This window comes from Mesoplodon bidens (assembly GCF_964165515.1).
Source record: "Mesoplodon bidens genome assembly, chromosome: 19".
NCBI lineage: Eukaryota > Metazoa > Chordata > Mammalia > Artiodactyla > Ziphiidae > Mesoplodon > Mesoplodon bidens.
This window is the reverse complement of record NC_138179.1, coordinates 31,968,684-32,027,923: the sequence shown is the minus strand read 5'-3', so window position 1 is coordinate 32,027,923 and position 59,240 is coordinate 31,968,684. Positions and strand designations below refer to the sequence as shown.

Sequence of the window (59,240 nt, the reverse complement as noted above, 5' to 3'; positions counted from 1 at the left end):
GTAATTGATACACCTCCTCAGGGTTGGTGCATCTATTCTTTCCAGGCTTTCCCCCGTCCCGGGACCTCCCCCCGATTCTCCTCCCTTACATTCTTGCATGACTCTCTTTCACTTCACTTAAGTCTCCATCAACAATTTCACATCCTGCGAGAAACCATCTTGGACCACCTGGTAACTGTTTCCCTACATAGCATTTGTTACTACCCTACACTTATTTTATTTTTATCAGTTAATTGTTTAAGAACATAAGCTTCACATGGGCGAGAGTTTTGTTCTACTCACCAGTATGGGCCTTCAATAAATATTTGTAAAATGAATAAATGAGTGAATGAATGTGAGCAATGATATAAGCATAACCTAGAATACACTCTAATTGATGTGAAAAATGACTTATTTTCCAGAAAGTAGAAGAATGGTTGCTAGAGGCTGGGGAAGGGATAACGGGGAGATATTATTTAATGGGTATAGAGTTTCAGTTGGGAAAAATGAAAAAGTTCTGGAGATGGACAGGTGGTGATGGTTGTACAACAATGTGAACATACTTCATGACAGAACTGTACACTTTAAAATGGCTAAAATGGTAAACCTTTTATCACAATTTAAAAAATAAGTTATTTGCAAACATTGGTACCAGGGCTTCCCTGGTGGTGCAATGGTTAAGAATCCACCTGCCAATGCAGGGGACACGGGTTCGAGCCCTGGTCTGGGAAGATCCCACATGCCGTGGAGCAACTAAGCCCATGCGCCACAACTACTGAGCCTGCACTCTAGAGTCTGCGAGCCACAACCACTGAGCCCACGTGCCACAACTACTGAGTCCACATGGCACAACTACTGAAGCCCATGCGCCTAGAGCCCATGCTCCACCACAAGAGAAGCCTGCACACTGCAACAAAGAGTAGCCCCTGCTCGCCACAACTAGAGAAAGCCCGTGCACAGCTACAGAGATCCAACACAGCCCAAAATAAACAGTAATAAACAAATAAATTTTTTTAAAAAAGGAAACAAATTACCTACAATACATATAGCTCACACCTGAGGAAACAGCTATACATCTACTAAAACACTGATGATTTTCATCATCAACAAAGTTCAGTTGTTGGTTGGATTCATTTACAAAAACTTTCATTCACAGCCACTTATTCTTCACAACTGAGTCAGCTGGGGAAGGATAGATCATCTATTTACATGAAAGCAGGGAAAAAACTGTGCACTGAGCTGTTTTATACTATGACAGAAATAAAATCACAGGTTGGGACTACACATACACGCACGCACACACACGCACACACACACACACACAGTATCAGGAAACAGCCTGTCCATTTTGGCTGCAGAGGCATGGATTTTGGTTTCCTTGGCTTCTGAGCTGTTCTTGGAACCGGGCCATCAAGGGAAACTGAGCAAGTACACAGGTCCATCGAACTTGGGCTGGATCCATCAAGGACACAAAAGCAGACTATCCAGCCCTCTCCCCAAGGGGAGCAGACAAAAGTATCGTTGATGCTGAAACTGTGGAAAGCTTGAGCAGCTCCCATGGGAGGGAACTTGGCATGAGCAGGCAAACAGCTCTGACTGACCTGGAAGGGAGCACCAAGCTGGGGTAAGATCCAGGCTTCTGCTCAGTCCCGACTGCTGACCCCTGTGCTTTCTCAGTGAGGGAAAGAGAGGCGGCCTGTCCCCGCAGGCTCTGCCTGGAACATTTCCCTGACGTCTGAGGAATTCTCTCAAGGGGGCACCACCCGCGGAAGAAATGCTCGTGATATAATGTTAAATGGAAAAGTGAAGATACAAGGATTTTATATGTGTGTGTGTGTGTGTGTGTGTGTGTGTGTGTACATCATGTATGTTTTAAAAGTTTTTTTTTTTTTTTTTTTTTTTTTTTTGCGGTATGCGGGCCTCTCACCGTTGTGGCCTCTCCCGTTGCGGAGCACAGGCTCAGCGGCCATGGCTCACGGGCCCAGCCGCTCCGCGGCATATGGGATCCTCCCGGACCAGGGCACGAACCCGTATCCCCTGCATCGGCAGGCGGACTCTCAACCACTGCGCCACCAGGGAGGCCCTAAAAGTTTTTTAAAGCATTCATTGACAAGTAAGACCAGGAGGCTACAATATTATCAGTGATATTCTCTGGGTGGTCCAATAACAGGTAATTATTTTTCTCACGTTGACATTTTTCCTGTGGTTTTAAATCTTCCTACAACTAGCAGGGCTATTCACTAGTCATAAACACATTTTGAACTCCACCAGCGCAGAAGCCCCTCAGCATGGGGGAAAGTGAGGGCTGTGGAAGACGGGTTAGGAGGGCTCTTGGAAATATTGGCAGTTGTAATGAGCTTGCTGCTGAGGGGAAGGGGGAATCGTCTGGGAGGCCAGAGGCAGAGTACACCCCTGGCTTTGTTGCCCCATAGTTTCTCTCAGAGTTACTCTGGTTTCCCTGATTGCAGGCCTACTTAGCAAGAAACAGGGTTGCAGACTTTTTTTCCCCAGAAAAATGTAGCCCAAACTCCCAGAGCAGAATTCATGCCTCGCCTGAGCCCCTGGCCCACACCCGCTCCCCTGGCATCCCAGGAAAACTTTCCACCATCTCCGCCTTCTAACACTTCTGAGTGTGACCCCAGCGGGCGGTGGCGGTAGGAGGGCAAGTTGTTTTCTACTCCCACGTAAACCACCTTTCTTGCCTTCTCAGCCATGTTGGGACTGTGTTGCTCACACCAGCCACCGCTGTGGAAAATGACATAGACAGTTTGTCCTTTGAAAACATTTGGCATGTTCCTTGGAAGGAAAAACTGAGCTCATCCCAAGAAACAGGAGAGAGTTGGGGAAGTACAGTCATCTCTGGATTCCAAGAAATCAATTTTTTGGCTTTTTTTTTTTCTATCATTAGACATCTTTTTGTAGCCCCTAATTTCCCAAAGAATGAAGTTTCTTCCCATAAACACTATGGTGAAGCTATTTCACAGCCACCTCAGAATAGCAGAATCGTGGCCTCTTCATAACTTAATTTCAAGTTGCTCCCTCAGAGCTCTCATCTTACAGCTGGGTGGGCTGGGGGAAGCCTTAGAATGTGGCCTTGAGAATGTTCCAGCTGCTTTGGAGGATGGTGTAATAGATAAGACTACCGTGAGGAGATGCACGTAAGGCTGAAGCTGAGTGAGTGCTAGGAACTGGCCCCGGTCTTGGAGGAGCGAGTGGTGGGGAAAGCTAGGACGTCCCCGCACCGCCGCAGCTGCCCCGAATCTCCCCAAGCTGGAACTCACACGCACTCCGTGCTGGTCTGCAAGCCCTGTACTTGCCCAGACGCAAGAAAGAGTCTGGAGTCAGCGACAGAGACATCAGTGGTTTAGTGGATGAGGGATCGTACACAAGGGCCCGGAGCAACACCCCACCGTGGGTGCAGATGGCACGCAGGACAGGGCAGCAGCCTTCGTTGCTCAGGGACAGGGAGGTTACCAGTCAGAGAGGGAATTGATGTCAGGGGGCTCAGCGGTCACCAGAGGGACCAGCAGCGGAGCCTGCTTCCCACTGCCCCTTTGATAAGCTGTCATGATGGGGATAGTTCTGATCTAAAGATTAGCACAGTCACTAGCTGGGCCGGGGCAGGTATGTAGGCATTTACTGATCAGGCTCTACGATTAAGAGGGAAGGTCAGCCAAGTGAGTAGAGTGTAGGTGAGGCAGGGACTGGTCCAGCAGGGGATGTACAGAGAGCAAGAGCACAGCTGTCTTGGGTGGCCTGATTGTACACACACACACACACACACACACACACACACACACACACATATCACAGCATCACAGCAGATGGGAAGAGGTGGCATCTTTAGACCATCATACTGGAGGCTGTCTCTTGCTATGATCTCTTGAGGTGTAGTAGCTCCAGAGATGGGAATGAAGGAAAGAGGACGGGAGGAGGGTTTTACATGTCAAGGAAGGTCCTGGTTTTCCCACCCTCCTATCAAGTTAGGACCCTTTAACAACCTTCCTGGGTTCTCTAATGAGTCTTCTTGGCCTGAACTGGACCCCAAGTACGCTTCTCATTCTCCATCCTTCCCGTGACACACAAAGGGCTCCATTCTAGGAAGGTGAGACCAAGAAGAGCATTGGATTCCCCACTTGAGGGACCAGGTGGCCACAGCAGGCAGTGTCTTCTTGCATCACGTCATGGGTTTCTGCAGGGCAGGAGGACAGCCCCAGCTCTGCCCACCAACAGCAGGGCACTGACCACACGAAGTGGGGGACAATTCACACCACCCCTCTGTCCACCACCAGCACCTTCACAATCCTCCCTGGCCACCAGAATACAGTCACCCCTGTCCTCACCGCAGTTCCCCACCCCCGCCTCCCCTCCTTGCCTTTGTCATCCCAGTTGGAGGATGTGAACGTTGGTGGACTTTTAAGCTGTTCTTGACGTTGAAGAGAACTGAGCCCCCTGAGTCACAGTCTACTATGGGCTGAATAGTGTCCCCCAAACTCATGCAGTGGAGGCCTAACCTCCAGTACCTCAGAGCGTAACCTATTTGGAGACAGGTCTTTAAAGAGGTGATTCAGTTAAAGTGAGGCCCTAGTCCAATGTGCCTGGTGTCCATAAAAGAAGAGGAAGGGGCTCCTGGGGCAGAGGCATGACCATGTGAAGAGGAAGCAAGAAGCCTCAGGTGACACCAGCCCTGCAGACACCTTGCTCTTGGACTTCCAGCCTCCAGATCTGTGAGAAAATTAGTTTCTGTCATTTAAGCCACCGGGTCTGGTATTTCGTTATTGTGCCCTGAGCGAACTAATACACAGTCCCACAGTCCTCACTAGGCCCGGGGGCCTCTGGACTTCATCTTGGAGCAAACCCTCCCCACCCAACACACACACACACACACACACACACACACACACACAGAGGCAGCCCCTTCCCCTTAGTTGACGGGCAAGAGGTTGTCTGCGGTGGTGAGGGGCTGTTAAAAGGCCTGCGGAAGGGACACCCCTTCCTGTCCATGAGAGGTCCAGACAGCGAGGCGGGCCCTCTGATTCCCTGCTCGAGATGGGCGGGGAGGGCCGCCACCTAAGCCCTGGTTCTGGGTCTCGCCTTATAGCTGACCCCAACCTTGTGGGAAGGAGCGGAGAAGACCACCTGTCTGTCTCCTTTCCTTCCTGGTCTCCGACGTGGTTCCTTCCAGTCCTGGCCCTCCACGTGGCAAAGGGAAGTTCCCACGGGCTCGGCCACTGCCCATCCTGCAGCCCCGCTTCATGCAGGGGGGTGGGGGGGGCGTGCCACAGCTCACGGGATGGGCACCAAGGCCCTGGGTGACTCGGCCACTCGGCACCTGGGCCACTGGCCACCGCGGAAAGGAGACATCAGCCGTTTCCTGCTGCTCTTTGAGAGAGTGGAGGCCCTACGCAGCACATGCCACCTTTTCCTTTGGAGAGCAGGACTGGGAATGCAGGGGATTTCAGATCTTTCATGCAGCAAAGGTGGTGGGAGAACTGGCTGGGACCAGCGAGCAGAGCTGGCCCTCTAGTGGCTTCTGAGGGCCGGCGGCTTTTCCAGGAAGTCACGTATTAAGAGTTCCTTAAAAAAACAAATGAATAAAAGCTTTAAAAAATATATTGGAGGGAATACTTATTTCTCCCTTTTCTTCCTCTTTTCCTCTATACCTCTGAGGAATAGAAGAAGGAGACAGGAAAGGAGAGAAAGGAGCAAAATGGGAGGGGCGCAGGAGGGACCAAGGGGATTTTTAACCTGTTTAATAAATGTGAAGCAAAGTTAAATATACCCCTAGGAGAACTATTAGTTTACTTTCTCTGTGACACTTCAAGTCTGGCCCCTTTTAGCAAACTAGCTAGAAATCCAGTTTGGTAACCGTCAAATATTTTACTGGGATAGATAATTTTATTTAATTCTTATACAAACCCTAGATAGAGGTATTTTATTTTTATCTTCATCATCATCTCCATACAAATGGGAAAACTGGAGTACAGAGAAGTGAATTGACTTACTCAGGGGTACAGAGTTATTGAATAGGGAAGTCTGAAGTTGGGATCCGTGTCCAGGCTTCAGGGATAGGACCACATATTAACCCCTCTATTGAGCCAACCAGCACAGAGGCTAAAGTGTTCTCAGGACACTCCTGCTCTCTGGGTTCACCATACATTCCCTCCTTTTCGTCTCGGGTCCTCTCTTCCAATCTCCGACATTCTCCACACCCATCAGATACAGAGGGGAGGCACAGGATGATTTTTATTCCTCACAATCCAATAAGGTCTTTGTGACCCTAATTCTTTGGGCAAAAGCATAATAATTATAAAAGTAATGAAAGGAAGGCCAGGGAAATTTTCCTCTTAATGGCCAAAAAAGACAGTTATTTCCAAAGATTGCAAACCATCCTCTGATCTCCTTTGTTTCAAGTCATTTAAAACAGCCTGCCACAGGGAAGTAGCCAACCCAGAATGCTACCACACATATTCATTAATTCCACAAATATGTATTTTGTAGCCAAAGAATGAGTTCCTATTGTATTCCAGGCACTATTCTAATCTCCAGGGATATAGTAGGGAAACAGGGCAAAGGTCAAGTAGTCTAGGAGAGGGAGACAGTCTGTACTTAGACAAAGGAAGAAAGAAGGAGGAAACAAATAATGAGATAATTTCAGACAGTGATAAATGACATGGCTAAAATAAAGCTGGGTAACGGGATATGGAGGATCTCAGGACCAGGACCACCTTAACCAGAGAGGTCAGGGAAGTCCTCTTGGAGGAATGATATCCGAGCAGAGACCCAAGTGATAAGAAAACACCCAAGGAGAGCCAACCATGTCAGGATCTGGGGAAGAGTATTTCAGAAAAGAGAGATTAGCGTGTGAAAGATGCTGACCCAAGAAAAGTCAACATGTTCGAGATATCCAAGGACAAATGAGTTGATAGATGGAAATATCCAAGTAGATATTCAAGTAGAAATGAGTTGATGATTGGAGTCTGAGGTTCAAGAGAGAAAGACAAGGTAGAAGACAGGGACTTGAAAGTCATCCGCCTACAGATACATGTAAAACCATGGGATTGGATGAGCATATCTGCAGAGAGAGCACAGATCGGAGAAGTTGAAGATGGCTGTGGAGAGACCCTGGGCCCTCCATTAACAGCCAGTGGTCTGACAATGCTGGTCCAGAAACAGTCCCTGAGGTAGGGTGTGATGGTAACTCTGGCATAGAAGCCTAGAGAAGCCTTCAATCGGGCAGCAGTTAACTGAGCGAAAGGCTGCCGAGAGACCAAGTAAGACAGCAACAGGACACCTGACCCCTGGATGTGACATGATGGATGGTGTGGATGTCCTCCAAAGGGCCTCTTCAGAAGAATGGTTGAGATGAAGGACAGATATCAGGGCACAGAGGAGAGAAGAGGGGGAGAAGGCAGACAGTGAACAAGGTTATAGCACACGTTTTTGTCAAAGTCTCTGCTACTTACCGGACCCCTCATCCTCTTACACCTCTCTTACCCAGAAGAGTAGGGAGCAGGTCTGCATTTGCCGTATACCGTCCTTTACAATCCCAAGAACTCAGTATTTAATGACAACGTTGATAACTAGGAAGATTTACAGATGGCTTAAAGTCAGTATAACCATGTGGAAAGTCCAGTTGTCTTAGCCTGGATTCCCCAGAAAACACAGCTTGAGGCAAAAGCTTACGTGCTCCTACTGTGTCAGGGAGTGCAATTCCAGGCAGCAGAGGAGTGAGGGATCAGGGGAAGGAGGCCTGGAAGGAGGGAGATGCATCCTTAAACCTGCTGCTCCTCAGCGTGCTCGGCTCAGTCCTGGGGGACCATCCTCCAAGAAGTCATGTAACTGGCACCTTAGGACAGTCTGCCCGGGGAGCGGGGTGATGCTGGGGGAGAAGCAGCACCTGACTCCCTTCTCCAACTGGTCAAACATTCGCCTCCTGGGATGTTGACCCCCCTCCCTTTCTGTAGCACAGACTCATGTGGGTGCCAAGCTGGGGTCTTGCTATGTCAACAGGAAAGCCCTAGGGCAGGAGGAGGGAAGCGGTGAAGCAGACCCAGGGCAGAACCTGGTGTGGCCACACCAGCTTGAAATCCATCACGTCTACACAGAAATGATCACTGCCTTGGTGACTGGAAAAGTGATACATGAGGCCGAGAAGTTTTCATATGGTGCATGAGAGGTACCTGGTGGGTCATCTGAATATTAATTTGAACTGTGACTTTAAAGAACATAAGAAGCGAAATGTCAGTGAGGTTTTATGTCTTTAAGAGAACAACCAAACCAAGATAGCTGTTCAAGGATGTTTACAGGAGCAGTGTCTGTAATAGGAAAAAAAAAATTAAAATTAGGCACAAAAACTAGGGAAAATCATCCCCCAGAAATGGAGACTGGTAAATAAATGATGGTGTCTAACACAATGAAAGTCTATGGCTTCATTAAAAAGAAGGGTGATTGGCGCTGGTGGCGGGAGACAGGAAGAAAGGGGCACCAGGAAGGTTGTGAGGGTGACAAATATGTTTACTATTTGCTGTTGGTGAGAGTTGCGGGGATGTATATGTATCAGCATGTACACTTCAAATATGGGAAGTTTATTGTGTGTCAATAAAGCTGTAAAAATAATAAAAATTGAGGGTGCTGCGGAGGAAATACAGAGATGTTGGTCCAAGGGTACAAACTTTCAGTTACAAGAGGAATAAGTTCTGGAGCTCTAATGTACAGCATGGTAACTACAGTAATGCGTTATATAATTGAAAAGTCCTGAGAGTAGATGATCAACGTTTTCAACACACACACACACACACACACACACACACACACAAAAGGTAACTATATGAGGTGATGGATATGTTAATTAGCTCGACTGTGGTCAGCATTTCACAATGTACACATACGTCAAAACATCATGTTGTAGGCAGTACACTGAACCTCACTGAGCCTTAGCTTTCTCATCTCTAAATTGGGGGCGAATAATCATTAAAAATTCTACAAATAATAAATGCTGGAGAGGGTGTGGAAAAAAGGGAACCCTCTTAGACTGTTGGTGGGAATGTGAATTGGTGCAGCCACTATGGAGAACAGTATGGAGAGTCCCTAAAAAACCAAAAATAGAGTTACTATATGATCCTACAATCCCACTCCTGGGCATATATCTGGAGAAAACCATAATTCGAAAAGATACATGCATCCCTATGTTCATAGCAGCCCTGTTCACAATAGCCAGGACATGGAAACAACCTAAATGTCCATTGACAGATGAATGGATAAAGAAGATGTGGTACATACATATATATAATGGAATACTACTCAGCCATTAAGAAGAATGAAATAATGCCATTTACAACAACATGGATGGACCTAGAGATTATCATACTACATGAACTAAGTCAGAGAAAGACAAATACCATATGATCTCACTTATATGTGGAATCTAAAATATGACACAAATGGACTTACCTATGAAATAGAAACAGACTCACAGACATAGAGAACAGACTTGTGGTTGCCAAGTGGGGAGAGGGGTTGGGGAGGGATGGAGTGGGAGTTTGGGATTAGCAGATGCAAACTATTATATAGAGAGTGGATAAACAACAAGGTCCTACTGCATAGTACAGGAAACTAGTATCCTGTGATAAACCATAATGGAAAAGAATATGAAAAAGAATATATATGTATAAGAGTCACTTTGTTATACAGCAGAAATTAACATAACATTGTAAATCAACTTATACTTCAATAAATTTATTTTAAAAAGTAGTAAGTGAACAAACAAAACAAAGACTAACACATAGATACAGAGAACAGGTTGCTGGTTACCAGAGGGGAAAGGGGGTGGGAGGAAGGGCAAAATGGGTAAACGGAGTCAACTCTATGGTGACAGATGGAAGCTCTACTTTTGGTGGTGAGCACACTGTAGTGTATACAGAAGTCAAATTAGAATGCTGTACACATGAAACTTATATAATGTTATAAACCAATGTTACCTCAATTAAAAAAAATAAAAATAAAATTCTCTTCCTGACAAGCTTTTATCAATAGATCCCTCTAGTCTTGCATTTCTGTGGAACAACATGTAACGCTAAGAATTAACTCCAAAGGCTTTGAAAAATTTTTTGGATTCCTCCTACCACAAGAAGATTAGGCTCAACTAGGCACAGGTTAAGTTTCTATTGAATCATTTGGCTTTTCCAATCCCAGTTCATGGCCCAGTTAGAACTGCTATTTACACAGTTACGTGATAATGTGGATTCAAAGGGAACAAAAGACATGTATATTATTATTTCTCTGTATTAAATGTATAGTGTGTATAAAATCATTAAAATTATATAACCATCAGAAATAATAAAATATTTTCAAAACTCTCAAAAAAATCATGTACACTTTAAATATATATAGTTTTATCTATCTATTTATTCATTTATTTATTTTTGCTTACGTTGGGTCTTCACTGCTGTGCCTGGGCTTTCTCTAGTTGTCGCGAGTGGGGGCTACTCTTCGTTGCGGTGTGTGGGTTCCAGGCACGTAGGCTCAGTAGTTGTGACTCGCGGGCTCTAGAGCGCAGGCTCAGTAGTTGTGGCGCACGGGCTTAGTTGCTCCGCGGCATGTGGGATCTTCCAGGACCAGGGCTCAAGCCCGTTTTCCCTGCATTGGCAGGCGGATTCTTAACCACTGCGCCACTAGGGAAGTGCTAAATATATATAGTTTTTATTTGTCAATCATACCTCATTAAAGCTGGGGAAAAATGGAAAAGATAATTAAAATAATGTTTAAATTAAAAATTAAAAATCCTGGAAACAACCATTCAATCACTGGGGGCTGGTTGATAAATGATGGTATTTAATACATTGAAAATCCATGCACCCGTTAAAAAGGGGAGGGGTAGATCTGTACACGGAGATATGGAGACAGCCACAAGACATATTTAATGAACAAAGCAAAGTACCGAGCAGTGTGTCCGAATGGTCTCACTTGTGTACATTTTTGGACAGATTTTATATATGTAAGTATGTTACAATATTTGGGGCTGCAAAATAACAGAAAACTAAGACTCGAAATGGCTTAAACAATAAAATTTTCTTATATCTCATAATTTATAAAACCAAAAGTGGAGTGGGTTTCAAGGTGTAATTATTCCAGGTGTAACCAACTCTCTCCTCCCCAGGGGAGTTATGCTAATTTTCTCCCCATCCCCCGACAACATCTGGCTCCCTGAATAAACTGCTTATTCCTCAAATGAACCCAGAGGTAGAGGGGAGAGCATTCCCATAACTTCTCTTCTCAGCCCGTACGACGTAGCCCTTTGGGAAAGGGAGATGGGCCATGAAACACAAAGGCTTCTTGGAATGAAAGAGAGAAAATACCTTGCTTGTTTGTTGTTGAGTCTTCCATGGCAGTGGGAACACAGCAGAAAAATCTCGATAAATTATCTCCACATCAGTAACTGGCAGTGAGACTCCCAGAGTCCTGGCTCTCTGTACAGGTCCTCTCCTGGATAGATCTATGCACAATCACCTCCTCTCGTTTCACTTAGCCTGTGTAGGACACCGATAGTTTTCTTGCCCAAAGTGATGGGAAATACTATAGGACGTAAACTTTGAAAACAACCTTGTGACTCAGTGCTTCCAGGTGCATCTGGAAGAAGGAAATGGAAACAGCTCTCAGCAATTCTCCTAGTTTAATTCACTTTGAGTAGCAGAACTGGATGATTTTGATCCAAACCCCGGGATTCCAAGGAAACTGTTTTGACAGTCAGTTTACCATATATCGGAGAAGCAGATAGTTCATAAACATACATGTCATGAGGATACCATCTCAAAAGAAGTAGCATATAATGCAACTCTACCAAGCTGTAGTGTAACTACTATAACCAGTAAAGAGCTTGAAAACGCTTTTGACAGAAAGAGCACTTGAATGTAATATCGGCCAATGTTCTCCCCAACATAAAACCCTGCCGTAAACGTTCACAAAGAGAATGGGAATTGAAAAACCAGGAAGGAAATGAGTGATAGTTATCTCATGGGAAGGAACAGAACTTCCTTACAATGGCACGTGTTCTATAGGCGCTTGTATCCCATCCAACTTTTACCTCACAATTGAGTGTACTTCGAATGACTTCAAGTAGTGAGTAATTTGCCTGAATATCTCAACAAACATTCCACAGTAAATGGAGTTTAGTAAACTTATTTCAAGAGTATGGTATATCCCAAAAGTCAGAGAAATAGATAAATGGTTAAACATTTGATCTCAAGATCTGAAAAAAAAATGCTTCAGGGCCAACATGAAGTTGTTAAAGTTCAAAATAAGAAAAGGACTCTCTTCTCTCTTTCACCAGGGAGAGTACAAAGAGCTGTCTATCGAGAAAGACTTCACCAGTTCACATTTGTTGCCTTGGTGAATTTTCTACCAAGTTTGACCTCTGGCCTTGCAGGCACAGAAACCCAGCGTTTCCAGCTCAAAGAGCAGATCCATCTTTCAGGGATGAATATACACTATCTATCCATTGCAGTACTGGTGTATAACACCAGAATGACCATTTGTTCATCACTAATGAGAATTTAACTGTCATCCACATGAGTAACCCTTCGTCTCCTTGGAGGCAGACATATACAATATCAGAAAAAACATGTATGTATGTATGTATGTATGTATGTATGTATATTTCTCGTTTGATTTCTTATTATAGTAAAATGTAATAACATAAAATGTACCATTTAAACCACTTAAAAATTTATTTATTTATTTATTTATTTATACAGCAGGTCCTTATTAGTCATCCATTTTACACACATCAGTGTATACATGTCAATCCCAACCACCCAATTCATCACACCACCACCACCTCCAGCCGCTTTTCCCCCTTGGTGTCCCTAAGTTTGTTCTCTACGTCTGTGTCTCAATTTCTGCCCTGCAAACCGGTTCATCTGTACCATTTTTCTAGGTTCCACATATATGCATTAGTATACAATATTTGTTTTTCTCTTTCTGACTTACTTCACTCTGTATGACAGTCTCTAAACCACTTTTAAGTATAGAAAAAGTATTTAAAACTTGGAAATAGGTAAAAGAGATTGCTGGGTTTTCTTTCAGTGCAGTGCTGATCTTGACACTTTCTGGGCTATTTTAAAATTCTAGGGCTTCCCTGGTGACACAGTGGTTAAGAATCTGCCTGCCAATGCAGGGGACACGGGTTCGAGCCCTGGTCTGGGAAGATCCCACATGCCATGGAGCAACTAAGCCCGTGTTCTGCAACTACTGAGCCTGTGCTCTAGAGCCCACGAGCCACAACTACTGAGCCCACGTGCCACAACTACTGAAGCCCGGGCGCCTAGAGCCCGTGCTCCGCAACAAGAGAAGCCACCGCAATGAGAAGCCCGCGCACTGCAATGAAGAGCAGCCCCTGCTCACCGCAACCAGAGAAAAGCCCGCGCACAGCAATGAAGACCCAACGCAGCCAAAAATAAAATTGATAAAATAAATAAAATTTATAAAAAATAAATAAATAAAATTCTGTAGGAGCAGAGATGAATACAGATTTCTGTCCACTAGTGATTCAAATAATTCCTGTCTGGCAAAATAGATAACCTCAGGACATTACAATGCATGGCCTTGTTGGACATTAACCAATTTTGTATCTGACTAGCAGTTTTATTCTTATATAAAGATCCCTTGGAACATCTTTTAACATCTTACTGGTTCCCTTATTAATTGTAAGTTGAATAAAATCCTTGATATGTGTATTTTATATTTACATGAGTTGTGATCTTATCTTAAAAAAAAACCTAAGGTGAAATTTCCATAACATAAAATTAAGCAAACTAGTTACAGATGTTGAGAATTTAGCATTGGTGGTATAGTGGTGAGCATAGCTGCCTTCCAGATGTTGAGAATTTAGTTGTCAACTAGTTGTGAAAAGTGGGCTTCTAGAAGCTTACCTTCTTTTTTTTTTTTTTTTTGTGCTGTACGTGGGCCTCTCACTGCTGTGGCCTCTCCTGTTGCGGAGCACAGGCTCCAGACGTGCAGGCTCCGCGGCCATGGCTCACAGGCCCAGCCGCTCCGTGGCATGTGGGATCATCCCGGAGCAGGGCACGAACCCAGGTTCCCTGCATCAGCAGGCAGACTCTCAACCACTGCGCCACCAGGGAAGCCCCGAAGCTTACCTTCTTATAGTCAGATTTTTGTCAGCCAGGGAGGCATTATGCATCTGCTTATCTGCTTTGGTCCAGAATATATTGCTACTTGAATCTAAATCTTGGAGGAAGAATTTATTTCCAAACTCTTACCATAATCCCTAAGTACTGACAGCAGAAGAAAATTACATTAGCCTTCTCTTTCAAGATTTGCATTCAAAAAGCGAAGGGGATGTGGTCTTATATAGCGTTTTCATTAAGTGGGAACACTTTGAATAAAATACCTGCCCTGCATTCTACACACAATGGAAATCAATGTGGACACACCAGGAAACCAGCTGTTTAGTATTCTGTAGTGAGGCATTACACTGTGCATTCAGCAGTGGCAGACATAATATGCATTTTAAGAAACGTCTATTATTTCCCAGCATTATCTTAGCTCTTTCTTGAAGATTAGTTAGTTCTTTTAAACTTATCTAATCCTTCAAATCCTCAAAAATTTTAAATGAATACAGTGCTAAAGTCTTGATCAAGTAAAATTAGTTTACATCATATTGCTTTAACCTTTTAACTTTCTGTACTTTCAAGTGACATTTAAGCACTTTTTAAAAAGGCATTATGAAACCAGAAAGTTTTCTTTCACAGTTCAAGGAAAATGTCCAAAGTTCAAATTAAGATGTGAAATTAATCAGGGCACTAAATTCAGAAATATTAGTCTTAAAGACAAAGAGGACTTTTACTGCAGGGTTGGTACTCATCATGTATTAAATAACAAGGCTGTATGTATGGCAATACAGAAAAATTAAGATGTCTCTGTGACACCTACTTTCTTCCTTGTAGATAAAGCTTCTCATGTTGAGAACGTTATTTCTACATCCTAAACTTTCTGAAAAGGTGGCCCAGATTATTTTGTGTGTGTGATGTATAAATAATGTTTATTTAGCAACTTTTATTATTAGTAAAAATAAAGCTTTTTAATTTTTATTTATTTTTAGTATTTATTTATTTATTTTTAATGCTCCTTTTAAAATTGAAGTATAGTTAATTTACAATGTGTTAGTTTCAAGTGTACAGCAAAGTCATTCATATATATATATATATATATATATATATATATGCGCTGTTTTTCAGATTCTTTTCCGATATAGGTTGTTACAAGATACTGAGTATAGCTCCCTGTATTGGCTTATAATTTTTAAATATTAGACATATGGTCTATGGGTGTCCATCTGCACTCTTGCCCTGGGCCTGACTATGTCAGGGAGAAGCCTGGCTGAATGAACAGACAGCGACTTCCTGGGGCTGAGCTCTCTTTGCCACGGATAGGAAATGAAAAATCGTCATTTCAAAGCTTACGTTAATCCATTTTCATTCTAGGGAAGCCCCTTAAGGGGACTTTTAGTTATGCAAATGCAGAGAAGAGCTACTCTTTTGAAATGGAGATGCCCGTGGCCCCTTGGTCCAGGAGCACCACTTTTGGCCAAACAATGGCAGTAGCTTTTTTTTTTTTTTTTTTTTTTTTTTTTTTCTTTTTGTGGTATGCGGGCCTCTCACTGTTGTGGCCTCTCCCGTTGCGGAGCACAGGCTCCGGACGCGCAGGCCCAGCGGCCACGGCTCACGGGCCCAGCCGCTCCGCGGCATATGGGATCCTCCCAGACCTGGGGCACGAACCCGTATCCCCTGCATCGGCAGGCGGACTCTCAACCACTGCGCCACCAGGGAGGCCCGGCAGTAGCTTTTTTATTTTTATTTTTTTACAACTTTATTGGAGTATAATTGCTTCACAATGGTGTGTTAGTTTCTGCTTTATAACAAAGTGAATCAGTTATACTATACATCTGTTCCCATATCCCTTTCCTCTTGCGTCTCCCTCCCACCCACCCTCCCTATCCCACCCCTCCAGGCGGTCACAAATCACCAATCTGATCTCCCTGTGCTATGCGGCTGCTTCCCACTAGCTATCTATTTTACGTTTGGTAGTGTACATTATGTCCATGCCTCTCTTTTGCTTTGTCACAGTTTACCCTTCCCCCTCCCCATATCCTCAAGGCAGTAGCTTTTGTTGTAGGCAGAAAGGCATCTCTTCAGATTCTCCTGGTATTCATGGCCTTGAGTAGTCTCCACCCACATTCAGTAGAGCTGACCAAGATTTTTTTTTTGTCCAAGATTCACCTTACATGTAGCCTAACTTCCGTGCTTCCACTGTGCATTAAGATTCTCCCTCCACAGCCATTCCTGAGAGAGTCAACACTCAATCTTGAAAAAATACTTGTGAGAAAGGAGATAAGGAGACACGGCACAACCTTTAAAAAATGACATAGCCAGGCTTCCCTGTTGGCGCAGTGGTTGGGAGTCCGCCTGCCGATTCAGGGGACGCGGGTTCGTACCCTGGTCCGGGGAAGATCCCACGTGCTGCAGAGCGGCTGGGCCCATGAGCCATGGCCATTGAGCCTGCGCGTCCGGAGCTTGTGCTCCGCAACCCAAGAGGCCACAACAGTGAGAGGCCCGTGTACCACAAAAAAAAAAAAAAAAAAAAATGACATAGCCATTGAGGATTGACATAAACTGGTTAGAACCAACTAGGCCCAAGATCTAAATAATACTCTTTTTATTTGTCCCACTGATGACAAATGTGCTTTAGATTTTTTAGGGTTCTAAAACCCTAAAACATCCTTAGTGGGTTTCAGATATAAGACCACCTATTCTGAAGACAGGAGTGCTTTATTTAATGCTGATCGCACTACTGGGACTTATGCACTTGATACACGTTCAACATGGTTGACATTTGGTCTTATCACTCTGATCACAAGTGGTTCCTATTCCATTGACTCTGGGCCCCCCTGACAGTAGGTCCAAGAGAACAGGAGTTCTTTTGGAATTTGTCTTTAGGGTTAGTGAGATAAGATTTAAATAGTAACAGCTTTATCGGGAATTGCTCTCTCTCTGATCTACCACATTATTCCTTTGTGCCTAAACTTCCTTTTGGTTTTAAAAGCCAGTGTGCAAATTGAGTGAAGGGTACAAAGGACCTTTCTGCACAATCTTTTTTTTTAACATCTTTATTGCAGTATAATTGCTTTACAATGGTGTGTTAGTTTCTGCTTTATAACAAAATGAATCAGTTATGCATATACATATGTTCCCATATCTCTTCCCTCTTGCATCTCCCTCCCTCCCACCCTCCCTATCCCACCCTCCCTATCCCACCCCTCTAGGTGGTCACAAAGGACCAAGCTGATCTCCCTGTCTGCATAATCTTTACAACTTCCTCTGAATCTTTTTGTTGTTGCTGTTTTTAAGCCAATATACCTAAAAGAACTGAAAACAGGGCTTCAAACAAACAGTTGTACACCCGTGTTCACAGCAGCACTAATCACAATAGTCAAAAGGTAAGAAAAATTCAAGTGACTATCAACAGATGAATGAAGACAAAAAATGTGGTACATCCATACAATGAAATGCTATTCAGCCATAAAAGGAATGAAGTTCTGATGCATGCTACAACATGGATGAACCTTGAAAACATGCTAAGTGAAATAACCCAGTCACAAAATGGACAAAGATTGTATGACTCCACTTATATGAAATATCTAGAGTAGGCAAATTCACAGAAACAGAAAGGAGATCAGAAGTTACCAGGGGCTGGGGAAGGAGGTGGGTGGGGATCTACTGCTAATGGTTACAGAGCCTCCATTTGGGATGATGAAGTTTTGGAAATAGTGGTGATGGTTGTACAATACTGTGCATATAACTAATACCACTGAACTGCATGCTTACAGGATAATTAAAAGTTGGAAGTTGAGGATCAAAACAAAATTGCAGGGCTTCCCTGGTGGCGCAGTGGTTAAGAATCCGCCTGCCAATGCAGGGGACACGGGTTTGAGCCGTGGTCTTAGAAGATCCCACATGCCGTGGAGCAACTAAGCCCATGCACCACAACTACTGAGTCTGTGCTCTAGAGCCCGCAAGCCACAACTACTGAGCCACAACTTCAGTGCCACAACTACTGAGGCCCGCGTGCCTAGAGCCCGTGCTCCGCAACAAGAAAAGCCACCACAATGAGAAGCCCGCGCACCGCAACGAAGAGTAGCCCCACTCGCCACAACTAGAGAAATCCTGCGTGCAGCAACAAAGACCCAAAGCAGCCAATAAATAAATAAACAAATAAATAAATAAATAAATTTTAAAAATTGCGGTAAGATATGCTAATGAAGGATGAAAAAGATTAATTAGTTAAAACAATTTAACTCAACAATTATCTAGGTTTCTACTATGTAACAGAATGATGGATACAAAGATAAAAACATCGTTCCCAATCTTATATAGAGGAAATAGCAAGATGATAATAAAGCCTTTGCAGTCTTCAAAGAGATGTCATTCAATTCTTTCAACATAGGAAATACTAAACTCCAAGTTAGGGACATTGTTTTATGTCCACTCAAAAAGTGACATTTCTCTGCATCTCAGTGGGCAGGATAAAACTAGATTCAAAAACAATTGACACTGGACAAGCATCACCCTGCAGCACAGTCCTAACTTTACTGATGTCCATGTTCACTCAGTATTTTTTTCTCACAAAAATATCTTTAAAAAACTCAACATGGTTCTTTTCTAACATTTACTGCAAGTATCATCAAGGAGTGGTTCTCAAAGTGTAGTGCATGGATCAGCAGTATACGCATCACCTGAGAGCTTGTTGGAATTCAAATTCTTGGGCCTCACTTACTGGGTCAGGAACTCTGGGGGTGGGCCTAGAAATCCATAGTGGAACAAGCCCCGCAGGTGATTCCCATGTGTGCTAAGTTAGAAAACCATTGGTCAAACACAACAAGGTACAGCCTTTCACCAACCCCGAATCAGAAAGAATCCAGGGGGAAAAGCCAACCGGTTGCAACATACAAAATGTTTTCCCACTGCTTAAAAACAGGTTTAGAGAGGTAACATGATTTTGAAAGAAAAATGAAAATTATCTACGGCTTTTTGTTATAAACAGTAAAAGAGTTGAAAAGAGACGTGATATTTTAAAGCATGAGTTTATTCTCCAGCTTTTCTTAAATACCCACAAATTAGTACTTTTCTTGCAGTTATATCCAGGAGCGGAAGATAATTTAAAATATGTACTTTTATCATACATTTAACACTTATAAGAGAGAGAATGGAATTATATGAATTTTAAAGACGAGTTTTTCAGTGATTCAATAATAAGCATATGGAAATTGAAGATAATTACAGAAATAACAATTGAACTCTAAAAACATAAATTATATAGAAATAAAGGGGAAAAGGTGTTTCGTTAAAAAAGCAAAAACAAAAAACAGTGGCCCATCACCTCACCTGCTGGTTAGTAACCTAATGAAAACAATAAGTCAAGTATTCTCTTCTCCATATTAAAACAAAGTGGCTCTATCTTTTTCATGCATGCCAGCTTTAGGTCTGAAATGGGAGCCAGGATTTTAGGTTCTGAACATATCATACATTTCACTGCCTTAGGATAATGGAGTCTTCTTTGTAACACTAAGAAATTGGTCTTAAGTTTGCTTGGAGAGAAAAAACAAAAAAATGGATAAGCAGTTAATTAAGTCAAGTGGGATGTGGCCACTGGGACACAGTTACAAATGGCACCAAATCAAAACACACAAAAAGCTTAGTTTGAGGGTGAGCATGTTAAATAAAAAACAAAAGGAGCATTTTAGATCTTTACAGCAACATATTTGGCCAAATAGTCTAAGTTTGGCAACTACAAGGTGAATGAGTCCCTAGAAAGATGAAGTTAAGGAGAAGCTAGATTCAAATTAATTCCAACTCAGTTTACAAATTAACAATGCAAAGGATTTTATTTTCTATCCTTTTCATTCAAAAGAAAATTAAAATCATATTCTTACTGCTAGTGTGAACTTCTGATGTTTCTAAACTTGCCATATTTTTGGTTAGTTTTTAAAGATAGTGATAGTAGATGTTGTTATTAATGTAACCAAGACATTACATTTCCAAAGAATAAAATTAGATCAGTACGATGTTATTATTCACAGTGACTCAGAAAAAAAAAAAAATAGAGGTTCCACAATTGTCTCCAGCCCCTGGGATCATGAAATATGACAATTTAGTGACTATTAAATGGAAAATGAATTATGAGAACTGCTGTTTCCAGAATGCCTTCCCCGCCTCTCCTTATTTGTATTTTTTAAAAAGTAGACCTTACACTTTCTTTATTTAAACATATTTAAAATATCCTAACATTGGTTTCTTTTCTATTTTCTTTGAAATCAAAATTTAAAATTTCTAAAATTTGCTCATGGTAAGTGATCTCAGATGTTTCTTTTGACAGTGAAACTACTTTTGTTTAATTCTGTTTGAAAATAAAAGTCAACGCTATACCATTTACTGAGAGGGTGGCTTGAAGTCTCTTTTTTTGGTCATTTTTAATGCATCTTAGGTTGTTATCTAGCACGCATTATAATGGAACTGAAGTTCCTATAGGGAGAAAATGAATTTGGAGCGTTAATGATGTAATTAGACATGGAAGTTAAAGCCACAAAGGAGTCTTATCAAAATGACTTGGTGTATTCAACTGTGTCAACACAATGTCAGTTGATTTAGGTTAACGACTGGTCAAGTCAAGGAAAGGGGGTAAAAATAAGCTACTGTGTTTAAAACTAGTTTGACTCAAAAAAAAGTCTATAGCCTACTTGACAGCTCTGTACACCATCTAGAGACTTTCTGACACGATACTAAAATACAAATTCTTCACAAATCACAACTTTCTCCCAAATGTTCTTATAGATTCTATGTTGCTTTTTAAATTCTACTAAATAATCAATAGTTTTACAACAAAACTTATTTACTTAAAAAACACTTAAATCACTATCCCACAAAATGTTTAGAGACACAGGTAACCATAGAAAGTAAACATGCATATACTGTTTTTTTTTCTGTTACGTAATTCAAAGTTTAATGCAGAAAAAAATACATTACAGTCAAAATAAACCAATGAAAGTGATACAAATCATCTCACACTCACTGAATAAGTAGACATCAGAAGGACCATGCCCCATAATATATTCCTGGCAAAAACAAGATGACTGCTCTGAAAGGAGAAGTTTGTACAACTCACAACAAATAGAGAACTGCAAGGATGACAATGTGGTGACCCCTTCTCAAGGCACTCATGCTCACATACTGCTTTTTGATTATTATAATTTGGGTTGTTAGCTGAATGAAAACAAATAATAGCTAAAAAAGTTTTCAAATGATAGAAAAACATATTTAGGTAAGTTTTGACAATTTTTTGAGTACTCAGACAATAGAAATATATTATATATTTTTGTACCAACTGCAAATGCAAAGTTAATAATGAAATTGAGGAATAGTAAGATCGAAAGGGGCCTCAAATATATTGACTACCTTTTAAATTTTAGACAAAAGAGCTGAGAATAGAAAAAAGACAACACCAACATATACATCATAAAAGTCTTCTTTAATATATGACTTCTGATTTTAAATCTTTTCGGAAAGCATTAAGGGCATGGAGACCCTTACTGTAGATTATGTATCATCTCCTCTTTGGCAATGAGGTGTGTAGTTTTGTTAACTAGAGACATAAGTGAGTTCAGTTTCTGAGACCATTCGTTTATTTTTATATTTATTTATGTATTTGTTTGATCATTTTATTTTATTTTTTTAAACTTTTTATTTTATATTGGAGTATAGCCGATTAACAATGTTGTGATAGTTTCAGGTGCACAGCAAAGCGACTCAGCCATACATATACATGTATCCATTCTCCCCCAGACTCTCCTCCCATCCAGGCTGCCACATGACATTGAGCAGGGTTCCCTGTGCTATACAGTAGCTCCTTGTTGGTTATCCATTTTGAATATAGCAGTGTGTACATGTCAATCCCAAACTCCCTAGCTATCCCTTCCCTCCTCACTTCCGCCCTGGTAACCATAAGTTTGTTGAGACCAGTCATTTAAAAAATTATTTAAATCCTTGGGTCTCTGGAAATTGATGATTTCTGCTAACCTGTCTACTTTAGCAAAGATGGTCTTGCTAACTACTAGATTTGAGAGAAAAGCCTCTGAATCCTGCAAGAAAGACAAATTAAGACAAGATAATTTTAGACAATAAAATTTTAGAAAAGCATTTTCTTAACTGTTTATTCAAGAATATGCAAGGCTAAAATTCATTATTAATAGTTAGAAAAGGCTGATTTCCTGCATTAATGCACTTATTTTATTGTGAATCTAGGGAATGATTAAAATGAGTACACTCAGAGTCAAGGATCAGTTTGAATCTCCCCAGAAACTTAATACTGCGGGTAAAGGACAAGAACCTGTTGCTAACAGCAACTTGGTCTGCCTTCTACAATGTTTCCCCCTAAAAGGAAGAATTATACAGGTTAGGGTTAGGGTTAGGGTTAGGGGTTTTTTGGGAAGTTGAGTTATGTGAGTTCTTGGTCTGTTTTTGATATGAACCCCTTATCAGATACACTATTTGCAAATATTTTTTCACATTCAGTATGCTTTCTTTTGGTTTTGTGCATGGTTGGCTTTGCTGTTGAAAACACTTTCAGTTGGATAGAGTCCTTTTGGTTTAGTTTGCTTTTGTTTCCCTTGCTTGAGGAGACCAATCCAAAAAAATATTACTAAGATTGATGTCAAAGAGTGTACTTCCTATGTTTGCTAATAGGAGTTTTATGGCTTCAGGATTGAAGTATTTGCAGTGCTGGATTTATTTTGAGGTTGTTTTTGTAGATGGTATGAGAAAGGAATCCAATGGTGATTTTTGTGCATGTAGCTGCACACTTTTCCCAACACCATTTATTGAAGAGGCTGTCTTTTCCCCATTGTATATTCTCACCTCTTTTGCCATAGATGAATTGATCATATAAGCGTGGGTTTATTTCTGTGTTTTCAGTTATGTTCCTTGTATCTATGTTTATTTTGTTTGTGCCAATACCATGCTGTCTTGATGATTCTAGGTTTGCAGTATAGTTTGAAATCAGACAGTATGATATGTCCAAATTTGTGCTTCTTCTTAAGATTTTATTGACTCTAGGTTCTTTTGTGTTTCCATACACATTTTAGAATTTTTTGTTGTAGTGTTCTGAGAAAATCCACTGATATTTTGAGAGGAATGGCATCATATCTCTCAATTGCCTTGGTGGTGTGGAAGCATTTTAACAATACGAGTTCTTTCATTCCATGAGCACAGCATATCATTCCATTTTTTTGTGTCATCTTCATTTTCTTTCATCAATGTCTTCCAGTTTTCTGAGTACAGGTCTTTTACTTCCTGGCTTAGATGTACTTCTAGGTATTTTATTTTTGTTAATGTCATTGTCCATGGGATTGTTTTCTTAATTTCTCATTCTGATAGTTTGTTGTGAGTGTTTAGAAATGCAACCAATTTCTGTAGATTAATTTTGTATCCTGCAACCTCACTGTGTTTTCTGATGAGTTCAATTTGCTTTTGGGTGTTGCCTTCAGCATTTTCTACATAGAGTGTCATGTCATCTACAAAGAGTGACAGTTTTACTTTTTCCTCTGCCATCAGATTTCTCTTATTTCTTTTTATTTAATTATGTTGAATGAAAGCGAGGAGTGTGGTCAGGGTTAGAGTTCTGTGTCAGCATATCTGGCCCTCTTCCCCTTCTTCCCTCTCCATCTCTCTGATGCCTCCAGGAAGAACAGGACTAGTCCAGGGTCACACATTATTCAGGGAGTTGAGCTGGACCATTGTTTTTCTGCCCCTTAGTCCTGGGCATAGTTCTGTGTACTGTCTGTGTATCTTCTTTGGCCAGGTGTCCAGTCAGATCTTTCCCTATTTTTCATGGGGTTGTTTGTGTTAGCATTCTTCGTATGTTTTGAGACAAATCCTTCATCAGATGTGTGTTTGTAAGTATTTTTCTCCCAGTTTGTGACTTGTCTTTTGCTTTTCTGAGTAAGGTCTTTCATGGAGTAGATATCTTTAATTTTATAAAGTCCACAGTATTCCTTGTTTTTCTTTGTAGATTGCCTTTTTGTGTTGTGTGTTAAAACTCCAAAGCTCATGATCTTCATGACCAAACTCAAGCTCATTGTCAATTGTCTTCTACTTTTGCTTCCATAATTTTGAATAGTTTTGTATTTACATTTTGTCTGTGAATAACTTTGAGTGAATTTGGTGTAGGTTGTAAAGTTTGCATCTTCGTTCATTGCATTCCAAATGGTTTCCAGTTTGTTGGAGTTATGGGGTGTCCAGTTTTCCCAGCACTGTTTACGGGTGGGGACTGTCCTTCCCCTCGGTGTGTCCTTGGCCCCTTTGTCATAAATTAACCGACCCCATCCGTGCGTGTTGAATTCTGGGCTCTCTGTCTGGTTCCTCTGGTCCCTGCACCTGTTTTTGTTCCAATTCCACACTGTTTCGGCGACTGTAGCTTTTCAACAGTGTGTGAAGTCCAGTAGGGAGATGCCTCCAGCCTCTTCTCCTTTCTCAGTTAATTGTTCCCTAACTGTTTTCTGAAAACTTTTGGGATATTTGTCTCCATTTCAGTTTGAATTTCCACGGTTTAACAGATTCAGCAGTTCCGCCAGCAGGGGGCGCTGTCTCCAGTAACCGACCACTTCCCGCACCGACCACAGGGTGGCGCTGAGCCCGCCTCTCTGACCCCCACAGCGCATGCGCGTTCCCCGCGGACTCGGCTCTGAGCGCAGCTGAGGGGAGTTGTGTCTCCTCGGGCACCGCCGGGGCTGCGGCTGGGACGCTGGGCTCAGCGTCTCTGCTGACAGGAGCTCGGTCTTCTCAGGACTCGCTGGGGTTTCGGCTTCAGGACAAAGTGGGGCTGCGTCCATGCTGACGGGAGCTGGGTTTCCCGAGGACGCCGGCAACGCCGGCGGAAAAGGTGAGGAGACAGTGAGGAAAAGTGGGGAGAAGCTTCCTGGGGGCGACTGACGGCTGAGGGGGCCCGTCTTCGTGCGACCCAGAAGGGCTTGGTGTGCAAAGCTGGGGTTTTGGTCAGGCTGGTGCGCGGTGGAGCCGCGTGGGTTATGGGGTGTGCAGTCTTCCCAGCACCGTTTACCGTGGGGCTGCCCTTCCGCTCGGTGTGTCCTTGGCCCCCTTGTCGTAAATTAACGCCCGCCCCCTCCCCGTGCGGGGTGGATTCTGGGCTCTCCGTCCCGTCCCTCTGGCCTGTGCGCCTGTTTTGAGCCAGTTCCGCACTGTTTTGGGGACTGTAGCTTTGCCAGGTAGTGTGAAGTCAGGGAGGGAGGTGCCTCGGGCCCGTTCTCCTTCCTCAGGGTTGCCTTGGCTCTTCGGGGTCCTTTGTGGCTCCACACGCGTCTTAGGAGCATCTTTCTGATGGTTCATTATTAGTGTTTGGAAATGCAACTGATTTCTGTGTATTGATTTTGCAAGTTTACCGAATTCAGTTATTAGTTCTAATAGTTTTTTTGGGGAACGAAGTGGAAAATTGGAATTCCAAAATCCCACCGTTTCTACTGTATCTAGGTCGTCCACAACACGGAGGACAGTGGCTCCTAATATAACCTTCCCACAGTGCCTCTAAATGACGTGTGGACTTTGGGTGAACTGGATCTGGGTAGGGCTTGGCTGCTCTATGGAAGCTTGATGTTTTCTCTGCTTTTCGGACATGCTATTGACATGGTGTTTTGAAAAGTAATTTACTTTCCAGTAATTTCAAACATATAAATTTACACACATAAAACAAGTCTTGTATCTTGACTAAATATATTCCTAAATATTGACGTTGACATTATTTGCAGTGAAATTGTTATCATAAATGCTTTTTCTGGTTATTTATTGCTCGTGTATACATGTAAGATAGATTTTTGTGAATTGATATTTTGTTCTATAACTTTGCTGCATTAGTTGACTAGCTCAAATAATTTTTTGTTCATTATAGGTAGTTTTATATATAAAATGATGTGATCTGTGTTCTGTGAAGAGACACAGTTTGAATTTTTCCATTCACACATGGATGCCTCTTATTTCTTTCCTCAATACTCTGGGTAGGACTTCCGGCATCCTATTGAGTAACAATGATGAAGACCAGCTTACTGGCCTCGTTCCTGATTTCAGGAGTAAATCTTTCCGTCTTTAACATTGAGCATGATGTTTGCTGTGGCTTTTTGTACTACTCTTTTCCATATTGAACAAATTTCCTTTTATTCCTGCTTCCTTGAGTGTTTGTATCATGAAATAACACTGGTTTTTGATTGTAGCTTTTTCTGCATTAAATGATATGATCATGTGTTTTACTTCACACTTTTATTGTGGTTTATTACATTGCTTAATTTTAATATGTTGAACAACCTGAAATTTCTGGTGTAGAGATACTTGGTTATGGCATTATCCATTTAATGTTCTTTTGGTTTCCTGTTGCTATTATTTTGTGATAGATTTTTACATTCATCTTTATAAGGTATGCTGGGGTAGTTTTCTTTTTTATGATGTATTTGTATAATTTGATTAGATTTGGCTTGGTGTAAGTGGTTTGGAGGGTTAGCATTAGGGTTGGGGCTGTGTATGGTTTATGGTTGCTGTTATGGTTTACGTCTTATGGTTACGTTTACAGTTATGACATTTATGCATATGGTTAATGAATACATTTTATGGTTTATGGTTTTGGTTATGGTTGTGGTTTTGTTTATTGCTTAAGGTTTATGGTTTTGGTCTCAGGGTGTTAGGGTCCTGTGTTAGAGTGGGTGTTAGGACATGGGCTAGAATTAGGGTACAGGTAGGATATAGGTAGAGTATGGGTTACAGTACGGTACAGGTTTAGGATACGGGTTAGGGCTAAGGTTAGGTCAGGGCTTAGGGTCAGGATCAGAGTCTAGGGTGAGGATCAGTGTCGGGATTAGGGTCAAGGCTGAGCTCGGCCGTTGTTTTCTGCTCCTCCAGCCCTGAGCCCTGATAGAAGATGAGTGAAGTGTCTGCTCTGGTCCCTCACTGTTTCCAATTGAACTCAACCTCAGTCCAGTGTTCTTAGGGCCTCAGAGGTCATGCAGGGTTTCCCTACACCCTCCCTCCTGGGAAGGGTGATGCAGGGCTCACATGGTCAGGCCCCTCGCAGGGTATGGAGCTCACCTGTGCAGCTACCCAGCAGCCCACGGGGCTCTCGTGTTCAGGCCCCTCCCAGGATACGGAGCTCCCCTGGGCAGGCACCCGGCAGGGCTGGGCACACAGGAACCGTGCACGTAGCCTGCATTGCAAAGCACCCCCAGCCCACCTGTCGGTCAGAGCTGACCCTGAGCACCTCAGAGCAGGACCTGAACTAACACACAGCAGCTCCGACAGGCCTGTGACCCTGGGCGTCACTCTGTGCGGCCTCCTTCCATCGGGTCTTCCAGAGGCTCCCACTGCAGCCAGGGCACCAGGCCTCTGTCTCCACCCACCACCCCTCCTCTCCCTGACTCCTGGATTCCTTTTGTGAGGAGACGGTCTTTTTGAAATTGTCTCCCACTCATGGGCCAGTTAAAATGATTAGAAAACATGCCAGAGCTGCAGCCCCACGTCTATCCTGACTCTCAGGATGCCACACCTGTTCCTTGGACCTGGCCAGTGCAGCACGGCCCATTTTCTGCAACTGTGAGCCCCTGAGGGGCGAGGATTGGCTGACCTGGGCAGCCTGACCCTGCCGGCCAGCCCTCCCCAGGTGTGCCTGGGTTGAGGTCAATATAAACACCCCTCCAGGCAGCAAGATTACCTGCAGCTGTGCCTGATGCCATATTCTCTGCCCTGTCAGCAGTCTCGGGGCTGGGCTGGTGGAAGGGAGTAGGGCCCACGGCTCTGTGGGTGGCCTGGTGTGCGTGGGGCTCTGCTGGACTTTCTGCGGGAGTTGCCAGGCTGCCACCTGCTAAGCAAGGGGATGTGTCACCCATACCTGCCACTGGAATTTCTCCCCAGGCAGAGGTGAGGAAGGAAAAAAGCAGTGGGGGCCAGGACAGGAGGGGTACCTCAAGCAGGGAAGTGGAAAGCTTCCAGAAGAGCGCCCGGGGCCAGGACCATCCTGGCTGGCCTGCAGGCACCAAGTCGGCCTGCGTGCTGTGGCTGGGGGGCTCCACGGCCCTTCCTCTAGGCTTTCGTCTTTGCACACATTCAGGTGTTTTACCTGGGAAGGGTGGGAACAGTTCAGCAGCAGCTGGCCTGGGGCTCAGCTCACGTTTACTCACAGACGCCTCGGCACAGTCCCTCAGCTTTGCAATGAGGATGCTCCTTGCAGGGGGGCTGCTGGCTGCATGGGAGACGATTCCCCACCTCTGACCAACTTCAGAATTGTTTACCACTGGAGCAAGTGTCCTGATAGGGTTTTCATCTGTGTAACTAGTGGGTTCTTAATTAGCAACGTGAACGGTGACATCAGAAGTCCTGAATCAGAATGAAAATACTTACCCCTAACAGGTACAGGCGAAAAAACCTGGGGAGGCCGTGTGCAGCCGGTACCCTTGGGGCTGGGCATCCGAATTGACCCCTCAACATTCTGGTGTCCAGACACTGCTTTAGGATTTCTGGGGCTCAGTGCCGACTCTAAGGGTTCTGTAATCCAGCCTCTATCTGCCTTTAGTGAGACCCGCACTTCCAGGATCCTACAGAGTAGGGTCTGTGTGACTGTTCTGTGGCTTCTGTAAAAACTGACGAGAAGCTGGGTGGTTTAAAACAACAGGAATTCATCCTCCCCCAGTCCTGGAGACCAGACATCTGAGATCAAGGTGTTGCAGGATGGAAGTCCCTCCAGAGGCTCCAGGATAGGGTTCTTCCTGCCTTTTCCAGCTTCTGGGGGCTCCAGGCGTCCCCAGTCTTGAGGCTGCATCCCTCCCATCTCTGCCTTCGTCATCACATGGCTTCTCCTCTGTGTCTGAGTCTCTCCTGTTTTGTCTCTCATAAGGACTCTCTCAATTGGATTGTGGGCCACCCTAACCCAACATGACCTCATCTTGAGATCCTTAACTATATATACAAAGACCCTTTTCCCAGATATGGTCCTGTTCACGTGTTCTGGGGGGACACATCTTTTGGGGCCAGCATTCAACCCATTATTTGTGTATAAAATAACCCTCATTTTAGGAGATTACCAAGGTCCCGTATAGACTGGCACAGACAGCAGCCGTGTGGGTGAGGGTCTGGGGAGAATGAGGACCCTGGAATCACCTGGAAAGGATCAAGGCCTGGTACCATTAGGTGAGCTCTTCCACCATGGGGCACGTGGAAACAGCCACTCCACTCTGTCCGTGGAAAGGGACCCAGTGCCAAGCCCAGAAGTTGTTGCAAAGCTGGCTCTTCTGGGATTTCATCATCGATAGCATCATGTAACCAATAACTACGGGCTTGGAGGAGTCACTCTCTGGCACATGATGACAGCACTGTCACTTTAGGCTCATCCAGCCTAGAGTAGGAATGTTTGAAGGAGAAGAGTTTGGGAGATTGCGAAGCTTGGTTGTCAAGGAAACTGAGCAGGTTTGTCAAGGTTGTCAAGGAAACTTCTCCCTTAAACTGAAGGCAGGGCTGGGAGAGCTGAACGCCAGGGATCTTTTAAAGGGGCTGCTCTGAAGCACCATCACCTGAGAGGTGGTCTCACCTTGAGCTGGGGTTTGCAAAAAGTGTGATGAGATTAAGCCTTTCTGTGACAGCTGGGGAGGTGTTTGTAAAGCACCTTGGCTTTTAAGGCAAATGTTTGTTGCTGGAACAAAGTGTCTCCCCAAACTGGGCTGAAGCTCAAGATGTCTCTGTCCCCTTCTTGTGAGAGTCCAGGGCAGGTGGGTGTCGGGGCCCAGGCTCTGTCACCCTTGTTTCTCCTCCCTGCTTCCAGGTGAGGGCTCCAACCAGCAGGGTGGGGTGACCAGGTGGGCATCATGCCCTCCATCCTAGGATGCAGGCTGGTCAAGGCCCTCACCACCTCCACCCCTTCCCCTTGGTAACACGAGGCACTGCACCCCAGCTGTAAGGGGTGGGAAGGCTGGGAGGTGCAGGGTAGCTGTGAACAGGAAAAAGGGAAATGGTTTCTCATGGGCAGCTGCACGGCTCTCCTGTGAGGGTCGCCTGGACGCTAGTGCACAGACTCTGGGGCCTGTGAAGCTTCGATGCTTTGTGGTTCTGGAAATCCTATAGGAGACAGTCCACAGCAGGTGAAGCTAATGCTTTCAGTGGAGCTGGTGAAGCCAAAGATCTTCAGTTCAGACTGAAGGTGCCGATGTACATACAGTACAAAACCATCTCGTGTGAATGGATTTCAGGCACGTTTAACATGAATGCAGTCATGTTAATGCCTAGCATCTTCTATCTTGTGCCTCCCATCAGGGACACCCTCCTCAGTTCCTGAGGATCCTGTAACTCCCATACAGGCGGATGGAGAGTGGGCTCTGTCCAGTCTGAGCCCTGAGTTACTCTGCGTGTGAGTCTGCTCGGGGCTGCCGTATCAAATACCACAGGCAGGGCATAACAGACCTATCTCCCAGTCCTGGATGCTGTCAGAGATCAAGGTGTCTGCACGCTGGCTTCTCCTCAGGCCTCTCTCCTTGGTGCTTAGACAGCCATCTTCTCCCCAGGTCCTCACATGGTCTCCCCCTGTGCCTATCTGTGTCCTAGTCTCCTCTTGTAGGACATCAATCCTATTGGATTAGGATCCACCCTAGTGACCTCATTTTTACCTTGATCACCTCTTTAAAAATCCCATCTCCAAATACAGCCACATCCTGGGGTCCTGTGGGTTAGGGATTCAGCCTGTGAATTTGGGGGGACGTGACTGAGCCTATAACATCCTCCTTAGGAACCAAGTGTGCTTCGGTCCTTCCTTCCCTCAAGTCACACGAGGTGATATAATGGCTCAAGGAGAGGCCACTCATGCAGAGTTTGTGTGCCAGCTGGGGAACCCTTCTCTGCTCTCTTTGATCAGGCCGTGGCAGTGCCAGTCCCCTCCTGAGGTGAGCAGTTCTGGGGTTTCCTGCCGTGTCACCTGGCCTGCCGAGGTGCTCATTGTCAGGGAACCCAGGAGCCAGCAGCCTAGTGGGGATGCCGGGGACTCGCAAGGCCTTGGCAGATGTCTCTCCCAGCAGATACCCTAGCGAAAGTGGGGAAACTTTGGGGGATTACAGGTGGGAGAGAGTCAGTCTCGTTTGTGCTTCAGAAAGACCACATTGGGATGGGATATGAAATGCACCGTGCCGGCAGGGAGCTTTGTCAGGCCTGATGGAGGAACCAGGCACAAGATCGGGCTTGGGCCAGGGCTGTGGGCGTAGAGGTGAATTAGTGTGGGAGCTGGCCACAGACTATTGTCGAAGTATCGGCTTCCCTGTGCACCGAGGCCAAACAGAAATACGGAGACAGGGATTTTGGAGGAAAAGAGAGATGGCTTTATTTTTCTGCCAGGCAGCAGGGAAGACACAGCCAGCTAGCGCCTCAAGAACTGGGCATACCTCCTTGAGAATCAGGGAAGATTTTTTATTTTTTTTTGCGATACGCGGGCCTCTCACCGTTGTGGCCTCTCCCGCCGCGGAGCACAGGCTCCGGACGCGCAGGCTCAGCAGCCATGGCTCACGGGCCCAGCCGCTCCGCGGCATGTGGGATCTTCCCGGACCGGGGCACGAACCCGTGTCCCCTGCATTGGCAGGCGGACTCCCAACCACTGCGCCACCAGGGAAGCCCCAGGGAAGATTTTATATGTGGGGCTCTCGAAGTCCAGTGTATAGGATAAGGATCAAAGTAGTGAAGGTCTTACATTCCTCCTTTCCTTTGCATTATTTCAAAACAGTCATAGTTGGCGTCAGGCTGCCTGGTAATTGGGGTCCAGCAGTCTGGTATGTTTGTCTCTGGTTTATCGGCCGATGAACTTGTTTCTGAACTGAAAAACTAGGGGGTGATTTGTTATGAGGGGCGTATAGAATGTAAGTGCTGGACATAATAAGGTTAGGGAGTGAGAGGCAGGGGATGTAACTCACACAGAGTCAGGGGTGATGGGTGCCGAATGTAAATTACATAGTGTCAGGGAGTGAGGTTAGCTTTGTAAAGTACCAATCTAGTTACTACAAATTAGTGACAAAGTAAAATGAGAATTGATGAACTCTTTCAGTCCAGGTTATGTTTCTTATCTAGCCTGTTCACTGTTCCCTTTATTTTCCTTGTTCTCAGGGGAGGGAAAACTTCATTTCTATTTTTGCTACAAGACTCTGGAGGAGCAGATGACAGTCACTGGGGCACAAGGTGAGTGGGAGCCTTGGAGACCCCAGTGTTACCTAACCAAACTTGGGTCCACTTGCCCGAGTGCAGTAAAGCCAATCTACTGACACCGGCTGTGGTGAAGAAAAGTGCAGCTTTAATTGTAAAAGTGCCAATACAAGGAGGCCAGGTGGCTTGTGCTCTGAAACCCCGAACTCCCTGAGGGATTTCAGCAAGGCAATTTTAAAGGCCAGGTGAAGGAGGGGGGTCGCAGGGTATGTGATCAGCTGGTGCACAATTCTCTGGTTGAAGATGAGGTAACAGGCAGTTAACATTATAAATTCTTAGGCAGCAGAATCTCTGGGGCTACCTGTTCATGATCATCAAGTAGTTAGTTTCTTCCACTTGGTGGTGGTTTTAGCATCTGTAAAACAACCCAGGAAGTGTGCATCAGATACTGTTATCCAGGTACTGCAGAGAGGACCTACAGCAGAGGATGTGGGGGAGGGGTCTGTCCTGGGAAAGCCCCATAGGGTCCTGCTCGGTTACACCCAGTGCCTGGGCTCAGCAACCTGAGAAGGTGGGGCTGCTCCTGGGTGTGGGGAGCTGCGGGATCCCAGTCCTCTGAGGGGGCCTGTTAGTCCCCAAGGGAGATGGGGATGCAGTGGCTGGACAGAGGCTTCTGGCCTGAGAGAGGGGTCTGGGCTAGAAGTGTCACTAGAATCATCACAGGGAGGGAGAGGAAAGGCCAATGGGGGCAGTTAGGTCACAGCAGACTACGTGCAGGTGACTGCGGTCCTGGTGGAAGCAACTCAGAGGCAGAAACGAGTGGCCGTCAGGGGCTGACCTTCATTCTCTTGTTCCATTGTAAAACCGTTGTGTCAGAGTTTGAGACACCGCCAGGAGACATCTGGGCCCAGTGCTGCCATGGCTTCATCAAAGGGGCCCAGGGCGAACACAGAACCACTGCAGGCCCCGCCCATGTCCGCACTGGGAATGAATCCCATCGGGGCACCGGGGCTCACAGACTTCAGGGAACCTCTGTCCTCAGGTCTGGTCCTCCTCCTTCCTCTCACCTGCTGGTCAGAGGCCCAGGAGCCTCCAACCTGGCTCTACCCCCAGGGCCTGGATTCTGGGACAGCTTAGGGGTAAGCAAGACCCTTATGCTCCTTTATCTGCTTAGGGATGAGAATGTCTTAAAAGCTGCAAGTGACTGATTACAAAGGACTGGGTGTTTCCAGTAGATATGGGTGGAAAGATGGGGCGTGAAGTTCCTGTGTCTGCAGGGTCTTCCCAGTGTGAAGATCTGTGTGTTTCCCCCAGCCAGTCAGCATCCTTCCAGGAAGCCCAGATCCAGGATTATGAGGGCAGAGGCTCTCCCCTTGCTTATCTGTAACTTCCCACCCCCACAGCAAGGAGCCTGGCTCCCACCATCTGCCATTTATCTGTGCATTGCTCCTTTCCAGGTTACATGTGCAGAGGTTTCAGAATTGTTAGCTACTACACCCTGGAAAGAGCTTCATAAAATAAAGCCCACTGTTTATATATGGTCCATTTTGCCTTTAGTCTACAGATTCCATTCATTACCAAAGGTAACTTAGGTCAGCACCTTTTACCCCATCCCCTACAGTGAGTTATTTCCATATATTTCTAATACATTTAGACTCTTGTTACATTATGTATTCCATCCTGCAACACGCCTACATCCTAAATAACTAAATTTGAATAGATTATGATTGGCCCCTTGGGCTCTGCACATCTGTGGGCTTAGACAAATGCATAGTGACAGGTATCCACCCTAGAGTATCACGTGGAACACTTCAAACCCCCCACCCCATGATCTGCTTATCATCTATGTAGCTTTGCCTTTCCCGGAATGGCATCAGTGGGGTCATACTGTGTGCAGCCTCCTCAGACTGGATTCTTTCACTTAGCAATATATACTGAGGATATATCCATGTCTTTCCATAGGTTGATGGTGCATTCCTTTCTGCTGAGTAGTATTCCAGTGCACGTGTATGGGAGGAAAAACAATTTCCCCTCTATTTTTCTAGGTTCTTGGTTGAGGACCCCCCACCCCTGTAATAAAAGACAAGATTACCAGGAGAAAAACAGAAATTTAATAACATGTATACCTTCTGAATACAGGGGTGATAGCAAGGAAAACTGAGTCACTCCCTGAAATGATCCCCTTAAATACTGTCTTCAGCTAAAAACAGAAGAAAGATGTTGGGGAAGGGGGGAAGGCCAATTATGTCAGGTTATTGTGCAAGGCACAGTAAGCAAGGGTATGATTGTTTGCACATTTAAGTCAGGACATCTCCATTGATAAGTGTTACTTGAGATTTCATTATCCTTCTATTTCTGGTGCAAAGTGGGACATACCCTTATAAATGGAGATTTCTCTATTGTAAATGTCCTTCACAAAAGGGCAGTCTCTACTCAGTTTTCTGAGATTCCCTTTTTTAAAAAAAATCAGACTGAAATAATCCTCATGCCAGAGAGAGATATTTTGGGGTGGCATATGCTACTTGCCTTGACATGGATGCTTATACATTCATCTCTTGAAGGATATGCCGATTTCTTCAAGTTTTTAGCCATTATGAATAGTGCTCCTGTGCATAATTGCATCCTTGTTTGCATTTGGACATAGATTTTCAAAGCAGTTGCCTAGATACTGGAAGCACAATTGTTGGATCCCAAGGTGAGACTTGTTTAGCTTTGGAAAAAACTGCCAAATTGTCTTACAAAGTGGCTGTACATGCATCCCACTGGCAATGAGGGAGAGTTCCTGTTGTTCCTCACCCTCTAGCAATTGGTATTGTCATATTTTTGGAGTTTAGCAGTGCTAATAGGTGTGCTGTGATATCTCATGATTTTAATTTGTAATTCCCTAATGGTATATGATGTTGAGCTTGTTTTTGTATGATTTTTACTATCTGTATATCTTTTTTGTCTGGGTGTCTGTTAAGATCAGATCCTCACCCATTTTTTTTATGGGGTTGTTTTAGAGGTCTTTGTCTATTCTGAGTCCAGATCCTTTATCAGATACAAGTTTTGCAAATATTTTTCTCCCAGTTTGTGTCTTGTCTGTTGATTTTCTGAATAATGTCTTTGAGAGTAGAAATCTTTAATTTGATAAAGTCCATAATATTACTTTTTTCTTTTGTGGATTGGCTTTTTGTGTTATGTGTTAAAACTCAAAGCTCGTGATCGAGAGACTAAATCCAAGGTCATGTATTTCTGTGTTTATCTCTGTAATTTTGATAGTTTCACATTTTCAATGTCTGTTAATAAATTTGAGTGAGTTTGGTGTAAGTTTTAAAGTTTGTGTCTAGTCATTTCATTTCATACAGTTTCCAGTTAATTGTTTCTTAACTATTTTGGAGAAGTCATAGGATACTTGACTGTATTTCAGTTTGCATTTCCACAGTTTAGTGGATGCAGCGGGAAGTGCCTTCAGGGGGCGGGGCCTCCACTGAACTGGGAGGTGGCTTGGTCTGCACGTTCCCATTGGCTGGCAGGGAACGCGAGCCCGCCTCCCTGAGCCTCCGTGGGAAGGTGCATTCTGCCTGCAGACTTGGCGCGGCGCGCAGCTGACGGGAGCCCTGCCTCCTCAGGACCCGCTGGGGCTTTGGCTTCTGCGACACGCGGGGCCGAGTCCATGCTGACAGCCGGTCTTCGGGACAACCCGGGGTCGAGTCCACACTAACGGAAGCCGGGTCTCCTCAGGACCTGCTGGGGCTTCAGCTTTGGGACACTGGGGGGTCCAGTTCATGCTGACAGGAGCCTGGTCTCCTCAGGACCTGCCGGGAGGTGATGCCGCTGAGGGAGAAGGTGAGGAAAAGTGGGGAGAAGGTTCCTGTGCGTGGCTGACCGCTGAGGGTGTCTGTCTTTAGAGGACCCAGGAGAGGAAGGGCTTGATGTGGAAAACTGGGATTTTGGCCCCTTTTGTGTGTGGTGTAGACAGAGTACAGCGTTGTTCTTTGGCCTGTGGTCTCTGGTTTTCCCAGCACCGTTCATTGAGGGGACTGACCTTTCCCTGGTGTATGTTCTTGGCTCCTTTCTTGTGAATCAACTGATCACATACCTGTAGGTTGATTCCTGGGCTCTCTGCTCTGTTCCTCTGGTCCGTGTGCCTGTTTTTGTGCCAATTCCACACTTTTTTGGGACTGCAGCTTCGTAATGAAGTGTGAAGTCAGGGAGCGAGATGCCTCCGCCCGTTCTCCTTCCTCAGGGTCGCTTTGGCTCTTCTGTGTCCATTGTGGTTCCACACACGTCTTAAGATTGTTTGTTCTGTTTTTATGGAAAATGTCATTGGACTTTTGGTAGGGATTGCATTGAATGTGTACATTAATTTGGCTAGAATGCATTTTTTTACATCTTTATTGGAGTATAATTGCTTAACAATGGTGTGTTAGTTTCTGCTTTATAACAAAATGAATCAATTATACATATACATATGTTCCCATATCCCCTCCCTCTTGTGTCTCCCTCCCACCCTCCCTATCCCACCCCTCCAGGCGGTCACAAAGCACCGAGCTGATCTCCCTGGGCTCTGCGGCTGCTTCCCACTAGCTATGTACCTTACGTTTGGTAGTGTATATATGTCCATGCCTCTCTTTCGCTTTGTCACAGCTTACCCTTCCCCCTCCCCATATCCTCAAGTCCATTCTCTAGTAGGTCTGTGTCTTTATTCCTGTCTTACCCCTAGGTTCTTCATGACATTTTTTTCTCTTTAAATTCCATATATATGTGTTAGCATACGGTATTTGTCTTTCTCTTTCTGACTTACTTCACTCTGTATGACAGACTCTGGGTCTATCCAGCTCATTACAAATAGCTCAATTTCATTTCTTTTTATGGCTGAGTAACACTCCATTGTATGTATATGCCATATCTTCTTTATCCATTCATCCGATGATGGACACTTAGGTTGTTTACATCTCCGGGCTATTGTAAATAGGGCTGCTATGAACATTTTGGTACATGACTCTTTTTGAATTATGGTTTTCTCAGGGTATATGCCCAGTAGTGGGATTGCTGGGTCATATGGTAGTTCTATTTGTAGTTTTTTAAGGAACCTCCATACTGTTCTCCATAGTGGCTGTACCAATTCACATTCCCACCACCAGTGTAAGAGTGTTCCTTTTTTCCACACCCTCTCCAGCATTTATTGTTTCTAGATTTTTTGATGATGGCCACTCTGACTGGTGTGAGATGATATCTCATTGTAGTTTTGATTTGCATTTCTCTAATGATTAAAGATGTTGAGCATTCTTTCATGTGTTTGTTGGCAGTCTGTATATCTTCTGTGGAGAAATGTCTATTTAGGTCTTCTGCCCATTTTTGGATTGGGTTGTTTGTCTTTTTGTTATTGAGCTGCATGAGCTGCTTATAAATTTTGGAGATTAATCCTTTGTCAATTGCTTCATTTGCAAATATTTTCTCCCATTCTGAGGGCTGTCTTTTGGTCTTGTTTATGGTTTCCTTTGCTGTGCAAAAGCTTTGAAGTTTCATTAGGTCCCATTTGTTTATCTTTGTTTTTATTTCCATTTCTCTAGGAGGTGGGTCCAAAAGGATCTTGCTGTGATTTATGTCATAGAGTGTTCTGCCTATGTTTTCCTCTAAGAGTTTGATAGTGTCTGGCCTTACATTTAGGTCTTTAATCCATTTTGAGCTTATTTTTGTGTATGGTGTTAGGGAGTGATCTAATCTCATACTTTTACATGTCCCTGTCCAGTTTTCCCAGCACCGCTTATTGAAGAGGCTGTCCTTTCTCCACTGTACATTCCTGCTTCCTTTATCAAAGATAAGGTGACCGTATGTGCGTGGGTTTATCTCTGGGCATTTTATCCTGTTCCATTGATCTATCTTTCTGTTTTTGTGCCAGTACCATACTGTCTTGATTACTGTAGCTTTGTAGTATAGTCTGAAGTCAGGGAGCCTGATTCCTCCAGCTCCATTTTTCGTTCTCACGATTGCTTTGGCTATTTGGGGTCTTTTGTGTTTCCATACAAATTGTGAAATCTTTTGTTCTAGTTCTGTGAAAAATGCCAGTGGTAGTTTGATAGGGATTGCACTGAATCTGTAGGTTGCTTTGGGTAGTAGAGTCATTTTCACAATGTTGATTCTTCCAATCCAAGAACATGGTATATCTCTCCATCTATTTGTATCATCTTTCATTTCTTTCATCAGTGTCTTATAATTTTCTGCATACAGGTCTTTTGTCTCCTTAGGTAGGTTTATTCCTAGATATTTTATTCTTTTTGTTGCAGTGGTAAATGGGAGTGTTTTCTTGATTTCACTTTCAGATTTTTCATCATTAGTATATAGGTATGCCAGAGATTTCTGTGCATTAATTTTGTATCCTGCTACTTTACCAAATTCATTGATTAGCTCTAGTAGTTTTCTGGTAGCATCTTTAGGATTCTCTATGTATAGTATCATGTCATCTGCAAACAGTGACAGCTTTACTTCTTCTTTTCTGATCTGGATTCCTTTTATTTCCTTTTCTTCTCTGATTGCTGTGGCTAAAACTTCCAAAACTAAGTTGAATAAGAGTGGTGAGAGTGGGCAACCTTGTCTTGTTCCTGATCTTAGTGGAAATGGTTTCAGTTTTTCACCATTGAGGACAATGTTGGCTGTGGGTTTGCCATATATGGTCTTTATTATGTTGAGGAAAGTTCCCTCTATGCCTACTTTCTGCAGGGTTTTTATCATAAATGGGTGTTGAATTTTGTCGAAAGCTTTCTCTGCATCTATTGAGATGATCATATGGTTTTTCTCCTTCAATTTGTTAATATGGTGTATCACGTTGATTGATTTGCATATATTGAAGAATCCTTGCATTCCTGGAATAAACCCCACTTGATCATGGTATATGATACTTTTAATGTGCTGTTGGATTCTGTTTGCTAGTATTTTGTTGAGGATTTTTGCATCTATGTTCATCAGTGATATTGGCCTGTAGTTTTCTTTCTTTGTGACATCCTTGTCTGGTTTTGGTATCAAGGTGATGGTGGCTTCGTAGAATGAGTTTGGGAGTGCTCCTCCCTCTGCTATATTTTGGAAGAGTTTGAGAAGGATAGGTGTTATCTCTTCTCTAAATGTTTGATAGAATTCGCCTGTGAAGCCGTCTGGTCCTGGGCTTTTGTTTGTTGGAAGATTTTTAATCACAGTTTCAATTTCAGTGCTTGTGATTGGTCTGTTCGTATTTTCTATTTCTTCCTGATTCAGTGTTGGCAGGTTGTGCATTCCTAAGAATTTGCCCCTTTTTTCCAGGTTGTCCATTTAATTGGCATAGAGTTGCTTGTAGTAATCTCTTATGATCTTTTGTATTTCTCCAGTGTCAGTTGTTACTTCTCCTTTTTCATTTCTAATTCCATTGATTTGAGTCTTCTCCCTTTTTTTCTTGATGAGTCTGGCTAATGGTTTATCAATTTTGTTTATCTTTTCAAAGAACCAGCTTTTAGTTTTATTGATCTTTGCTATCGTTTCCTTCATTTCTTTTTCATTTATTTCTGATCTGATTTTTATGATTTCTTTCCTTCTGCTAACTTTGGGGTGTTTTTGTTCTTCTTTCTCTCATTGCTTTAGGTGCAAGGTTAGATTGTTTATTTGAGATGTTTCCTGTTTCTTAAGGTGGGATTTTATTGCTATAAACTTCTGTCTTAGAAGTGCTTTTGCTGCATCCCATAGGTTTTGGGTCGTCGTGTGTCCATTGTCATTTGTTTCTAGGTATTTTTTTATTTCCTCTTTGATTTCTTCAGTGACCACTTCATTATTAAGTAGTGTATTGTTTAGCCTCCATGTATTTGTATTTTTTACAGATCTTTTCCTGTAATTGATATCTAGTCTCATAGCACTATGGTCAGAAAAGATACTTGATACAATTTCAATTTTCTTAAATTTACCAAGGCTTGATTTGTGACCCTAGATATGATCTATCCTGGAGAATGTTTCATGAGCACTTGAGAAAAATGTGTATTCTGTTGTTTTTGGATGGAATGTCCTATAAATATCAGTTAAGTCCATCTTGTTTAATGTATCATTTAAAGCTTGTGTTTCCTTATTTATTTTCATTTTGGATGATCTGTCCTTTGGTGAACGTGGGGTGTTAAAGTCCCCTACTATGATTGTGTTACTGTCGATTTCCCCTTTTATGGCTGTTAGTATTTGCCTTATGTATTGAGGTGCTCCTATGTTGGGTGCATAAATATTTACAATTGTTATATCTTCTTCTTGGATTGATCCCTTGATCATTATGTAGTGTCCTTCTTTGTCTCTTCTAGTAGTCTTTATTTTAAAGTCTATTTTTCCTGATATGAGAATTGCTACTCCAGCTTTCTTTTGGTTTCCATTTGCATGGAATATCTTTTTCCATCCCCTTACTTTCTGTCTGTATGTGTCTCTAGGTCTGAAGTGGGTCTCTTGTAGACAGCATATATATGGGTCTTGTTTTTGTATCCATTCAGCCAATCTGTGTCTTTTGGTGGGAGCATTTAGTCCATTTACATTTAAGGTAATTATCGATATGTATGTTCCTATTCCCATTTTCTTGCATATTTTTTTAAAATTAAAAAAACTTTGGGCCACACCATGTGGCATGCAGGATGCGGGATCTTAGTTCCCCAACCAGGGATGGAACCTGCGCCCCCTGCAGCGGGAGTGCAGAGTCCCAACCCCTGGACGGCCAGGGAAGTCCCACCTTAGAATGCATATAAATATGCATTTATATGAAAAGAAAATATAAAAAGAATAAAAAGAAAATAAAAATAAAAAGAATAAAAATATTCTTTTTACCCATGAGCACGGGGTATCTTTCCATTTGTTTTTATCTGTTCAGTTTCCTTTATCAGCGTCTTCCAGTTTTCAGTGTGCAGGTCCTTCACATCCTTGGTTAAATTTACCTCTAGTTATCTTTTTGGATGCAATTGTAAATGGAATTAAAAAAAATATTTCTCTTTCTGATGGTTTATTATCAGTGTATAGAATCACAAATGATTTTTGTGCATTGATTTTTTTTCGGTATCTTGCAGCTTTACTGAATTCATTTGTTAGTTGTAATAGTTTTTTGGTGGTTGGATGTGGAAAACTAGAATTCAGAAATCCCACTGTTTCAACTACATTCAGGTCATCCACAGCACCCAAGACATAGTGGCTCCCAGTATAATCTTCCCATGGTGCCTCTTGTAGTATGTGGACTCCTACAAGGGTGATTAGCATCACCACTGTGGGTGAACTGGATCTGGGTAGGGCTTGGCCTCTATAACAGAGTTTGATGTCTGTATTTCTGGTGTGGTATGACATGGTTGTTTTTTTTTTTTTTAACATGTTTTTAATTAGTTTCTGCTTTATAACAAAGTGAATCAGTCATACATATACATCTGCTCCCACATCCCTTCCCTCTTGCGTCTCCCTCCCTACCGCCCTCCGCATCCCACCCCTCCAGGCGGTCACCAAGCACTGAGCTGATATCCCTGTGCTATGCAGCCACTTCCCACTATCTATCTACCTTACGTTTGGTACTGTATATATGTCCAAGCCTCTCTCTTGAGAGTGGACTTGAGGATATGGGGAGGGGGAAGGGTAAGCTGTGACGAGGCGAGAGAGACATGGTTGTTTTGATGAGTACTTTATTTTCTAGTAAATTTCAAGTGTATAAAAAACTTTAAATAGCAGTATAAAGTTTTCCACATTCACAGACTACTCGTTTGTTTTACCCTGTGAGAGTGGGAGGGCCACTCTCCCAGGGAACCAGCACATAACCCCAAAATGAGGAATAATTATGGTTTCCACATTATAATCCTATCCACAGACCCGCTTCAACTTTTACCAGCTGCCCCAGCTTTGTGGAAATGTATTTTCCATTCGAATACAGTTTTCTTTTCCTGGAACCATCACTGGGGCTTTTCCTCACTTTAAAAACCTTGTTGGATTTAAAGTGTACAAGGATGAGCATGATCTGGGTGGTTTTTCTGTATGGCTTCTTTCACTTAGGATGTTTTCAATGTTTATCCGCATTGTAACATTGATCATTATTTCATTCATTTTTTTCATTGTGATTAAAAACACATAACATTTACCATTTAAACCATTTTTAAAAGCTTTATTTAAATAAAATTTATTTTATTTTTAATTTTTTGGCTGTGTTGGGTCCTCATTGCTGTGCGCGGGCTTTCTCTACTTGCGGCGAGCAGGGGCTACTACTCTTCGTTGTGGTGTGCAAGCTTCTCATTGCGATGGCTTCTCTTGTTGCAGAGCAAGGGTTCTAGGCACGCTGGCTTCAGTAGTTGTGGCGCATGGGCTTAGCAGCTCCACGGCATGTGGGATCTTCCAGGACCAGCGCTTGAACCCGTGTCCCCTGCATTGGCAGGCGGATTCTTAACCACTGTTCCACCAGGGAAGCCCCATTTAAACCATTTTTAAGTACACAGTTCTGTGGCATTAACTACATTCACATTGTTGTAAAAATATCCTCACCATCCATCTCCAGAGCTTTTTAATTTTCCCCATGTGAAACCGTAGTCATTAAACACTAACTCACCTCAACCCCTGGCAACCTTATTCTACTTATTCTACTTTGTCTTTGATACCTCATACTAGTGGAATCATAGAAGGTTTGTCCTTTTGTGTCTGGCTTGTTTCACTTAGCATAATGACTTCAAGGTTCATCCACACTGTTGCATGTGTGAGAATTACCTTAGTTTTAAAGGTTGAATCATATTCCATTGCATATATACTACACTGTACTTATCCATTCATCTGTTGAAGGATGTGTTGTGTTGCTTCCACCTTTTGGCTCTTGTGAATAATGTTGCTATGAATATGGGGTACAAATGTCTGTTCCAATCCTTGCTTTCTAATATTTTGGGTGTACACCCTGGAGTGGAATCAAGGGATCATACGTTAATTCCATGTTTACGTTTTTGGGGAGCTACCATACTGTTTTCCACAGCAGCTGTATAATTTTATTTTATTCCTTTATATGACAGAATAATGCAGCTTATTGATCTTCCTTATTTTGCTTATCCATTTACCTGCTGATGGACATTTAATCTTTTCTACCTTGGGCTATTGTGAATAGTGCTGCTATGAATAGTTGGTGTACAAGTTTTTGTCTGAACACTTGTTTTCCATTGTTTGGGTATATATGTAGGAGTAGAGTTGTTGAACCACATGGTAATTATATTTTATATTTTTGAATAAATGCTAAAGTTTTGTACACATAGACTGCACCATTGTACATCTCCACAAGTGACTTTTAAGGGTTCCAAGGTCTCTACATTGTTGCCAACATTTGTTACTTTTATTTATTTATTTTAAAATTTATTTTTATTGTTATTTTTATTATTTTTATTGTTATTTATTCTAGTGTGTGTGAAGGGGCATCACATTGTGTCTTTTATTTGCATTTTCATCATGACTACTGATGTTTGACATCTTTTCATGTCCTTGTTGACCATTTGTATGTCTTGCCTGGAGAACAGTCCATGAAAGTCATTTGTCCCTTTCAAAAATTGTATTGTTTGTCTTTTTGTTGATGAGTTGTAAAAGTCCTGGGTATATTCTAGATAAAGAGTCTTATCAGATATATAATGTGCCAATATAATATTTTTTTCCATTCTGTGGGCTGTCTTTTTACTTTCTGGATAGCCTCTTTTGATGTACAAAGGTTTGTAATTTTGAGGAAATCCAATTTACTTTTTTCTTTCATTTCTTATGCTTTACTGTCAAATCTAAGAAACCATTGCTAAATTCGTGGTCATGAAGATTTAATTCCTTGGTTTATTTGAGAGTTCATAGAGTCCTTTCTCGGTACCCACTAGACCAGGCTTTAGGCCTGGGGTTGAGTCAGTGTGAGGGTTCAGGGGTCACGGTTTAGGGTTATGGGTCATTGTTGGAGAGTCATTGTAGAGGGTTGTGGTTAAAGGTCATGGTCAGGCATTAGAGTTTGGGGGTCAGTGGTGAGGGTCTAGGGGTCTGGGGCTAGGGTTGTTAGGGGGTTACAGTTAGAGGTTAGGGTTCATAGGGTTAAGGTTAGAGTTAGGTTTAAGCATAATTGGCCCTCACTGCCCTCCCCTATTCTTCTCTCTGAAGCCTCCAGAATGGATAGGACTTGCCCAGGGTCAAACAGGAGTCAGGGAGCTGAGGTCAATAACTGTTTTTCTGGCCTCCCTTTCCCCAGTCCTGGGCTCTGAGAGAAGAATGAAATGTCTGTTCTTGTCTCGGACTGTTTCTTATCCACCTCAACCTCTGTCAAGGATTAGGGAGGGTGTCAGAAGTCATGCATGGTTTCCTTCTGCCCTCCCACCTGGGAAGGGTGATGCTGGCCCTACTCTGCCTGGGCAGCCCCAGGTTCCAGCACAGCCCAGACAGGAGGGCACTCAGTGGACATGTGTGGATTTATACAGGACTGGGTGCAGTGACCTGCCAGCTCCCAGATGCTGCCTTCTTAAGGGCTGGTGGGGCCTTCCTGGAACTGGAGGCATCCTTTGTGCAATCTGAGTGGGCATGAATAGATGATCAAGTCTCAGGTAGGACAGCCCTTGACCTCTCACTATCCAGGCAGGCATCTGTGGTCCTCTAGCTCAGTCCAGCCTGGGCATTGTCAGGCCCTCATGTATAGTTACTGAGCTGACCATGCTGCCGGGCAATTGAACAGCTACCTGGGCAGTGTAGACATTCCTTTGAGAAGTTTCAACTACCAACATCCCTGTGGTTGAGAAAAAGGCCTCTCCCTCACAGCCATGTAGCTTGCCAAGAGAGGTAATAATCCTCTAAACATTGGAGTGTGTCCCTGACACAACAACCATACAGCAGACCATGGCCCTGCAATCCTTTGCCCTTTCAGTCGTTAGAAACTTTTGACATTCATATTCATTAAGAATCAAAGATATGGGAGCAACTGGACCTCCCAATGGGAGATTCACACTGAGACTGCATTGTCTTGGAGAGCCATATGCATCCATGTGACCTCTGGAAAGCCTGCCAATTATGGGTTCCATGGCATGGAATAATTCTTGAGCCTCCTGTTACTTCATTGCACAAGAGTTCCCTTACCACCCTAGCTTTTGGTTTCTTCCCTTAGTAAAGGAGACAGAAGAAACTGGAAAAGGAGCAGTATTGTTTTTCAGGGATGGGTGATTAATATGGCCAGGGAGATGGCATAGCTCCAGGGCTCCCACCTCTCAGGGGCAGGAATGAGGTCTGTGTGTCTTCTGAGGGCACATGGGCTGTTCTGGGCCAACCTCTGAGATGTGAGGACCTGGTGCCCAAGGCAGGAGACTTGAGTTTACCACCACCAATAATCCTGACTTTTCAGCAAGTGAAAGAACTTCTTGCAGTCTTGGGAGGACAGTAAAAGCACTAGATAAGTAGCTGCAGCCCCTGACCCTGAGTGAACCCCTTTCTTCCTTTTGTGTCAGATTCTATGCTCTACAGTGAGCTGTCATTGACATAGAATCTGTTGCTTTCTCCCAGCCAGCATCTGTTCTCATGCCCAAGTGCCTCAGTTTTCCTTTGGGAATTGCATCTCACCTGCTTCCAGTCCAAACAGTTCCAGAAGGATGACCCCATGTTCCACCCAGCTCGAAGATGGGTTTACAGCCCACATCTAGCCAGTCCCATTTTCCATCTTCTGGTGATGCGGGAAGTATGAGACTGTAACCCAAGCCAGACCAAAGGCATTTAAAACCACGACTTTATTGGAATCCAGGAAAAGGAGAAACTCTTTCTCGGAAAATGGATGGTGAGTGGTTGTCAGCCTAGAATAGCTGTTGGCCCAAGGGCAGTGAGAGAGCCTGTGCCTGTGAATGGGGTCCCCCAAAGGCACTGAGCAGGACAGAGGTTTGGAGAGAAGCAAGATCACACGGAGAGAGTGTGAGCCACTGGACCTGCCAGGTCCAAACCCATTCTTCAACTTGCCACTTGCAAGTATTAGTGTATTTCTACCCTTACAATAAATACTAATTTATTTTACTTCAGTAAGTGTGTCCAGTCGCTGGGAATAAAAAAAAGTCCTAGTTGACACATCCGAATCAATACTCCCTGATCCATCCTCAGGTGTTCACACTGGGTAGGCGTGGCTGGGGGAGGTGAAGACACTGGGTGAGGTCATATACTAGGGGAACTGCCAAACAGCTCTGTCCCTGCTCCTTCCCTGTCCTGGGAGAGGGAAACCCTGGAACAATGATAGGGTAACCAGTATGGGGAAGAGGTTCCTCAGTGATTAATTGCTCTTTTTGTGTTTTCCTTAATTTAGGGTTCATTTTGGTAACGTGTTTCTACAAAGAAATCACCCATTTCCTCTAGATTTCCTGTTACAGTAGTTTTCTCTTATTTAACTTTTAATTTTTCCTGTCTAATTTTCTACAGAATCATCACAAATAATGAAGAAATATTGATACTTTATTATTAACTGAAGTCCCTATTCACGTTCCCTTTGTTATACCTTTCCTTGTTCCAGGATCTCAGAGGACGTGGGGTCATCATGTCTGTTTAGTCTCTTCTGGGCTTTGACAGTTGCTCAGACTCTCCTTGTTTCCATGACCTTGACAGTGTGGAGGAGGACTTGTCATGTATTTTATAGACTGCCGGGCACTGGGATTTGCTTGGTGGTTTTGTCGTGGTTAGACTTGGCTTTGAAAAAGCAGATCACAGAGGTGAAGTGCTTCCTCTTCACTATATATCAAGAGGACAGGATCTTAAGGGAACTTCTCACTTATATTCTTAATTTTGGTCACCTAGCTGAAGTAGTGTTTGTCAAGTTTTCCCACAGTGAGGTTAATTTTTTTCCATGTCCATCCTGTGTGTCTTATGTAGGAGGAATTCATAATGCAGAACCCACACTTGAGGAGAGAGGGGTTAGCTTCACATCCTTGATGGACAGCTGAGTGTCTATATGAATTGTTTAGAAACTTTCTGCATAGGAGATTTCTATTTAACACCATTCATCAAAAACTATGTAATTTATTTTTACCAGTTTGGACACATGAGACTTTAACTTTTAACTTTTGTTTATAATCCAGCACTACATTATTAGACTGCTTAGTTCATTCTTGCTTTGGCTGTTGAGAGCTTTTTCCATTTGCTCCTGTTTTCATTTTACATAATTTTTCTTTTGTGGTTTTTTTTAATTTTTGGTACTTCTTTACTTTCTGATATTTTAAGATTATCCTGTTTCATATATTTACTGTCTCAGTCCTAGCATCAGCCCTTTCTTCTGAGAGCCCTTGTTCCTTTTATTAGAGACTGGTATTAAAAACTTACATGTGGGAGCTAAATATGCTCAGCTGACAGTGCATGGAAATATGTGCTTGTATCGCAGCCTATGCATATACACATAGTTCCACATGGAAATCTTTATAATTAGGTGTATCTCTGTTAGGCTAAAGATAGTTTATACTGATATCTCCAACCTGATCTGTTATGACATGGATATTGTAACCTTCTCTCTTTGTCTGTGACTTCCCACTCCAGTGGTCAGAAACCTGGCTTCCACCATTTGTCGTTTATTAAATTCACTGCTTGTTCCATTCGATTACTGATATAGTAGTTTCAGTACTGTTAGCTGCTACCCCTCATGGGAAAGAACTTAGTGTCCACTGTGTATGTACGGTATATTTTGCCTTTGGCCTACAGAGTCCGCTCATTTCCAAAGTTAACTTAGGTCAGCCCATTTTGTCCCACCACCAACAAACAGTGAGTTTTTTCATACATTTGTAAATCAGTTAGATTCTTTGTTACATTCTGTATGCCAGTCTTTGACACTCCCATATCCTAAGTAGCTAAATTTGAATAGATTGTAATTTACTTGTTGGGTTGTAAAAATCTGTGGGTGTAGACAAATACATAGTTGACAGCTATTCACCACTAAAGTATTACACGGACTGTTTCAACCACATATTCCATAAACTGTTTGCCATGTCAGTGTTGCCTTTTCTAGAATGTCATATAAATGAGGTCATACAGTGTGTAGCACTTAAGACTGGATTCTTTCACTTAGCAATGTAAGTGTTAGATGCATCTATTTTTTTTTTTTTTTTGCCTGGGTTGATGGTCCATTCCTTTATATCGCTGCATACTATTGCATTGCATGTATATGAGAGAAAAAATAATTTTCCCTCTACTCTTCTGTGTTCTTCATTGAGATCTCCCTTATAATGAAAAGGAGATGAACTGGAGAAAACAATCAGAAGTTTAATATATACCATCCATACCTCCTGTATACTTGAAAGATACCCAGGAAAACTGAGTCACTCCCTGAAATGGCCCAAGCCATTACCTTAAATGCTTCTGCTGAGAACAAAAAAAGATGTTAGGGAATGGAGGAAGCCATTTAAGGGAGGTTATTAGGCAAAGCACAGTAAACAAGGGTATGGTTGTTACACAGATTTATATCCAGGCCTGTTTCATTGACAAGCTTTTTTTTTTTTAACATTTATTTATTTAGCTGCGCTGGGTCTTAGTTGAGGCCTGTGGAATCTTTAGTTGCGGCATGTGGGCTCTTATTTGCAGCATGCGGGATCTAGTTCCCTGACCAGGGGTTGAACCCTGGCCCCCTGCATTGGGAGCATGGAGTCTTAACCACTGGACCAGCAGGGAAGTCCCAACAAGCTTTTCTTGATATTTAGTCATCATTCAATTCCTGGTCCAGAGAGGGACGTGCCCTTACAAATGGAGATATCCTTAATAATTGTAAATTTACCTCATAAAAGGGCGTTTTCTGCTTGATTTTGAAAGATTCTCCTGGGCCTGTTTCTTAAATTAATCAGTCCAAAATAATCCTTTTGTCAAATGGGCATATTTTGGGGTGGTGTATTCTGCTCCCCTCGACATGTATGTGCCCTAATTTGCTTATGAATTCATCTACAGAAGGACATCCTGATATCTTTAAGTTTTTAGCCATTATGAATAAGAGCTGCTGTGCATTACTTGATGCTAGTTTTGGTTTGAACACAGTTTTTCAAAGCAATTGTCTAAATACAAGAGGTACACTTCTTGGATCCTAGGGTGAGACTGTTTAGATTTGGAAAAAACTGCCAAACTGTCTTCCGAAGTTGGTTGTACATGCATTCCACCAGCATTTTGAGTATATTCTTGTATGCTTATTTACTGCCTGTTTATCTTCTTGGGCCAGGTGTGTGGTTCAATCTTTCCCAAATTTTAATGGTGTTGTTGGCATAATTTGAGTACAGATCCTTTATCAGATACGTGTTTTGGAAATAGTTTCTTGCAGTTTGTGGTTTGTCTTTCGGTTTTCCGAATAAGGTCACCAGACCCAAGGTCATGTAGATTTTCTTTTTTTTCCTAGGATTTTTATAGTTTGGTAATTTAAATTTGTCTATGGGCAATTTTGAGTGAATTTTGGTTTAAGTTGTGAAGTTTGTGTCTACATTCATTTCATTACATATGGTTTCTGATTAATTGTTCCTTAACCATGTTTTGAGAAGATACAGTGAGATACTTGGCTCCATTTCAGTTTGGATTTCCAAACTTAGTATATACAGCAGAGCTGCCTTCCGGATGAGGCCTCTGGGTTTGTGAGTGCGGCACTCCCGGCACTTCTCTGACGTCCCACAGGGGGCGCCGAACCCACCTGTCTGACCCTGGGGGCACAGGTGCACCCTGCCCACAGACTTTGCTCTGTGACAAGCAGACAGGAGCTTTGTCTCCTGTCAGGGCTTAGGTTTCTGGACCATGAGGCATTGTCCACACTAACAGGAGCTGGGTTTTCTCAGGAACCACTGGTGAGGAGACTCCACAAGAGGAAAAAATGAGCAAGTGTGGAGAATCTTCCTGTGCAGCTGACTGCTGGCTGGGTGGGGTGCATCTTCAGGGGACTCAGGAGAGAAAGGGTTTAATGTGGAATATTGTGCACTTTAGTTAGTTTTATGTGCAGTGTAGATGGTGACCAGTGTTGTTCTTTGGAGTCTGGTGTCTAGTTTTCCTGGCACTGTTTGTTGATGGCTTTGGGTAGAATAAACATTTTTAATAATAGTAATTTTTCTGATGCATGAGCATGGAATATTGTTTTCTATTGTGTCTTCAATTTCTTTATCAGTGCTTTATAGTTTTCTGAGTACAGGTCTTTTGTGTCCTTGGTTAAATTTATTCCTAAATAGTTTGTTCTTTTTGATGGAATTGTAAATGGAATTGTTTTCTTGATTTTTCTTGCTGGTGGTTCATTATTAGTGTGCAGAAATAAAACTGATTTGTGTATATTGATTCCATATTTTGCAACTTTACTGAATTTATTTTTTAACATATTTTTTGAAGTAATGTGAAAAATTGTAATACTAAAATCTCACCGTTTCTACTGCACCCCAGGTCATCCACAGGACCCAAGACATGGTAGCTACTAATATACTCTTCCCATGGTGCCTGTTAATACCATGCGGACTCCTACAAGGGAAATAAGTATCACAACTTTGGTTGAACTTGGTCTGGGTAAGTCTTGGCCTCTATAACTAAGTTTGATGGCTGTCTTATCTGATTTTCTGGCATGGTACTGACATGGTTGTTTAGAAAAGTAATTTACTTTCCAGCAACTAAAAATGTACAGAAAAGATTCAATAATGGCAAAAAGTACTCACATTTGCCACTTCACACAAAATGCTCAGTGTGTTTTACCCAAGGAACCAGCACATAATCCCTAAATGAGGAAATCATGATGTCCACATTATAATTTAATACACAGGCCCACTTCAACTTTCATCTGCTCTCCCAACTGTATGAAAATGTCTTTTTCCATCCTGATCCAGTTTTCTTTTTCTGGAACCATTACTGAGTTTTCCCCTCATTTGGACAACCTTGATGGATTTGAAGCAGACAAGATGAGTATGGGATCTGGGTGGCCTTTTTTTTTTTTTTCCCCCTTGCAATACGTGGGCCTCTCACTGTTGTGGCCTCTCCCATTGCGGAGCACAGGCTCTGGACGTGCAGGCTCAGCGGCCATGGCTCACGGGCTGCTCTGCGGCATGTGGGATCCTCCTGGACTGGGGCACGAACCCGTGTCCCCTGCATCGGCAGGAGGACTCTCAACCACTGTGCCACCAGGGAAGCCCTGGGTGGCCTTTTCTGTATGGCTTTTTTCACTAAGGATGTTTTTAACGTTCGTTTTTGTAACAAATATCAGCACTACACTTTTTTTTCATTGTCATTACAAATACAAAACATGACTTTAGCATTTAATTCATTTTACGTATCCAGTTTTGTGGTATTAACTACCTTCATGTAGTTGCACAAACACGTTAACTAACACGTGTACATCCTATTTGCATGGGAGATACCCAGGAAATTGAGTAACACCTTGGAATGGCCCAAGACATCACCTTAAATACCGTCTTCATCTAAAATGTAAAAAAAAGGAAGGGTATAGTTGTTTCTGTCTACATTCATTTGATTGCATATGGTTTCCAATTGATTGTTGTAGAACTAGTTTTAGAGAAGTCATGGGATAGTTGGCTTCATTTCAGTTTGAATTTCCAAATTTAGTGGATTCTGCAGGCTTGATACAAGGTTTACAAACTTGATATTGGATCAGGACATCCCATGGTGTAACTGGTATTAATGGTTTGTTCAACAATTAAAGTTCTGTGTGATATGAGTTCAGCCTGGAGTAATCCAGGTTAGTTTCTATCTGTTATACATTTGTCCCAGGATGAAAGGACAAAAGAAATAAGGCCTACTTTATAAAAGTGCCTTCAAATTAATTGATGGTATAATCTTAACCTAATTTTAAAAAAATTATTTTATTGAAGTATAGTTGACTTACAAAGTCGTGTTAATTTCTGCTGTACAACAAAGTGATTCAGATATATATATACACACACACATACATATATACATACTGTTTTTCATATTCTTTTGCATTATGGTTTATTACAGGGTATTGAATATAGTTCCCTGTGCTGTACAGTAAGACCTTGTTGTTTATCCACCCTATATATAATAGTTTGCTTCTACTAATCCCAAACTCCCAATCCATCCCTCCCCCCGTCTTCCCCTTGGCAACCAAAAGTCTGTTTTCTAAATCTGTGAGTCTGTTTTTGTTTGTATATAGGTTCATTTGGGTCTCATTTTAGATTCCACATATAAGTGATAGCATATGGTATTTGTCGTTCTATGACTTACTTCATTTAGTGTGATAATCTCTAGGTCCATCCATGTAGCTGCAAATGGCATTACTTCATTCTGTTGTATGGCTGAGTAATATTCCATTGTATATATGTACCACATCTTCTATAGCCATTCATCTTTTGAGGGACACTCAGCTTGCTTCCATGTCTTGGCTATTGTGAATAGTGCTGCTGTGAACGCTAGGGTGCACGTATCTCTTTGAATTATAGTTTTGTCTGGATATATGCCCAGGAGTGGGATTGCTGGTTCATATGGTAGTTCTATTTTTAGTTTTTTGAGGAACCTCCATACTGTTTTCCATAGTGGCTGTATCAATTTACATCCCCACCAACAGTGTAGGAGGGTTTGCTTTTCTCCACACCCCCTTCAGCATTTATTTGTAGACATTCTTTTTTTTTTTTTTTTTTTTTTTTTGCGGTACGCGGACCTCTCACTGTTGTGGCCTCTCTCGTTGCGGAGCACAGGCTCCAGACGCGCAGGCTCAGCAGCCATGGCTCACGGGCCCAGCCGCTCCACGGCATGTGGGATCCTCCCGGACCAGGGCACGAACCCGCGTCCCCTGCATCGGCAGGTGGACTCTCAACCACTGTGCCACCAGGGAAGCCCTATTTGTAGACATTTTAATGATGGCCATTCTGACCACTATGAGGTGATAACTCACTGTAGTTTTGATTTCCATTCTCTCATAATTAGCGATGTGGAGCATCTTTTCACGTGCCTCTTGGCCATCTGTATGTCTTCTTTGGAAAAATGTATATTTAGACCTCCTGCCCACTTTTTAATTTTTTTAGTTTTTGAGTTGTATCAGCTGTTTGTATACTTTAGAAATTACGCCCTTTTTGGTCACATCATTTGCAGGTATTTCCTCCCAAACAGCACAGGTGCTGGAACAACTGGATACCCACATGCAGAAGAATAAAGTTGGACCCTTACCTCCCCCCACCCCGTATACAAAATCAACACAAAATGGACCAACGGCCTAGATGTAAGAACCAAAATTTAAAAACTCATAGAAGAAAACATGAGAGTAAATCTTCGTGACCTTCGATTTGGTCATGATTTCTTAGATTTGCTACCAAAAGCACAAGCAACAAAAGACAAAATAGATGAATTGGACTTCCTCAAAATGAAAAACAGTTGTGTATAAAAGGAGCAAGGAATAAGATAATCCACCATCCAAAATGGCACAAGATGTTTGCAAACCATGTATCTGATAAAGGACTGTAGCCCACCAGCCAAGCCCCGTGGTGGTCCAGTGGAGTGTCTGTGTGGCCCCTCCTGTCCTAGGTGATAAGGGGATTTCAGGCCCCACAGCACCCAGGGTGTGGACACTGGTTATCCTCAGCACCCTCAAGGAGTGAGTGCTGGATGGTTTTGAGCCCAGCTGCACTCCCATTACTGCCCTCAAAGGCTGAAGGCTTCAACATGCCTCCAGAAGGACACAGAGTATTTGCAAGTCTTTGAGACCCAAGAGGACAGTCTTCACTTTTCTGAAAAGGGCATCTTATTATTTCACAGCATGATCATTTTCAATCGGGCTCTCAGGGGTGCCCTCCCAACTTCTTTATTTCTCTGAGAGTGGCCATGGGGGTTTGGCTGTCCCCAGTCCCCACACCAGGTGACAAGGCCAGTGGGGCCAGACTCTGGTGGTCCTTAGCTTCGTTGGAGATGAACCCAGACTCTCAGCCTGCGATTGAACGTGGATGCCCCTGCTTCTCCCCATCACCGATTCTCATCTCCTCCTCTATCTCTCTTCCTCTTGCTTTTCAGTCTCAGATTTACCTCATGGTCACCACTCACAGTTCCCGCAGAGCCCAGAGATTTCTCCTTGAAGGAAAGGTTCTGGAAAATCAGAGGGATAAATAAAGAATGCAGCTGATTCCCGCCTTGTGCTGACACCCAAGAGGGTGAGGAGAGTGAGTGTTTTCTCGTTAGAATTTTAAATCCTCCAAGTAATAGATCATTGCGGGGGGGACATCTGGTGTCTTCCTGCTCATTCTAACAATGTCATTCCTGAATTTTAATGTGGTAAATAATTTAAATCATAAATATGCTGAGGGGGAGATCCATTTAAAAAATGTTAGAGGTAACTCCAAGGGATTTACAACAAACAAGGACACAGAACCCTGTGTCCAGACACTGGCTGACAGATTCCTGAGCCGCAGTCCCCTGGAGGGCAGAGTGGCCATGACTCTCCTCCCGCAGGTGAGCCTACACAGGCACATCCCACGTGGGACCACTGCATCGCAGAATCTTAGAATGGCCAATGGCAGGCAGCTGGCTAGAGATGCGGACAAGAGAAAACTGCCCAGCAGCCTGGGACAACCCCAGGGTGAGGCCTTAGTAAGGGCCAGTGTCAGAGCCTCAGAGATAACTTGAAGAGACAGTTCAGGCTGTTAGGGACATCGTCAGAGATGTACTTAGGGACATATTCAGGGCCTTAGTTATGGACAGGATCAGGGCATTATTTAGTGACAGCTTAGACTATAAGGGACAGCGTCGGGGCCTAAGTTAGAGATAACGTGAGAGCCTTAGTTAGACAAAATTCAGGCTGTTACTTAGGGATATATTCTGGGCCTTAGAGCCAGCATCATGGCCATAATTAGAATCAGTGTCAGGGCGTTAGTTAGGGCCAAAACTAGGGTGTTAGTTAGGGAAGGAGTCGGGTCATTAGTTACAGACAGTGTCAGGGTTTTAGGTAGGGACAGCGGCAAGTCCTTAGTTAAGAAGAATGTCACGGCCTTGGTTAGGGACGGCATCAGGGCGTAGTTAGGGAAAGAGTGAGGCCATTAGGTAGAGATAGACTCAGGGCCTTAGTTAGAGACAGCATCAAGTCCTTTGTTAGGGACATTGTCATGGCCTCAGTTAAAGAGAACTTGAGGGTCTTAGAGATAGTGTCAGGGACTTAGTTATGGACATCTTTAGGGCCTCAGTTAGAGGTAACTTGAGAGTCTTGGTAAGAGACATTTGGGGTCATTAGTGCCATGGTCAGGACCTTAGTGCCATCTTCAGTACATCAGTTATGGGCCGCATCAGGGCATTAATGAGGGACAGCTCATGTTATTAGGGGCCGTGTCAGGGACTGTGTCAGGGCCTTAGTTAGGGAAAGAGTGAGGCCATTAGTTAAAGACAGACTCAGGGCCTTAGTTAGAGACGGCCTCAGTCCTTAGTTAAGGAGAGTGTCAGGGCCTCAGTTAAACATAAGTTGAGGGCCTTTGTTAAGGACAGCCTCAGGGCCTTAAAGGGATGTCCGTAATAGTATCTTTGGGCTCTTTACCAAACTAAAACCCCCACAAAATAGAAGATTTTAGCATTCTTCATTCCAGAGAAGCTCATCAAGAGACCATCTGAGGCCAGATTAAAGGGAGTTAAGGCCCTGTACACACACTAATCCTTAGGAGCAACTGTGTCCTTAAACCATTGCTGTAAAACTCCTCACCAGATCCTCCTGCATTGGGACACACAGTTTTTGAGGGCATCAGTTTTGTGTGTCCCCCTTTGGCTGGCAAAGCAGTAAAGCTATTCTTTTCTACTTCTTCCAAACCTCTGTCTCTGAGATTTGATTTGCCACTGGTGCACAGAGGTCGAGTTTTCGGCATCAAATTTAGTACCCAATATGGGGCTGACTTGGGGATGGCCCCTGTGGATCCCGTGACTTGATTGGACACTATGATTTTCTCCATGCCAGCCTCTTTTGAGAGAGTGTAGGGTTGGAGAATTCCTTTAAAGGCCAGACTGCCTGGGACCCTTGCCTGGAGAGGCCAAGCCCCAGTCATACCCCATCTGCCATCCCAGCAGTTGGAACTCTGGGGCAGGAGAAGATGGCAGAAGAGGGACCACCCTAGCAACTGCCAAGGCCATCTTTTCCTTGAGGATGTTCCTCTCTTCCTCCTTCCTGGACTGCCCCGAATGTCCTACTCCAAGGGATTATTTTGGGAAACCAGAAAAGTAGCATTTGGGATGTTGCGATACCTCAGCCAGCATGTGGTAACTCCCCTAGCATGCACTCTAAGGTCCTTTTAGCCCTGTACATTTGGGGGAACTTTAGTTCCCATTTGGGTGACTTTTCATTCCAGGAAATTTCATTTGGAAGGTGCACCACTTGGACAGAGGTCACAGGCTAAGTTGAGACTTGGAAGCTGACTTGAGTCTTGTGCTGTTTGGTTTTTGGTTTCTGTTTGACTTTTGGTTCCTTTGGTTTGAGGCTTCCCTTAGTGGTGAGGATTTTGTTTTGTTCTTAGTCCGAGTATGAGTGTTCTATGGTTCAAACATAGGAAGTGCTTCTTCTTCAATTCCATCTGATAGCCAATGGGAAAAATCCTGGCAGACTGGTCAACCTGTAGTTGTAAACCTAAGACTAAGAAAAGAATGAAATTCTATTGTAATTTTGTTCAGCCAACATATGGATACATTCTTTTTTTTTTTTTTTTTTTTTTTTTCTTTTTGCGGTATGCGGGCCTCTCACTGTTGTGGCCTCTCCCGTTGCAGAGCACAGGCTCCGGATGCGCAGGCCCAGCGGCCATGGCTCACGGGCCCAGCCGCTCCGCGGCATATGGGATCCTCCCAGACCGGGGCACGAACCCGTATCCCCTGCATCGGCAGGCGGACTCTCAACCACTGCGCCACCAGGGAGGCCCTGGATACATTCTTGAAAATGAGGAAAGGTGGTCTTTGAATGGTAGCCTAAATGACTGTACTACCCTTCAGCTAGAGTTATTTTGTAACTGGAAGAGAAAGATAAAAGAAGTTCCATATGTTCAAGCATTTATGAAGCTACATAATAAACAAAGTGAGCATCTGGGTACCAGGCTGATAGTACAAAGAGAAAAGAAAGTCACTTTGTACTAGAGCTGTTTGTTTCTGAATGCAGAAGAAAATAAGGGGCAAAATAAGATGGATACAGAAGGTGATGAAAATTTGTGAAAAGGAAACACTGAGAAAACAAGTTGTGCATGATCAGGATTTTCTAAAATTGGATTAAATTTAGTTGGGTAAATGGATTTTGTTGGAAGTGGGTTAGGGCAAGACTGGCTTTGGTTTCTCCCTCCGAAGTTTTCTTGGAACACTGCTTTTGATAACAGCTTGTGAGTTCCTTTCCCTGTGTCTGTGATCTGTATTTTTGTTTGAAATCTCCTTGCTTTGGTTAAGTGAATAAGCGTTTGGCCAATTCTAACAATTCTTTTGATCTCCAGCTAACTTTGAGATGCTTTAGAAGGCCCCTGAGCCATCTCAGAGAGAAATGTTTGATTAGTATGTTAAATTACATGGAATTCCTAAAAATCTAGTATGTCCTGGTAAAATGTTATCGGTCATAATTCTAGTTATTTTTAAATGTTTCATGTAACAGCAATAATTGTTTCTTTTGGGGCTTCCCTGGTGGCACAGTGGTTGAGAGTCTGCCTGCCAATGCAGGGGACACGGGTTCGTGCCCCGGTCCGGGAAGATCCCACGTGCCACGGAGCGGCTGGGCCCGTGAGCCATGGCCGCTGAGCCTGTGTGTCCGGAGCCTGTGCTCCACAACGGGAGAGGCCACAACAGTGAGAGGCCCACGTACTGCAAAAAAAAAAAAAAAAAAAAATCCTTCATGGGGCCATACTTTTTAAGAGTTTCATCACCAAGTATTAGCAAAATGTAATAATGATGATTGGTATAATAGATTCCAGTTTACCAAAAATGCAGAACCTCTCCCAGAATTCCATGGAAAGAGTTCTGTGCCATCAAGTCAAAGGGGTTTTGTCTCAAAGAGAGACAATAATAACAATCCCATGGCAGTAAGCCCTTTAGACAGCTCATGCAATAGGGTTACCCAAAGTACTTTGGACCAATGAATTTTAAGAACAAGAAAAATATAAACTGCATTAATAGAGTATAGGCTTGTGTGTGAAAGGCATAGTATATCTTTAAGTATTTTTTTTTTCTTATTACAGAAGAAGTTACTATTTGGGACTTCACTAAGGAAACACATTAATCTCTTTTCTATTTTATTTCCACCTGTAGAGTTTTCAGATTGCTTTCCCCACAGGTCCATGGGCAGCAAATAAACCCACCCATGCCGAAGCGGCAGCTGAAAGTCCTAAATGGTTTGGTCAGTAACAGCCAGGAGCTGAGAACGCTCTGTGCCAGGAGAGCCTGCGTGGTTGACAAAGCCATTAGTAAGTAGCCCTTCCCTGATGCAGAGCGTCATCGTCATGCTTTATCCAATTACTCAGAATATATCAGAAGCAAGGTGCCAGTGCTATTTTACGAAGAATTAGAATCCTAAACTACAAGTTAAAAGGCTGTTCTCTGGTTTACTCTCTTCCATGTGGAGGGTTGGCTGAGGCCATGGAAGTGAATGTGGTCTGCTTACCTGGTTTCAAATGTAGCTTCAGACAGAAATAAAGATACTCATTTGTGGAAAACATGAATGTTTATACTTTTCAGTGACTCATCTTTGCCATCCTTCCAAAAGCTCACTACATTTAAGAAATGTTAGCTACATTGTCATAGTTATATAAAAGGTAACTAAGATTAAGAGATCAGCTGCAGGGTTCGTGTGGGGAGGAATGATGCCTATGTATGGATGGTCACATTTTTAAGTGGAAGAATTATGAAGGGGAACTATAACTTTCATGTCTTATCCAAACAGAGGTTTCTGCTGACATCAATAGAACTCTTATTTTACTAGCAATGCAGTTGAGCACATATATTAACACTAAAAGGGTTATATTGTATTTTACTTGATTGAAAGGAAAAAGGGGACAGCACTGCTTTGCACCCATTAACAATGTGATATCAAAATGGAAACATACATCTTTTAGGATGAAATCTAATAAATACTTGAGAACCACTGTGATGCCTGACACT

At 43.2% G+C, this 59,240-nt stretch overlaps 1 long non-coding RNA gene across 2 annotated transcripts; it reads left to right on the top strand.

Moving 5' to 3' along the window:
• The first annotated feature begins 24,658 nt into the window (after window positions 1–24,658).
• Window positions 24,659–58,785, top strand: LOC308606711. 2 transcript variants are annotated; one of them, XR_014013887.1, is made up of 5 exons: window positions 24,659–24,984; window positions 32,223–32,294; window positions 50,583–50,702; window positions 54,165–54,310; window positions 58,392–58,785. It is a non-coding gene; the product is annotated as an uncharacterized lncRNA (long non-coding RNA). The 2 variants fall into 2 exon arrangements; XR_014013886.1 differs by lacking the exon at window positions 32,223–32,294.
• Window positions 58,786–59,240: the final 455 nt, after the last annotated feature.